The sequence below is a fragment of the Mercenaria mercenaria genome, unplaced genomic scaffold (assembly GCF_021730395.1).
Source record: "Mercenaria mercenaria strain notata unplaced genomic scaffold, MADL_Memer_1 contig_4883, whole genome shotgun sequence".
NCBI lineage: Eukaryota > Metazoa > Mollusca > Bivalvia > Venerida > Veneridae > Mercenaria > Mercenaria mercenaria.
In genome coordinates, this window is record NW_026463147.1 from 542 (window position 1) to 65461 (window position 64920).

At 35.8% G+C, this 64920-nt stretch overlaps 2 protein-coding genes across 2 annotated transcripts; both read right to left on the reverse strand.

The window, feature by feature from the left end:
- Positions 1–14110: 14110 nt before the first annotated feature.
- Positions 14111–23533, reverse strand: LOC128554260 (uncharacterized). Its single transcript, XM_053535514.1, has 7 exons — positions 23355–23533; positions 21134–21412; positions 19804–19914; positions 18855–19031; positions 16749–16847; positions 16388–16467; positions 14111–14572 (listed from the first exon to the last, which is right to left on the reverse strand). Exons 1-7 carry the CDS (start codon positions 23392–23394, stop codon positions 14516–14518), a joined length of 843 nt encoding a protein of 280 aa, XP_053391489.1. The 5' UTR covers positions 23395–23533; the 3' UTR covers positions 14111–14515.
- A 20270-nt stretch (positions 23534–43803) lies between these two features.
- On the reverse strand, positions 43804–47026 carry LOC128554261 (uncharacterized). The gene is made up of 2 exons (XM_053535515.1): positions 46059–47026; positions 43804–44899 (listed from the first exon to the last, which is right to left on the reverse strand). The coding sequence occupies exons 1-2, from the start codon at positions 47024–47026 to the stop codon at positions 43804–43806; spliced, it is 2064 nt and encodes a 687-aa protein (XP_053391490.1).
- Positions 47027–64920: the final 17894 nt, after the last annotated feature.

Genomic DNA, 64920 nt, shown 5'->3' on the forward strand with positions numbered 1-64920 from the left:
TTGTCCCAGTTTCCCCATTGTCCCAGTTACCCCATTTTACCCTACAGATATTACAATCTGTGAATCTCCCACTCGTAGAACATGAAGGGCTATTGTACTCATCACCGTTACATGAACGGAGAACTTCTCAATTCACTATATCTTTTTAACTAATTTTATGGAAATTTTCTGAATGCCTCTGAATCTGCCTAAACACACGTATATTGTTTCTTAGTATCCCTTATACCCACCCCTTAATTTCAATTTCCTCCCCACACATTATCTCCTCATGTCCTTTTCCAATATTTTTACTCTTCTTACTCTAATACATATATTATATCTTATGTGTTTCTAACTCTCTCTCTCCCCCCGCCCCCGCCCCCCCTCCACTCTCCCGATCTTCCACCGTCCTTTACACGAAAACTTAAAACACAAATGCATGTAAACTTTTACCAATAATTACATTGGAATTGAAATAAAAAATCACGAAATCAGTTCCAGGGGCAGACAATTTCTCTGTGACGATTCGACTGAAGACAATCGTTTACAGTTATTTGTATTCCACCCTGATTTATACAGGGGTATGGAGAAACTGACCGTAATAATAAATGCTGAAAACAAAGAATCAAACAAGTTAAAGCATAGCAAAAGTTCCCTCTAGGGCACATCTATATAAATATATAATGATCATCTTGTAAAATTTTGGTTGCAATGTCTGTTTTAAATACTGGTCATCAGTGTGTGCAACTCCGGGATCGGACACAAGGACAAGATCATTCTACCATATTGACATTCCGTATCCGCAAGTTTAAGCGCCCCCGGGGGCGTTACATTTTGCACCAAGGGTGCGTTTATTTCTGTACCAAAATGCAAAAAATCTAGAATTTTGGAAAAAGAAATATGTTGTTTTCTACTACCTAAAAATGTCAAGTCCACTATTTCCAAAGTATTAACGCTAACATATATGTAAGTTGTTAAATCCTACAACAAAGTATAACCGTTATCACTTTCAGTTGAGTAAATACGGCAAATAAGAAACACATTGACCCGGTCAGTCAATGTCCACATGTAGTGTACCATTCGATGCGTGAATTTGTTGCGCACAATTAGAGGGTCGCAATGGGGTTTGTTTTCACATATTGACCATGCATTCGAAGATAACGACGTATGTTAACTTTTGTGACAAATAAGATGTTTGGCATGTTTCAAAAAAGCCACATTTGCATCCTCGGGTTTAGTAATATGTCATCCTCGGAGCGCGTCCAGTCAGAGAGTCGCTTCAATTAGGAAAGAATAATTTTAACGTCAGATGTTATTTCTAAGGTCACGGGGTTTGATTGGCCAGCCTGTAATTACAACAGCTTTCTAGATCAGTTGCTCAGTCAAGTGTGACTAGCCAATTTAAAGTGTTCCTTCTCAAGAGAAGAACAATAATTCATAAAAGGAAGTTTGTACTCACCTAAACACGAAGTGCTCAAGGTGAGGTATTGTGACCGGTCATTGTCCGTCGTCCGTCAACATTTGCCTTGTGAACACTCTAGAGGCCACAGTTGTCATCGAATCTTTATGAAACTTGGTCAGAATGTTTGTCTTGATGATCTCTAGGCCAAGTTTGAAACTGGGCCATGTGGGGTCAAAAACTAGGTCAGTAGGTCAGATCATAGGAAAAGCTTGTGAACACTCTAGAGGCCACAGTTGTCATCGAATCCTTATGAAACTTGGTCAGAATGTTTGTCTTGATGATCTCTAGGCCAAGTTTGAAACGGGGCCATGTGGGATCAAAAACTAGGTCAGTAGGCCAGATCATAGGAAATGCTTGTGAACACTCTAGAGGCCACAGTTGTGACTCAATCTTTATGAAGCTTAATCAGAATGTTTGTCTTGATGATCTCTATGTCAAGTTTTAATCTGGGTCAGGTGGGGTCAAAAACTAAGTCACCTGGTCAAATCAAAGAAAAGGCTTGTGAACACTCTAGAGGCCACAGTTGTGACTCAATATTTTGAAACTTGGTTAGAATGTTTGTTTTGATGATCTCTAGGTCAAGTTCGAACCTGGGTCATGTGGGATCAAACACTAGGTTAGATCAAAGGAAAATCTTGTTAACACTCTACAGACCACAATTTAAGTTTGAAACTCATGAGAATTGGTCAGAATATTTATCTTGATAAACTCTAGGTCATGTTCAAATCTGGGTCATTTAGGATCAAAAACTAGGTCACCCGGTCAAGTCAAAGGAAACGCTTGTGAACACTCTAGAGGCCACAGTTGTGACTCATCGTTATGAAACTTGGTCAGAATGTTTGTCTTGGTGATCTTTTGGTCAAATTCGAAACTGGGTCATGTGGGGTCAAAAACTAAGTTAGTAGGTCAGATCAAAGGAAAATCTTGTGAACACTCTAGAGTCCACAGTTTAAGTTTGAAACTCATGAGAATTGGTCAGAATGTTTGTCTTGATGACCTCTAGGTCAAATTCGAATCTGGGCCATGTAGGATCAAAAACTAGGTCACCCGGTCAAATCAAAATTAAGCTTGTGAACACTCTAGAGGCCACAGTTGTGACTCAATCCTTATGAAACTTGGTCAGAATATTTGTCTTATTGATCTCTAGGTCAAATTGGAAACTGGATCATGTGGGATCAAAATCTAGGTCACTAGATCAGAACAAAGGAAAATCTTGTTAACACTCTAGAGTCCACAGTTTAAGTTTGAAACTCATGAGAATTGGTCAGAATGTTTGTCTTGATGACCTCTAGGTCAAGTTCGAATCTGGGTCATGTGGGATCAAAAACTAGGTCATCCGGTCAAATCAAAGGAAAAGCTTGATAACACTCCATAGGCCACGTTTATGACTCTACCTTCATGAACTTGGTCAAAATGATGATCTTGATGATCTTTAGCCTAAGTTCGAATCTGGATCATCTGGGGTGAAAAACTAGGTCACCTGTTAAAATAAAATAAAACAAATTTGTGCATGCAATAGGGGCTGCATTTTTCATTCGATGTGCATGAAACTCGGTCGGAATGTAAAGCTCGGAAGAATTTTTATCTGGGTCTTGTGGGGTCAAAAACTAGGTCACCAGGTCAAATCAAAGAATAAGCTTGTTTACACCCTAGGGGGCATATTTTTTATTATATCTTCATAAAACTTGGTCAGAATGTTTGTTTTCATAAAGTCTTTGATGATTTTAAATCTGGGTCACATAGGGTTAAAAACTAGGTCACTAGGTCAAATCAAAGGAAAAGCTTGTATACTAGAGGCCATGTTTTTGCTCCAATCTTCCTGAAACTTTGTCAGACTGTTTGTTTTCGTGAAATTTTGGACAAGTTCCAATTTACATCATGTGGGGTTAAAAAACTAGGTCACTAGGTCAAATCAAAGAAAATTTTTGTTAACACTCAAGAGGCCACGTTTTTTGGTCCAATCGTAATGAAAATTGGTCAGAATATTTGTCTCCATGAAATCACTAGGTAAAACATGTTCACACTGTTATGGTGTGTTACTCAGGTGAGCGACCTAGGGCCATCTTAGCCTTCTTGTTTGATATTGGACTTTTTAAAGATAACAAAATATTTAATCAGATAACTGGCGGAAAATAAATATACTCGACGGGGGAAGCATTGATATCGTCGTGTTCATATAAAACTAAAGCTTGAACTTTTATCTTTTGGTGTACCGATAGTAAGAGCAATTCAGTCACTTTATCAATTGATATGAAGAGTTTTGATTTAATTCGTATCGTTTATCTATCGCTAAGGTACACTTGATTGCTTTATCAAGCTGTGATGTTACCGCGCGTTCATTTTTGTAAGACATTGATCCTATTTTTCGAGTGTTCATCTTTCTTGCTGAATCATATAAGACGACATAAGCATACAGTAGCAAAGTATGGATTTTTTGACAAGTTGTACGAATCAAGTTACAAAGGACAGTGTATATTACTATTTAGTTATTCTAAAGTACGAACAATGCTCATTCGTCTTTGATTTTTCTAACAGAATCGAGAATCGAATCTGCTGAAATGAAGAGAATATGTTTGAAGATCTTTATGAAAATGTAAAGGTCACCTGGTCGTCCGATCGTATAAATAAACGTGGACAGCAAACTTTGTATCATTTAATTAATACTCGATCAACACATGGTTAAGACATTATTTTCTTTATCTTGTAAGAACTGAAAGAAAGTTTTTCCTTGCACAATATGTGGTCATACAGGCGTTTATGTTATTCGCATTACATTATAAATATATCTTGGTGTAAGATTGTTTTATGTGAAACTAAGATAGTTTATTAAAAAACTAGACACTGACGTATATTTCCACTTAAGAAATCCAGTACATATAATATATTAATGAAAGTCTATGGAAAACCTTACTGTATTCACAAACATAGCTCGTTCCGGATACAGCAGGTGCAGAACAATTGTCCAGTTAACACCATTTATCTGAGATCAACACAACTTTTCTATTTTGTTACTGAAACTGCACCAGTTACGACTGCATCATTTCCATTGTTCCAAGCAAGCCACTGGTGCTCTAAGAAAAAATTAAAAATATTAACTTCTTTAACAAGCTATTTTTTCTCTCTCTTTAATAATAGGACAAATTGTATCTTTCCAGCTGTTGCATGGTGAATGGGGATTTCAGGTGCTCCTAAGAGCTTTATTTCAAGCAAGGATGGACATTTTGGTAGAACCACCGAGGGGGCGTGAGAGGTGTTGCATATTTCATTACCTCTCATGAACAAATTCAATCAAACCGAGTCTGCAATTATTCTCCTTGGTTGCATTCTATGCTTCCAAAGGATCTTTTTACAGATTTTATTAAAAATAATGGGGACTATAACATATGGATAGTCCCATGTTATTTGGGCGATATCTTATTTGTTGGTCTATTAAATTAGTGGTATATGTCCGTAAGTCAAAGCAAATTTAGTGGTGTTTGTCCGTGGCGCATATACCACGTCATCGTACTACGTCACATTCTTTTCATCCTTGAGCTGCATTGAGGAAGGTGCGTAGAAATTCAGACAATTTAAAATTAAACTTTTTCCTTGTGATAATGCATATTCTTAAACTATACTTCAAAATAAAATTCATGAATACTTTGCCTTCTACAGTTCCGCTATTTCATGGATCGTTGGCACTTGAGATTAAAGATATTTTACGATTTAAAAAGCGAATGAGTCGGAACTGGGGAACATAGGCCTACATGGCGAATGGGCCCACGTGAATTTTTATCGCAATGATATTCATTGGGTAGTTTTTTTGTTATTAGTAGATCTACTATTTAAATTTTAAATTTAAAAGTAAATAAATAAATTATTAGTAAATCTACTATTTAAAATTTTAAATTAAAAAATCAATCAATACCTAATTTCTAACGGAATCGACAGTGCTTTTAGTCTCCGGCACTGTCACAGGTTTATGAAATGATGATGAGTTGTTGCTATTGTTGATGATGCTGATGGTGATGTGAAGGATGACGTTTGTGTAATCATATTATTTGACGTTGTTCTGCATGTGGATTATGTCAACGAGGATGATGATTATGATGATGATGAGGATGATGATGGTCGTTATCACATATATCAGAGTTGATGATGATGATAATGGTTAATTCCAATAAAAGTAATATGAATTGTTATTAATTGTGATGATGATTTGAAGGAAGATGTTGTTATAATCTATTGATATGTTATTATTGCTGCTGCTGAACTTGATGGTGATGATGATCATGATGATAATGTTGATCGATATTACATAGATCTATTAGAACAAATTTGTTTAAGAGTTGATGTTGATGATGATAAGGGTTAATGTGAAGGAGGACGTTTTTGTTATCATTATTTGACGTTGTTCTGCATGAGGATTATGTCAACGAGGATGATGATGATGAGGATGATGATGGTCGTTATCACATATTTCAGAGTTGATGATGATGATAATGGTTAATTCCAATAAAAGTAATACGAATTGTTATTAATTGTGATGATGATTTGAAGGAAGATGTTGTTATAATCGTATTGATATGTTATTGCTGCTGCTGAACTTGATGATGATGATGATGATGATGATGATGATGATAATGTTGATCGATATTACATAGATCTATTAGAACCAATTTGTTTAAGAGTTGATGTTGATGATGATACGGGTTAATTCTAGTCACAGAAATCTTAAACCTTTTAGTGAAAAGTAGCCAGTTCATCGGAAGTCAAGGTGGTAATGGGTTTCAGATTCTACTAATACGGTATACAAACGCCAATGGAAGGAAGAGGCACCCACTATGATCGTACGGCTGATGACTGGCATATGTTGTTTTGTTTTGTTTTAAAGATGATGTTGATGATAATGTTGTTTTTGAGGATGATGATGAGAGGCTTATTTGTTTAAATTATTTGACTTTTGCAATACTGTACTGCAAATTAAACTGTAATATGATCGGAATATTGACGACTGGCTTATGGACTTTTAAGAGATGATGTTGAACGATGATGATGATGATGATGATGATGATGATGATTTGTTTATGTTGATGGACTTACTTGTAACAGTTGCTCGTTTATTGCAATAAATCTACTTCAATTTATATTCATAAAAATCATGATATTTGTAGAAACTTAATAATTTGTTTTAATCTTTTTACGTCATTTTGGCGTTAGATAAAATGAAACGTCGTGAAAGACTGGAGAAGCGGGCCGGAGAGTTGGGTTTAACGGACAAAAGAAAGAGGCGGGACGAGCCTCCACTGGTGATTCCCCATCAGATAATGAGGTGGAGAATCAGAGGCAGGACGAGGCTCCTCCATTGGTGATTCCCCAACAAGATCCTCCATTGGTGATTCCCCAACAAGATAACGAAGTGCAGCAACTCGTGCAAAATGATGTGGGTGGTGACTGTGTGCAAAAAGGAACTGACGACTGTAGCCCAGGTCAGGTTTTACCTAGTATTCATTCTGAACTGGGGATAGCTGTTTCAGATTCCCTAAAGTCTAAAATAATTTCCGGAAAATATGTTGAGCTAGCACATTTGTTAGATTCAAATATCAAGCCGGAACATAACAAGGTGTCAATCAGTACAACAGGTGAACTTGTTTTAAAACCTAGTGGGCCGTCAACCCAAATAAACGACATTGAATCTTAGTCAGACGCCTTTTTGATTTACACTAGTATATACTTATGTGCCCATCCCGAAAAAATGCAGGAGTTACTTAAGTATATGAGTACAGTCCGGGATGGTGCTAGAAGGCATAAGGGTTTTGGATGGAATGATTATGACCAGCAATTTAGATATCGCATGTCGGTTAATCCTGCGATGTCTTGGGCCAAAATAGACTATGAGTTATGGCTGGTGTACATGGCTAATTGGCAGTCTTCAAGTAACATAGCGGTTAACAAGCAATATTTTGGCAGGTGTTATGACTTTAATTATCGGCAATGCAGTCGACCTATTTGTCCATATAAACACACTTGCATAACTTGTCACGCTGTTCATCCTTCTAGGTACTGTCCCAATAGAAAGCAGTTCCATGATGTTACAAGAAAACCAGTACGGGCCTTTGTTCCCCAAGGCCAGCGAGGTCACGTGTCACAGTTCAGCGGCCGCGGATCATTCCAATGCACAAATAGATTTAATGGCCCTTGGAAAAACTCCAGTTAAAGTTGAGGCTCTTGAAGAATTTATAAAGAGATCCTAACAAAGCTGATGCAAAACTTTTAGTAGATGGGTTTAAATTTGGGTTCAAGCTTCAGTATTCAGGTCCTAGAGATTTTTCTGATGCGAAGAATCTGAAGTCTGCATATTCAAATAAATTAGCTTTGCAAGAAAAAATAGATAAGGAAGTTAAGTTAGGTCGCATTTCTGGCCCACATCCTAATCCCCCTTTTTGTAATCTGAGAATTTCCCCGATAGGTGTAGTTCCTAAGGCTGATGGCAGCTGGAGGTTAATAACTCACCTGTCTTATCCGTCAGGTCGCAGTATTAATGACGGAATCAATTATGACCTCTGCTCAGTAAACTATACATCGTTTGACACAGTGGCTGATATGATTTTTAAACAGGGCAGGTCTGCACTTTTAGCTAAGCGTGATATAAAATCTGCATTTCGTTTATTGCCAGTGAATCCCACTGACTTTCACCTTCTTGGAATGAAAATTGACAACATGTATTATTTCGATAAATGTTTACCCATGGGTCTGAGTCTATCCTGCGCATTATGGGAAAAAGTGTCAACTTTCCTGCATTGGTTAGTAACTGAGGTTACGGGTTTGGAAACATTAGATCATTACTTGGATGATTTTATTTTTGTGGGAAAGTCTGGTTCTGACAATTGTCTTACATTGGTCAAAGCATTTGGGAACATATGTTTACAATTAGGTATCCCTATAGCAGAAGAAAAGTCTGTAGGGCCCGTTACGGTTTTGACTTTCCTTGGATTTGTGCTTGATTCGGACCAAATGACAATTCGGATTCCGTTTAGTAAGATACAAGAGCTTCTTGACTTAATCCGGAATTTCCTTTGCAGATCAAAAGTAACACTTAAGCAGTTGCAATCTTTGACAGGGAAATTGTGCTTTTTTAGCAAAGCTATACGCGGAATTAGGGCATTCTTGCGTCGCTTCTATGAGGCCATGTCTGGGCTAGATAAACCCCATCATCATCGTCGGGTCACGACGGACATGAAAGATGACTTACGTGTTTGGGTTTCATTTTTGAATAACTTCAATGGGGTCGTCCACATTCCTGCTAATGTTTGGCATGATAGCAGTGTGTTAAATCTGCACACTGACAGTGCAGGTGCTGCAGATTGTGGTGATGCTTGCTACCTTGATGGGTGTTGGGCGTTTTTTCCATGGCCTTTGTCGTGGTCAAAGTCACAAATACTTAAAGATATGACTTTTCTAGAAATGGTACCTGTAGTTTTAGCAATAGCATTGTGGGGTTCTAGAATCGCGAATAAAAAGGTATTAATGTGGATTGACAATGAAGCATTAGTGAAAGTTTTAAATAAGCAGTCTTGCAGATCAAAAGCGGTCATGCATCTGGTGCGTTATTTTGTGTTAAAATCAATGTCATTTAATATTGTGTTCAAAGCTAAACACATTGCATCGAAAGCTAATGGCATTTGTGATTCTCTTTCTCGGAAACAGTGGTCAAGATTCAGAGAGTTGGCGCCAAAAGCAAACAACGACCCGGAAGTTATTCCCCAAGATTTTCTTTCGCTGATATCCACGGTGAAGCTTCAAGACTTCTAAATGCTTCCATATCGGGGAATACTTCTTCAACGTACCGTCTGGGTTTGAACCGCTTTAGACAGTTCCGTTTAGAGTACGGGTTAAACAGTGACTGGCCACCCCAGCTTGAGCACATTATGCAGTTTATAGCAAGTTTATCCTTACATGGTATATCGGCTTCTACAGCTAGAGTTTATGTTGCATCGATAGGATTTCAATGTAAAATATTGGGATATGAGGACGTTACTAAGCAATTCATAATATCTAAAATGTTAGAGGGAATCAAAAGGTCAAAAACGAGATCAGATTGTAGACTGCCAATTACGCCCAGTCTGCTATCCAACATTTTGTTAAAACTTCCAGCCGTATGTACGAACGTATATGAAACAATTCTTCTTTCAGCGGCATATTCGCTGGCATTTTTTGTTTTTTTGAGAGTTGGTGAATTAACAGCATCGAAGCGTCAAAATTTAAGTAGCACGTTATGCGTTAATGATATCATTTGATACAGGAAAGTAAAAAATTTGATAGTCTCTCTCAGATTTTCGAAAACTGATCAGGAAGGGAAGGGTGAAAGATTGCAAATTTCTGCTCAAGGCGGTCACATATGCCCAGTTAAAAATGTTAAAGAATTCTTGTCTATGAGGCCGAAAATACAGGGTCCATTTTTTGTACATTCTGATGGTAGCCCGCTTACAAGGTACCAATTTTCGGCGGTTCTTTCAAAAGCACTAGCAGTTCAAGGTCTAACTCATGTGTTTTAAGTCCCATTCCTTTAGAATAGGAGCGGCTACTACCGCGGCATATCTAGGGATGACCGACAAAGAAATAAAATTAGCGGGAAGATGGTCGTCTGATGCATATAAAGGTTATGTACGTAGTCCAACCAGGTTGATTCCTAAACTAATCCGGTAGTTACGTTGCATTGTACATGTCTAAATCCGCTGTCACGATAATTTTCAGTAACTTAGACTGCGAATCGTTTTATTCAGTAATATGTAATTTATATTCAACCTTCAGGTCCCGGGAAAGTTATCTGGTGTTTGGGCTCGTCATTACTTAAAAAAGCATTCATAACAGCAAGAAGCACCAGGGCCGGTCTAAACCTCGGTCTGGATGAAGTTGAAATCTGGTGGCAAGGTTATGGCGGTCTGTGTTTGACCCAGCTGCTTTAAAAGTTACGAACCTTGTGCCGCGTAAGAGACGAACCTGATTTCTTATTAGTTCATTGCGGGGGAAATGACTTGGGGAAAACAAAACTGAAGGAACTCAGATCAGAAATTGATAAGATTGTGGATTTCAAAAACACGCACCTTTCTTCTACAGTATTGATCTGGTCAAACATTCTCCAAAGAATCAATTGGCGGTATTCAGACAATCGTATGGCAATGGACAGGTCCCGAAAAAGACTTAACAGTTACGGGGCTAAGAGGGTGGTTGATTCGGGTGGTGTTTCTCTCCAGCACCCACGTATAAATGTTCAGAGTCCCACACTGTTCCAGGGTGATGGAGTTCATTTATCTGAAGAGGGGAATATGTTATTTCTGCATAGTTTGGCTAGTCAGTTGGATGCAATTGTTAATGTCTGATGTGCTATTGGTAGTAAACTAAGGGCGAATGGTCTGGGCGTGGCATCATTGGTTTGTCTTGTTCTCTGGTGCCAAATACGTTTCTGTTTATTTGGCGGTGGCCTTCGTTCCTGGAGCCCACTAGGTCTCCAGGTCCGATGGCCATGTGGCGGCCAGCGAACTTCGGACGCATAACTTTACCTCTTGCATGTGATATAAGCCTGTTTCCCATGGCCAAATATAACAACTAACATGATTCAAATCCTCTATGGTCCGAACGATTGGAACTAATTGTTGCTGTTGTTGTTTAAACAATGCCAATGTGGGGCGTTATTGTGACTTTAATGAACTCATAGCTGCCGGGATACCCTAAATGGTCGTTTGTAATGACTGAGTATCTCGAATTGTTGTTGAAAATTTAAAATTGTGAAAAGTGAAATATTGTGCTCGTTGAGTGAAACTTGGGACGTTGACAGTGCGGAAAAATTGATAAATATTGACATTTTTTTTAAAAACTATGGAGCCGCGCCCAGAAATTGCCATTCTTAAAGTTCAGTAATAAAATTGTGTACATTTGTATTTGTGTTTACTATTTTTTGCTTTTGAAAAAATAAAACGCTGTCCATCTTATATACTTGTTACTTAAGTCTTTTGAGAGTACCAAATAAGATACATTTAGTAAGTTACAGCGAGTTAAAAGTGTGATTTTGTTGAAAAACCGTGGAAACGAACATTTATCGCGGTATATTTAATTCAGTTTTCAATATCGGACTATTTTATCAACGTCAACCTTAAAATTAATGTTCGCTCTGAATTTTGTCTAATTTTTAACCGACAAAATGCAATATTCAACGAGTTATAGACATTCAAACATGACATTGGTCAAAACAAAAGTGTGGCGGTATTGTACAGTTAAAAGTTATTTGTGTGGTGAGGAAGAGCAGTTTTGTGTCTTTTGTGATTTCAGTTTAATAAATATTCTAAATAGTGATATCAAGCTTGTTATTCATTGAAGTCTGACATAAATGTCTCAATGAGTGATAATTTAGACAACCGTGTGCCTTTATACATTTGTGTAGTTGTAATAGCCGCAGTAAACTGCGACAAGGCGCTTGTGTTTTTCTAAGGATAATATATATTGCTGGTTCATTGTTGGTGCTATTTAGTATTTAACATGTATATTTTTAAATAAAAGCTTTAAAAAAGTGAACAGTTATTTGTGCTTGCCACCTACGAGTATACATTTACTGAAAAATTCGGTCTTTTTGGTTAATAGTTATTACTATTTTCCCGAGTTCTGAAGGCAACCATTCCATAAATGGTTTATTGCATGCCATTAGAAGTATATGTTTTTGCATATTTTTGTTTCCAAGTTTTGTCAAGGAAACATGTGGGACGCTCGCTTTTTTCATTCCACACTGTCCGTCGGATAGGGAAAACCCCGTCTTACACAGACAGGGATGTAAGATCCTTATAGTCTATCCCTGGCGCGTGCTTGGACAAATGTATACTTTCCCCGCTAGGTAGGCAAGACACATTTGTCGTGTCAGCGCCCACTAAACGTTGATATTTCTCGTATAATATGTCGTGTTTTCGTGTTTACGATAACATGAAGACACGAAACCTCGACAAATAAGGTGTTTGTCGAGTTAGCTTTCGACATATGTGTTTGTCGAGTTTTTGTATTGTCGTGATTTCGCCTCGCCAATATGACATGGCAGAAATCATGCATAGACAAGAGTGGAGCAATGATCATAAGTATATTTGACTTGTTTTGTATCGACTCGGTTTGACCGAAATTAATTGTTAAAACTTAAAGTTGCTGACGGGCAAATGGAGCCCAACTTTTGTCTAATTTACTTGTTCAGATTTATCAAAGATCTTCGTCGACTTTTATCACCGACTTATCATAGTTTAAATACAATGTAGGAGATGATCAAGCTAAAAAATGATCGAACGTGAATAACGATGACGCAAATGATAGCACCCAAGGTCAAATAACAGTGGATTATATTTGAAACCTACTGTGTCAAACAGAGAGATATCATTTCAAAATTTTCACCGTTGAAGATTATGAATTATAAATCATCGGAAATTCAGTACAATTATACATGAATAAAGTATATAAATTCCTACGTAAACATGAAGGTACACACTCCAACATTTTAAGATGTAAAAGAAATCTAAAACTCTCATAGAAACATGTAACTTTTTAAAAATATTTACACTATGACGACATGTTTTTGCGTGTGACGTTGCCCCATGCGTTTGACGTTGCGCGGGTAAACTGATAAAAAAGACATGAAATAAAAAGAAAATGTATTTGCTTTACATGTAAGGTCAAAATACCTTTCACTCGTGAAAACCATTCGTAGCGGAAAATTCTACATATGATATTCATTCGGCGAAAGACATTTCGATATTACGCTTAAACAAACAAATATCTTCTACATAAACCACTTTATTAGGCCCACGATCAAATAACATATAATGTTGCAGAATCAACCATTTTTATGCTCCCCGAAACAGGGAGAGCATATAGTCGCCACATTGTCCGTCCGTCCGCTCGCCTGCCTGTCCGTCCGTCCGTCCGTCACACTTCTTGTTCGGAGCAAAACTCAAAAAGTAACGAAGATACTACGTTGTAACTTCACACAACGATAGAGCTCATTGAATGGAAGTGCAGAGATTAGAAACCATAACTCTTAAAAGCTTGTCAAAAACTATGAAAGGGATTGATTTGATACTTTACTTATTGGTAGAGGTCAATGAGAGGAAGTGCAGAGTTAAAAACCCAATAACTCTAGCTGGCCCCATTTTTGAATTATCTCCCCTTATGTGAAAAACGTTTGTCTGGAGCATAATTTTAAAACGTATAAGATGGAATGACTTGATACCTCACACAAATAGAAAGTGCAGTAACCAGGACCTATAACTCTAGCCTACCCTATTTTTGAATTACCTTCCTTTATGTAAAAAGCTTGTCCGAAGCGTAAGTCCAAAACAATAAAAGGGATTGACTTGATACTTTACTTATAGACAGAGGTCAGTTAGAGGAATTGCAGTATCAAAGAACCGTAACTCTAGCTGATCCCATTTTTGAATGATCTCCCCTTATGTGAAAAAACTTGTCCAGAGCATAACTTGAAAATTATATGAGGGGTTAACTTAATAGTTTACATATTGATAGAGAGTAAGTGCAGTGTCAAAGAACAATAACTCTAGCTTACCCTGTTTTTGAATTACCTCCCTTTATATATGAAATCTTTTATAGTGTATTACTCAAAAAATAAATGATTGACTCAATACTTCACACATTTAAAGAGGTTAGTGAGATATATATTTATAGTTTATTTAAGTCTCATCCAACATACATGTTACAATTTTCACAATGCTTTCACTTTGGTAACTGGTAACTCGAAATTTAGAGTAACTAACTCTATATTTTGAGATAAATAACTCTAAATTATTTTGAGCCATGCATCTCGAAATTACAAGTTAGTAACTCGACATTTCAAGTATACATACACATGATACTAATGCTCTGCTGTAACTAACCATACATGCAGTACATAACCCTAATATGTTATCATTTACCTAGTAAATATAGCGCTATGGAATAGTCCCCTGTCTTTCTTGCATTTTCAAATTTAATGTAAACACAAAAACATATCAGTTATATTTTAGACACCAATAAAAGTATAACATGTATTCAATGTCATTCTTTGCAGGTTATTCAACAGTCAAGGTTGGCAGCTGTTGAAATGATCAGGAGGAAAATTAGCAAGAGCATCTGAAAAAGAACAACGTCATATTAGGATCTCTTTAACTGAAATATCGAATGGGTGATAAGTGTGAAGTCAAAACATAAATGTTAAAAGCATTTGATAAAAATCTGTTTATTTACTTATTACAAATTACACAGCTTTGTGTGCAGCAAAAGCTTTCATTCTATTCAATTTCTTTCTGCGATGTGTTAATAACTGATACGATTAAACTTTGAAATCATTTATATTATTTCATGATATCGTAGACTTTGTTGAAAAAGCTGAAACCGTTCTAGTAGTTTGTAATGTTTTGGTTCAGATTCCTTCCGTTAGTTAAGTAAACTCCAGGCACGTTTTGAAAACCAAAAGAGGTAAAGCTGTTACTTTAACTTAGCCTGATTAGCCTAATATTATTTTAAACTGCAAGGGCCACACAGCTATATTATCAGTACGGTAGTCCAACATAAGTACAAATGCTACGTTCTTTTGAAAAGGAAGGTGTATATTTCTAAGGTCAGTACACTGATGCAACATGCGCTTTTAGTTATGTTTTAATTTTTGACCGTCTCTGTGAGACTTTGGTATATACTTACACACATTATTAGAATTCGTAAAGTAAAAAGAAAATTTGTGTCGCAAAAATGAAACCCAAATATTTAAGTGTACATGGATGTTGCGTAAATAATCAGAGGTAATGTATATCAGCACTACTACGGCGAAATGCCCCTGTTATATTTCATATGTTATAGCGGGTTTGAAGTACGAAGGCGCCTCCTCGGGAATCAAACTTTCCGATAACGTAAGCATTGTTTCAAACATAGTGATGGATTCGATAACGTTGACCAGAAGTTAAGGAAGTACTATACCTTGTCACCAGGGTAGATTCAAATTAATTGAACGAAAGCATTTATTGTATTTTGTTTTTAATGTATTAGCTGCTACAATCTCAAGTTCGTTTATCTCTGTCTCTTCAAGTACAATTTTTATCCAGGTCTGAAGCACATGATCCTCCAAAGGTATATTACCTTAGACTTTATGGCTAGTTAACTTTTATAAGGAATTTGAATTGCTACTTTTCATAATAACTTTGTTATTATTAATAGTTGCTGATTTACTTTTCTATTACCTTTGTAACAAGCAACTGTTACCATTAGACGTAACAGAAAGTGGGGACCGGGAGCAATCATTGATTGCTATACTTTTTAACTCATATTTTTTCAGCTAAATTTGTGTAAAACCAAACAAGGAAAACAGGGTGAAGCTTTGGCCCAACGCTCTAGACCAAAGCGCTGCAGTCGAAGTATGCAAGTTAATTAAGTTATCCTGGCTTTGAACTTGACCCGAATTACCCTATATATAATCCCAACCTTGGTTTGTCTATAAGCTACCTATAGGCCGTGTTTAATTTCAATATATCAATGCAAACTAAAGTTATTGAACGGAAACCTTATATTTCTTTTTTTAGCAACAGTGACCTTAACTTTGACCCTAGTGACCTCATATGCAATCCACAACTCCATTTTTACGAAAGCAACCTATATGATACATTTCATCGCAATCGGTCTCTCCTAACTCAAGTTATTGAGTTGACACCGCCCGCCCAACCACAGTCTCCATTCTGAGGTTTTGAAAACCTGGTTAAAAGTGGTGATATATGGAATTATTATATAACATTAATCGTTTGGAAAACACAATCGAGAACTTTATATAGCTGCTGAATATAAGAAGTTTTACTAAAAAAGAACTATACTGACAACTGACTATCTTAATAAAACAATATTCTGGCGAAATTGTTCAAATGAAAAGCACAGAAAAGCATACATAAATGCAAAAAGAATTACCTGTACGCTATCGTATATTCTAGATGTTTTGACCGCACTGTTGTTTTGCGGTTTATTTGACGTGACTAATGTAGTTCGTCCTTCAAATGCAAAAATACATTATCCGTTATAGAAAAATGAAAAATAAGGGTTTCCAGTTTTTCATAATTATTTCGAACAATTTACAAAGTATTGATATATATATCATTCGGATGGTCTCAAATGGACAAAGAACTTAAATTACAAACACGTTATTTAAGATAACAATTAAGATAAAATATCACCTATCCACATTTAATAAATTACGTCCAAAAATATGATTACCTCCTGAAATACTAGAAGTAGATCATTCTCGATATTTTAGGAAATCTATTAAAATTACCATACGTTCCTGACGTAGTCATATCATGATACGTTCCTGACGTGGTTTCATCAAACTGTAGAGTGGATGACTGTGCTTCTGGCCAAGCATTACCACACTCTAAGTAAAAAAAAAACATAAAGTATTATTTTCTTATTTATATTTCAGCTAATAACAAGACCTCATAATTATATCGTCTGAATTCCGTAAGTTTATCAACATGATTAAACATAATTTATATCAAACGTAACACGTTCCTACTAAACTTATGTACCTTCTTTTAGTCTATACGGTGCACCATGCCAAATATCAAATGCTAAAAGCTAATACCAGATGCTTTAGATATCAAATGCTGTATATCACACATACTTACTGCTAAACATAGATAGGTCACCAGCTCAGTTTAAAAAAATGGCAATAAACATTTATCATTTGGCAATAAACATTAAATATTTGACAATTAGCATTTGGAATTTAGCATTACGTGTATGACATAAAGCATTTGGTATTTAGCATTTGTTATTAAGTATTTGGCATATAGCATTATTTAAATAATTGGAATTTAGAATTTGACAATTAGCGTGTAGCCGAAACTATTTACAACAAGAAATATCTTTAAAAATGATGGTCGGCGAATTGTAATAAGGAAAGAAGTTTATGAATTTTTCATCTAACATTTTTCAAATTGCAAAACTAAACACCGCACTTTAACAATTTAAATGGTTCTCTTTTAAGAAGAAAGGCATATCTATTTTTAGCTATAGTGGTCCCTAATAGGGCCCAAGTTCCTATATAAATAAATTTGGAAGAGGACCATATAATGATGCTCCAGACCAAGAATGACAAAGATCCACCAAGCTGTTCATGAGACGCTGTATAAAGGCATTTCTAGTTTTAGCTCTAGTAGCCCCTAAATGGGTCAAATGTCCCAGCTGAACAAGTTGGCTGCGGGCCTAATAAAGATGCTACAAATCAAGTTTGATTAGAATACATGAGAAAAAATCAATTAAAGGATTTTTTATTTATTATTTTTATTTATTTCTAAAATAGGCCAACTGATCCCGCTTTAACAAATGCATATTCGCTATTCATGAATCTTTCGACAATGACGTCACACCTATAAAAAAGTGAAGGTCAAGCAAAACATACAATTGTAATTATTTCAATATTTCTGTTTCTTAAGCAAAGTTTGACCGTGGTCATATCACATAGATAAACTGTATGCAGCGTACTTCATTACAGTGTAATGAGATTCAGTCATTATATAGCATATACATAATAAAACAGATTTCAACTGAGTTCAATATTTGCATACCATACTAAAGAAAAATATTCATATATAATAAATCATTTAAATAATTTATAACAAATATATCAAAGCAAACAAGTACTCATTTTAATATGCAATCTGAATAAGTCACAAAAGCAAGAAACCTTTTCATATACAGACGACAATTGTAACAAGGAAAATCTTTTAAAAAGCACTTCTCTACATAAAAGACTCTTATCACATCCTTATTCATGTGATACGCAAACCGTATTCAGCCCTTTCTTCATATGTTGGTATTTGAACAGGTTTTTATCATATTTATTAAACTTACTTATCATTTTGAGATATATCAATATTCTTGCTAAATATACTGAGCCAAAGTTAGCTTTAAAACTGTGAACAGCGTCGTTTAGGATAAACGCTTTGTCTACATTTCACTCAGCGTAGCACAATCAACAGAGTGAAAGTAATTGACATTCTCGTCCAATCAGGCAAAGTGTTGCATAAATCTTCCATTTTGATAAATTATCTATAATGCGTTATCAAGTAGTTTGATTTGCAACTGAAGTCACGTGGCATAGGTAACGAATTCGTTCTTAGACGGCGTTCGCCGAAAAAGAATGAAAATATACAAAATGTAATGAATGTCAAAGACTGTTTAAGGATGCATTCATTCACAAATGGACTATTCAGCTCTTATAAGCAATAAAAATTACACACTCAGTACTAACAATTAGCATGTATCATTTGGCAGGCGATACTTCAAATTAGGCACTTTACACTCCGCAATTCGTATGGAGCACCAGTATTCGATATAAAATATGCCTGTTTAGAATCATAAATACACTTTAGCTTACTGTATTCGCAAAAGTACGCAGTTGCTAATACTGGTTTTTCTGTGCAGTTATAAGCCTTCCAAAACCATGTACCATTTGCCGCTTTCTCGATACCCACACAACTTACGTGATCCGTTGAACGGATTCCGCTTGTGTCAATGGTCGTGTTGATTGTATATGTAACGGCGGAATATGATCCTGAAAATAATTATTTAATAAAATTTGATGATATTTTGGATACATTGTTTTCAAAGTATATGTTCTGCAAGTTATGTTTGTTTAAATAATGTAGGACAACAAACACGAATTGTACAGTTTAAGTGGTAGTACTTGTAATTTTCTCGTTGGAGATGACATTTTTTAAGTTGCTGGTATTTCCTGAACCATCCACGATTCAGTGTCTTATTTTTGCATTTTCGAATTTAAAACATCTTAAAAGTATGCAGGGCTTTAGATTTTACATGTGTAAGGTACTCATATGCTTCAGAATTCCAAGGCGTTTGAAAAAGATAAGGCATACCTATAAACGTTTAACTTGGAGAAATGCTAATAAGTACTGAGTATGTACTATGGAAAGAATAAAAATCTCATCGATTGAAGAATATGTTAAGCACACAATCAGGCAACACTGATAATTACGTATAGACAAATAATTATGAAAATCACATTTTACGACTATGAAAAAAAAAAAGAGAATTATAACCAAGTAAAAAGACCTCTATTACCTATCCATGTATCAATAAAAGGAGTATAATCTGTATTCTTCATAATGAATTAGTGTTTTTCGGTTTGTGCTCAAATAATTGTATTTTCGTTAAAGAGAATAGTATTGTTTAAAAGCTGACACATTCCGAAATTTGGTAAAAACAGCAAAACACAGATTAAGATAAATATCACAATAAAATCTCAGCACTCATCAAAGTAAGGGCATCTTATATTTTAAATGAACAGGTAATAATTTTCTGAATACCTGGATAATGACACTGATTTCCACTGTCACAACAACCGAGGGTAGAACACTGTGATGAAACGGCACCGAGTGCACATATTGTAGAATTCACCGGTTTACATGTTTGCATTTCTGTCGATGAAACAATAACACCTTTATCAGTTGTTTCAAGTATTAAATATCTCTTTTCATCATTTGATAAAGTCATCATTGTGTTCATAAATAAAGTTTCTATTTTATTCAAAGCGTTTGACAGCTCATTCTACTTTTACTGGTTGACGGAGACATTACTTACTGAAACACACTAAATAGCTGTTCTTCTTTATTTGATATAAAACTTACATATTTCCAATAGCTGCATCACATATCAGAACCCATTTTGAATGTCTCTAACTTACGTTTTCTTGAAGAATATTGTCAATGCTGAATAAGTCAAAAGAAAAGTGGGGGCCATGTTTGATATAAGAAAATTATTTTCAGTGAAACACACAAACTGATAAATCAGCTAAAAATGAGACCCTAAATTGATGTATAATCTAAGTATCCATGACAAAGTCTGTCATGTTATCATTTCATTATGAAAATTCTACCTACATGAAGCATAAATCTGTCATGTGATTTCAGCAAAACATTGCAAAGAAAATAAGGAAAATAGCTCTACAGAGCAAAAATAAAACTGAGGACTATTTGAATCCGCCATTATGCGATACCATTTTATTTTTTTCGTGCCGTTTTCCTGTTTAGTTTCTGTATACCTGACAGTATTATATACAATTATATTTAATTATATGCAGCAAAAACATCGTTACTAAAATACAAAATAAAAACACCTGCAGTGCCATTCACAAGAGTATTTTTACAAGTTGAAAATGCCAGACATTCACTGGAAACTATTTAAGGCACATCTGAGTAAATTCACCCACTTATTTAGACCTATTTTGCATTCTCGATATGTACTCGTCAAGAAAACATAGTACAAATGTAATTTTATCCCCAACAGCTTTTGCGGCTTCCGAGGCCGAGTTGCAAGTCCCTTGCAAGAAGATTCGAGCGATGCCAAGGGCCAAGTTCATTCGTGTATCTCCTTATGTTACTTTGTAGAATGTTACTGCATGTGAAATAAAGCTGGGATACTTTGGGTCTCCATCTCATTAACTTGAAAGTAAAAAAAATACAAAAGGAAAACTTTCATTCATAATTTCATTCTATTATTCCCAATTATGTTTACTGTGTCATTCGAAACCACCTGCGAAAAGGTATATAAAGTAAACGTGTCTGACTTGTGGTCAGATAATATGATTAGTAACTTGAAATACATGTATAAATTTTCTCTATGCATAAAAGCTCTTACCATTTTGCCAAAATAACTGTTTTTTCATGTTGTACAGTAATCCTATTCTAATTGCTGAGAATTTACCATGTTTTGCAGCGGTTGATTTAAGTTTTTGAAGGCTGATGCCTTGTCCTAACCATGGAAGTCGGCCATTTTCGCCGGAACATACGTCCGAAGACTCAATCCATGTCATATTGGAACCATCAATTGCATCATTCGATAGACAGGTTTGGCCTTTCTTCACAGGAATACACTTGAGTTTTTGCATCAAGTTGCTACAGTCTTGTGAAGCACAAACTTGCAGAATAAAAATGGAACATTTTATGAAGAATTTATAACAGAAAAAGAATGATGTAAGTACAAATGTATGATCATAGCTTTTGTTGACAAAACAGAGCCAGTTACGGAGTTTATACATTTGATCCCACTGGTAAGCCGATTTTTAAATAATTCATACTCCTAGGTGAAAGTTCTGTCTCAAACAAATAATAATCGGAAAATTTAATGTTCTACTTTACTTTATTTCTACTCTTACCTTCTTATTAATAGTAAAATAAGCATTCGACAAGGACCATTTGGCCGCTGTAAAGGTCCTTGTTTAAGTGGTGATCTTCAGCATCACTGGGTTTTGAATTTCGATGAATTGCCGATTCCAGGAAGGTATAGTTATTTTCCTCATAATACTTTTTCGTGCCCAGTAGTGATAATTTTTTATATCTTTGATTATGCATTTTCTTTTAAACTTACCTTTACTGTATACTAGGTATACTACAGCTGCATTAACTTGTTTATATTCATATAAGTTGCACACCACGACCACTTTCAAAGAGGATAATAATATTATCACAACGAGAAAAAGTAAACGAATTACGTGAAATATTGCCATAAAAGTGAGGGCGAGTTGTAGATATATGTCCATATCATCAATGTGTGATTTTATTTTCTTTAAAGATATAATAATAACTGATTTGGCAACCCTTGTTCTAAGTAATTTTGCATCTGAAAATGGTATTTTGCAGGTATATTGTTCATTTGTATACAACGATAATGTTTGGGTAATATAGGTTTCATAGATACAATCTGGCGTCATGAGACGTTGTGGCGTTCAAATCTATAAGCAAAGCACACGTACAGACAGTATCTTAGAGACAGGTGTATTATTTTCCTATTTCTAACTAAAATTGATTCACAGAGCCAGTATGGATTTTCAGTCCCGATCATTTTAATTTTTATCACGTACTTGCATCTCAAGATGTGAAACCGTGTCCAAGGAGCTAATATTTAATAAACAAAATTGATAAATGTAAGTCCACACAACCCTTAAGTTATGAATCGCAAAAAAAATTATAATTAAATCTGGAAGGTAGGCAGATTGTAAAATCTACGACTTTTGTATCAAAATAGTTAAGTCGTGAAGTCGAATGTTCGTTTGATTTAAGGTGATCAAAACATTTTGACTGGCCTCGGTATCTTATCAGATGTCAGTATATCATTACGAAAAGATGAAAATACTTTTATATTCCATCTCTTTTGTTAAAATAACAAAATTTTAGCATTTACTTGTTCTCATTGTAAAGTTGTTTTTCTTCCAAAATAGCAGCTTCAGGAATATAATAGGCGGCCTACGTGGCCGTGTGGGTAAGGTCGCTGACTTAAGATAATTTGCCCCTCACCGCTGTGGGTTCGAGCCTCGCTCGGGGCGTTGATTTCTATATGTGAGGAAGCCATCCAGCTGCGTGTGAAAGGCCGATGGTTCTACCCAGGTGCTCGCCCGTGGTGAATGAATGCGCTGAAGAGCACCTGAGGTCTTCCTCCAGCATCAAAAGCTGGACAGTCGCCTGTGACTAATAATTGTGTTGCTATGACGGTAAACCCAACAAAAATGAAACAAGCCGAAATATAACATGTGTATATCAAATTAACGCAGATGTATATCTGCTCTACCGTATTTACTGAATTTCAATTGACTCATAATCATAAATATTGCTTTTGAAAATCACTTTTAAGAATACCTATTTTAATTAATGGTTTTTGAAGAACTGTAATGTTTCTTGCAATTACTAGTGAATGACATTCAAGATAGTTACACATAACGATGTCTAAATAACTCGAAAATGACATACTGTAGCTTGATGTACGTAAGAGTTCCATAGAAATTGATAATTTGATAAATTTACAAAAAAAAAAAAAAAAAAAAAAAAAAAAAAACAAATATAAAAGGTTAACGGATGGTCATTACCTGTCACAGACAAAAGCATCATAATTATTTTACTTCTCATATTTCCAAACAGTTGTCGTGTTACAATTACTCGTATATTATGTCACTTTAAATGTTATCCTAGAGTAAGATGTTTGAACTAAATTCTACGCCTTCTAAAAGGATATTTAGATGTTATCATAATTTATAGTACGCAGAACAGACGAGCTACAACAGAAGCCTACAATACTATTTCAGGTCAGTAGTTCTGATAACGTAGATTAGGATATAAATCAATAAAAAGAAACGAAAATGTTACATTTCATGCTCATCTTGAACAAATAAATGATAAACAAGAGATTGTCAGCGAAGTATAGTTAGAAATGTAAATTATGTCTTAATTTGATAAGTTGTTCGTGTTGCAGGGCAAATGATCGCACGTTAATGTGTGTATGAAGTTTTGATTCTATTATACAGTATACGATAAAACATATTAAATTAATCAGACATGTTGATTTTTCGTTTCATTAATTAATACCCGTTTTAATTAATGCATAACTGCTCCAAGGGAAAAGTCAGTTAAGTCTGTCCCATAACCGACGACAACCCTCCAATCGTCCTTTCGTACCTGTATCCAATATATTGTATATGTCCCGTTATATAACACTAATATCTTTCTTATCTGTGACTACGGTGTTCCGTTAGGGCCAGCGCCTGCTCCTTGTGAACGCAAAGCGCGAAGGTAAGACAGTACGATGGCGAAGCGCGACAGGACGATGGTGATAACACAACAGGACGATGGCCAAGCGCGACAGTACGATGGTGACAGTCCGTCGTACCGTCGCGCTTCGCCATCGTCATGTCTGTCACCATCGTAGTGTCGTGCTTCGCCATCGCAATGTAGCGCTTCACCATCGTACTGTCGCGCATCGCCATCGCACCTTTGCGCTTCACCTCCGTAGTGTCACCATCGTACTGTCGCGCTTCATCATCGTACTGTCGCGCTTCGCCATCGCTCCTTCGCGCTTCACCATCGTATTGTCGCCTTTCTGTCCAGCATGCGCAAAAGAATTTACTTATTTTATTGGCGATGGTAGAACCTATTATGAACAGCAGGCAGTATGCCCAGTAACAGAGAGATAGCTACATCATGCACATGCGCATACAAAATGTGAATTCAGTTTTTACAAGTATACATAATATTCAGCGTTTGCCATAGACTTTCAGGTAATCTTTACCTGATACATAACTTGTACGCTTACACATGACATTTATGTGAATAATTTTTACTTTTCTGATTTTTGTCGCATGAGATGCTCTTATAACCTACATGTATGAGTATCTGCACAAGTACAAAATTACGGTGTTCCGTTAGGGCCAGCGCTTGCTCCCTGTGAACGCGAAGCGCGAAGGTACGATGGTACGATGGAGAAGCGCGACAGTGACAACACGACAGTGCGATGGCGAAGCGCGACAGTACGATGGCCAAGCGCGACTGTACAATGGTGACAGTCCGTCGTACTGTCGCACTTCGCCATCGTACTGTCGCGATTCACCATCGTAGTGTCGCGCTTCGCCATCGCACTGTCGCGTATTACCATCGTAGTGTCACCATCGTACTGTCGCGCTTCGCCATCGCACTGTCGCGCTTCACCATTGTAGTGTCACCATCGTATTGTCGCGCTTCACCATCGTACTGTCGCGCTTCGCCATCGCACTGTCGCGCTTCACCATCGTAGTGTCACCATCGTACTGTCGCTCTTCGCCATCGTACTGTCGCGTTTCACTATCTTTTCTCTGTTGTCTTAAACTCTGTATTGTATAGTATTGTCAACTCTGTCCAATGATCAAAAAATTGGACGGGTATTATTGAAATGAATATCCCCAGACCTGATGTTATTCAAATGAAAATTACCCGGCAGAGTGTCACTCAAATGAATATCATCTGGTATGATGATATTAAAAAAATATCAGACCTTAAGATTGTTTGAAATGTATTATTCCAAAATAAGTTCCGTTGATCTATGGCTATTTTACTTTGTTTACTTGAGGGATAATAAAAACGAATATCATCCAACCGAGTGTTATTTATGAACAAAATGCCATTGTATTCAAAATTAACCTCCAGGGTCGGATCCAGAAATTTTTGACTTGGGGGCGGGGGCACCAGTGTTGAACGAATTAAAACGTTACCGCTTTATACCCATGTTAGGGGATTAAGGGGTCTTCCCCTGGAATATTTTTTTGAAACACAGGTATGAAATGGTATCCTCAGGTGCATTTATTAGTGGGTGTGTGTCTCTCCTCATATTAGGGGAGGGGTGGGGTCAGGGGGCTATTTCTCTGGACATTTTTGAAATACAAGCATGAAATGGTGTCCTCTAGTGCATTTTTAGGTCTAAATTTTGAGGTATTGTAGGGGTATGTTACTCCCCTCTTGATTTGGTGGACAAGGGGGTCTCCCCCCTGGAAAATTTTGAAATGCAGGTATGAAATGGTGGCCTCTGGTGTGTTTCTGGGTATAAATTTTGAGAGAAAAAATATTCCTCTGCCAAAATAGTAGGGTGTATCTCTGATGAGTATTGGTGGAGGGGGCGGAGGGGGGGGGGGGGGGGGGCGCACGGGCCCCCTCGGCCCGGCCCTGTCCTCTCTGTGGAAAAATAAATGTTAATGTATTTACATGTAATTAATTGTTTTGTGAGAAAATGTTGTTTAATCAGTTCATATATTTCAAGCCATGAAACGTTAAAAGTATATATTGTCAGCTAAAAAAAATAAAAATACACTGTTTTATCACATGTTTGACGTCGCGGGAGTGTAATAAAGCCATTACATAAAAATGATAATACACTATAGTCTGTCCCGCCTAATTTTGGACCTCAACTTTGGGCCGATATAACGTACTGAAACGCGATCCAAAGGAACAAAATATGTTTTTCTAAACTAAAAAAAAGTCACCCTCTGGAATTTCAAGGATTTTTGTTACAATCGTCTGGTTTTCCCGTGTGGCTGAAATTTATTTTCTCTATGGGAAATCCCTGTTGTTTATTTCTGGTCGCCATTGCCGATAGGTCTCCAAATTAGAGGATTACGGCAAATCTCTCGTGTTTTGATTCGAAAAAACACATGTGGTCATCGGGGTTGTTTCACAATTATTTTTTATGCAACATTTTCAAAATAAAAGTGTTGAAACCAATTTGTATTTTATTTTTATTGTGAAGGCGGTCAGTGGTGTAATGAATGAAAATATTTTATAATACATAGTTGATTTCCGAACGTTTAATGAATGTTTTCACGCGCATTTTGAAAATTCCGGTTGTTCAAAGCTGTAGTATTGCAAGGCGGTCAATTTTTCGTTGAAATTGATAGACTTGTTTAATGATGGACGTAAGAAAAGTCGTCAGTAGCGTAAAAACCTTTTTCGAGAAGGAAAAGAAGACCGGGAAGCCATGGTATTTAGGCAATATAACTTGAAGTTGCCATAGGACTCCCGAAAACAACTGTCATGAGACTTGTTAATGTTAGCAGCAAGCAGAAGGTATAAAATTAAAATTAAATACAAATTCGCTTACTTTGCATGGAACCTGCCTTTATCCACTTCCCCTAAAATCCTTGTAGATCAATTCATCATAATTTTGTTTACATATCCACTCTGTTTAAATGTTCACGTCCGAAAATACTACAACTTGAATTGAGAACAACCAAGCTTATTCGAAAATCCGTGATCTTTTCCCTTGTCTCGAAGAAATTCAGGCATCAAGTGAGTTATGCTTTTGAAACAATATCATAAAATAAAATACAGTATTGTTCAAATGCATAATTCAAAAAAGACCTGCATCGTAGTTCGTCTTACTCTACTCGTTTTAATTCATTTTAATTCCACTGGTCTGACTGGAAGACCTTTCCACTTCAACACTTGAAATTTTCAAAATAATGTCCAGCACAGAACTTTTTACGTGGCATGTAGCCAGTCAGATCTGCAGTTTGAAACTGACGTCATATAGTATAGTACCGAGAACTGCATAGAGGGCACATGTATTGATGACGTATTCATTAATTTAAGGTTAAAGTATAGTCTACACATGAAAGAGACTTTTTAAAAATTTCTTTGCGGAATTCAGACCAGAAGTTTCATGAATTAGCTCTACTCAGGCGTATTTGTAAATGAGAATTTGGGTAAAAAAGTGATATAACTGAAAGTAGAGTGGGGTTGTGTACGCCCACGGGTGGATCCAGCGTGGGGGGGGGGGGGGCAGTTCGGGGTCCACCCCTCCCTAGATAATCCTGAAAAAAGGAAAGAAGAGAATAAGTAAAGAAAATGTTTTTTCGAAAAGGCAACATTAGGACCGCATTTAAAGTGTATGTTGCTGCTGCTACATATGACCCCAACGTAATTCATATTTATGTTAATTATCTCAGAGAAACAAAGACTTACCTTTACGAAAACTTAACTGTATTATTTTCCCACAAATTCAACAAGTGCGCTCATAAAAATGTGAAAATAAGGGGTACTGTATATTGTAAATAAAATTGCAGTGGAAAAATGTTCTTAAATGCCCCAGAATGCAGGAATTGAATCGCAAAATTTTCTGTGGGAGCCATGCCCCCGGCACATCTTTCCTGGTCGACAACTTTTCTATTTCAGCATGTTCAACAAAAACTTATTGACAACCCTGTACTTGTAAATGGCTAACTTCTACACAAAAAAAAATCAAATTATTTACTGTATAAAGGCACATGTTTGTCATACTAAGGGTTCGGTCGCCCCCTCCCATCCCCCGCCCCACTACACATCCGCAGAGTCTAGTCCGGATCCATGCTGTTTGCTAACAGTATCTATAATTTCAGTAAATTTTGAAAGCGAAGACCAGTCTGCGCAGATGCGCAGATGCGCAGGCTGGTCTGGATCCATTCTGGTCGCAAACGCATTATGTTGGTTTTCTCATGGCGCGGCTCATATGGGTCTTCGCCTGAAATGAAACAATAATACGACGAACGAGAACGGAAACATTCAGACCAAAAAAAAAATATCTTATTTTAACAAGACTTTAGTTTATTCTTCACCTTAATGGTAAAATTCTCCGAATATTCCTATTCCATTACCATTTGAAATGCAGATGTTTCCATTTATTATGTTAAAAACTGAATATTTTACTCGTGGTGTTTCGCATCAAATTTTAGCGTACTTTTGAAGAAATAATTGTCACTTAATGTCTTATGTATTATATTAACAAGGTGCTTTTTGTTATTCTGCAATGCTGTAATGTTTGAGTGTAAACACGACGCTATGTATTTTATTGATCCAAACTAAAAAGAATCTAGAGAACGAAAATTTTCTGTTAGCGATATGCTTAATTTGAACAAAACTTAGTACTTAAAACAAACCCAAAATATCTTTTTTATACATCAGAAATTATTTTATGCATGTCTGAGCTGTATGCTGTAAAAATTTATGGACCCAAGGTTACACACCTGTATAGTGTATTATTATTCAACTTTACAATATTACACACTGTATTAGATCAATTGCAAACATCATATGAAACAGACAGAGCTAATACAAAACATAACTGAGCCAATATGAGAAAAACAGGGCCAATACGAAAAAACAGGGCCAATACGGAATTCAAGCATTTTGATTGGTTCAAAAGAGAGGGCCAATACGGAGAAGCCACTTCCGTTTGATTTTTAAATGACGCCATTTTGTTTTACATCAGAGTTATAGATTACATTTTTTTTTCACATTTTGATAAAAAAAGTCATCCAACATGTTCATTTAATAACCAAGTATGACTGAGCGGGATGTACGTCTTCGGAGATTACAACGGTACTTTCGCTTATTCGGTATTGTGTAAAATGCAAGTGTTTCCTGTCAGAAATTCTAGCAGTTGTCAAGGAAAATAATAAGAAAATATGGAAACTCAGATTAATTAAAAGGATGAGACTTATCTTTAACAGACATTTTGATAGTGTGGACTATTTGTGCAATGATAAATAGCGATTCAAGTGCTGGAAAGTGGATGAATAAATTGGCGAACAAGAGTGTCAGTTGTGAAGTTCTGCAAACAATTTCGGATAAGAATTAAACGAGGCATGGGACTATATAATATGTGCTTGATTGGTTGTATTATCTTGATCAACACATATGTGTATAATTTTGTGTCTCGTTGCTTGCAGCCTAAAAGGAAACGACTTTTAAAGCAGTTTTTATCACAGTTCAAATGATATGGTACTCGCTAAAGAAAATAAATAGGAATTCCAAAAAATAAGGTATGTTCTAGTTACTCTTGATTTTGTCGCATTAAAAGTATCTTTCAAAATTATTCTCAAGTACCTACATACAACTCATTCTGTTTTACTGGCGAAAATGATCATGATTTCTAAAATACGTCTAAACTGTAAACAGAATGTGGGACTTTATGTACCAGTCCACTTATGTACCAGCCCTTTATGTACCACTTTATGAGACTTTATGTACCACATATAAAATAAAATAAAATTTAAAAAAATCCAGCATTAATTGATCTCTATGAATTGTTCCTTATTCCAATTTTGTGAAATGCATTGTTAAACTGTTTAATCACTTTAAATATTTAATTTAAGTCAATTTAAAATGTTGGCCCATATTGTTGATTTAATCAACAATTTCACAGTAAATTACAACCAAATTATCACCTATTATCACCTATGCACAATAGGTATATAGATAGAAAGTATAGCTACTATATAATATATGTGGTACATTAAGTCTCAAAGTGGTACATAAAGTACCTGGTACATAAACGAACTGGTACATAAAGGGTCACACCCCTGTAAACAACTTGTCAAAGAATGACAGGATTTTTCACCTGAACGTGCATAGCTGTCATAAGGTAACTCACAGAGTTCTTACACTGTTACCGCCAACAGTTGAAAGTTGAATAATAATATTATCATTAATCAAGCGATTTCATATTGGCCTAGTTATTTGTCCTCGGGCAGTCGTATTGGCCCTCGGCCTACGGCCTCGGGCCAATACGACTACTCTTGGACAAATAACAAGGCCAATATGAAATTGCTTGATTAATAACATTATAATAAAGCTTTGACGTCGACGTCGTTTATAGTATAGGAGACGTTAGTCATATTGACTTGTTTATATAGGAAAAGAAAGTAGAATTTTTAATGTTTCTACAAGAAAAGCTGACATATGATAAAAATAATATTATATTTGTGACTTTCCACATAGAATTTATTAAACTCGTTGAATAAAATTGATAAAATCGCATTTTATCATTTTATTCAACTCATTTAATAAATTCAATATGGAAAGACACTCATGTAATATCCTCTGTGTATACATTTTGCTTATAAAGCTTTTGGCTATATTTTATGCAAAAGTGTTAATTAGGTCTAGAATACAGTTGTTTGTTTCCGCTTACCCGACCGACCCTGTCCTTTTACCACTGACCCTAAAGTTTTAATTGAAGAAACGTATTGGATAAAAATGTAGATTTATGTTAAACAAGATCATTAGTAAGTATATCCAAAGCACGTCCCTCCGTCTGACCGTACAATTCTGTATATTAAAGTCGGCCCTTAAGTAAACAGAGGAAAGTTGGTGAAGCGCGACAGTACGATGGCGAAGCGCGACAGCACGATGGTGACACTACGATGGTGAAGCACGACAGTGCGATGGCGAAGCGCGACAGTACGATGGTGAAGCGTGACAGTACGATGGCGAAGCTTGACAGTGCGATGGTGACACTACGATGGTGAAGTGCGACAGTGCGATGGCGAAGCGCGACAGTACGATGGTGACACTACGATGGTGAAGCGCGACAGTGCGATGGCAAAGCGCGACACTACGATGGTGAATCGCGACAGTACGATGGCGAAGTGCGACAGTACGACGGACTGTCACCATCGTAGTGTCGCGCTTCGCCATCGTAGTGTCGCGCTTCGCCATCGCACTGTCGTGTTGTCACCATCGTACTGTCGCGCTTCGCCATGGTACTGTCACGCTTCGTCATCGTACCTTCGCGCTTTGCGTTCACAGGGAGCATGCGCTGGCCCTAACGGAACACCGTACAAAATCTCAATCTCTCAATTACAAAATATACAGCCAGACCTGTGTTAAACAACCCGCAAAGGAATGAACCCATGAAGTTGCCAAAGGCAGGTGGCTGCCTAAGTCTTGATGCAAGGCCAACTTAAGTTCGGTTACGATCAAGGTAGAACATACAGATATTTTATGAGGTTCGCTATATCTATGTCGTTTCACGACGTCAGTACAAATATTCTAAACTATTCTTATTGGCCTTCACAAGCAACAAACACACAGGTAGATGGGAAATGGCCGCGACTTTATTTCATTGATATTATGGCATATAGCATGTTTAAATTTATAGAAATGAATATGAACACAAGAAAATCAACTAGCTAAATGGCATAGCAACTTACAGGCAACGCAAAGAGGCAGAAGCCCATTTTATAAGCTGACAATGAAGAAACTGGCAAATTGCAGAGATTTCTCCATTCACAGCTGATGAGAAAGTGAGGCGAATTGTTCATAGTTTACTTCAATTTATAAATTGCTATATGCCATACCCAAATGCACATACGGTCGTATATGTATTGAGGGCCACTAAATATTTTATGAAATAAAATTCGTCAAATCAGTACACAGAATGCTGTTTATTTGTTGATTTTTTTTTCAAGTTCTTTGTCAAAATTATATGTTAATTACATTAGCTTAAGAGTATATAAAAGGAATAACTCACCTTCACTAATTCAAGACTTAAACAAGACGTTTTTTTACCATTTATAATGAAGTTCCATCTGTATTCTGTTTTACCATAACGGGCACCTTTATATTTGTAAAAGGACTTGACGAAATAAGAACATTTATAAATTGTTACATCTTAATAAACTAGATGAATGGTTACAGATAATATATGAATCTTTAAAGTTTGCCAGCGGTTATACATATATGACCTAATATATATCAAAGCATATGCCAATACCTGGCCTGCTAATATGTATTGAGGTTTACTGTTACTGGTAGAAATAGTATGAAACTAGACATCATAGTCTCCTCAAGCTCAAATCCGAATGCCTGCAATTTCATAACTGCATACTGGTAACAGCCGTTATCGTTTAACGAACAGCCTTGCCCATGTTAGAAGCAACTTATGATAAAGACAAGAGTGAGTGCTGCAGTAGAACAGTCGATTTGATTTTCCTTTTTTGTAAGCCAGCCGGATTGTATCTTACATGCTGCATTTAACCCTGAACGTGGTTCGAACACACAACAGAGAGGGACAAATGATCCGTACCTTATGACATAAATTTTTCGACCGCAACAGCCTACTTAAAATGCATTATATCTAACATTTTCATAAACATACTATTATCATTCCTTATTAAAATTAAGTTTCTGAAACATTTAACAATGAAAACAGCTTCAAAACCAAGTCAAACGTAAGTTTACCTTTTACCTTTAATTCATTTTACCTGATGTATCCCCCTAATGTTTGAGTATCGCTAGCAAACTGAAATACTTAATGATTACAATACATTAAAACGAATTAGTAATATGGAGCATTATCACAATTATTCAGATCAGTAATTGTCAACTTCATCATCATCATCATCGCCATTGTTGTCATATCGTCATCAGAATATTATCACCATCGTCATCATTACCATCATCGACGTCACCATCGTCATTAACCTACCATAATGTACCAACATGATATCATATCATTATCATTTCGTAATACAAATGTACCACAATCATCATTGTCATCATCATCATGCCATCATCATCATCATATCAGATTCATTATACCATTTCATTATATAATATCATATCATCATATTCTCATAACGTACCATCATCGTAATCATTATCATCATAGCATTGTTATATCATCATCATCATCATCATCATCATCATCATCATGTTATATCATTATCATCATCATCATTATGATTACTATCATCTTTATGATCGTAACGTCAAATCATACTATCAATATTGTCATCAAATCACCATCATACCATCATCATCATATCATTATGATCGTATAGACGCAAACAACGTATCGCCATATTATCATAACAGCATCAACATCATCATCATCAACACCATCGTCATACCATTATAATATCACAATCATCATCATACCACCACCCTCATCATCACCATTACAGCCAGCAATTTTGATTATCTTAAACCACAGTAAATTAAGCTTTTGTTACATGACAATTGTCCAACTATTAACAAACATACATGTGCTAAGAGCTGAAGATTTTGAATGAATGGTTATGTAAAGTTGAACATTGTTCTAAAATAAGCTTTGTTATGCATGACAACAACACAAATAAAACTTATCTGCATTTTCGTGTCCCAACAACCATTCCTTCTCCATAATACCACCCAACCAACGTAACAGCTTAAATTCAGACTAGTATAGGATAGACAACGAGTGCCGTTGTCTACGGGATATATACAACGAGCAAAGCGAGTTGTATATATCCCGTAGACAACGGCACGAGTTGTCTATCCGACTTAGACCACGTGACATAAAAACTGCAATTATTGAAAACTCTCCCACGCTTTCTATAGAAATTAGGATGAACGTGTTTTTATAAGAGTAATATCATCTTTGTACCGTTAGCGCTTAATTGTCAGTAGGGCACATGAAATAATGCAGGTTACTTGTATAAATTCAGTTTTACTCAAATACCGGATTTACTAAGATTTAACGTTCATTAACACTTTGAGTCATTTGCAATCACAAAATTAATGCTAAACCGTTAAATATGGATTTCTCAAAAATACTCAAAACTGGACTGCATGCTGAACAATTAGTTTTTGTGAGAAGTTTGCATGTTGGCGAAACACGATGACAGATACGTTGATTCGTTGATTCAAGAAGATAGCCAGGTTATTTATTTATTTATTTAGTTAGTTAGTTAGTTAGTTATTGTTTTTATTTGTTTACTTTGTCTATCAGGATATAGTTAGAGCGTAGATGCTCGTAGGACTACGAATACCTTTTACTATATCGTGCCGTTCTTGTAAGAATGATGTAGTTGTTTTACTTTCTAACTGGGCCAAGTTGTTCGAAACTTTAACGGGTTGTAATTTAGTTTAGGTTAGTTTAGTTTATACTTATTTGTTTTAGCTCGATTGTGATGAAAGCTTTAACTGTTTAAGCTTATTGTAAACACTCTCGAGTCCGTTTCCTATGAAAACTAGTACTGGGGTTATATGAGAAGTCATGGTCGTGTCCCCAATGATGCTCGAACCCACGACTACTGCATTAAGCTGATAAACTAACCGCCTGTTAAATTTCTATTCAAGATACTAGTCTTGGTGGGTGGGAAATACTAGTATGATGTTTTAAGTTTACTGTAAAGATGATTTAGTGTTTAAAATCCTTAACAAGTACATTTGATTTTCTAAGTTTTCTAAACTGTCGAAATCTACTGATAAAGTTAATCGACCGTTAACTCAATCGCCTGTTAAAGTTTCGAACAACTGGATCCAGTTGTTTGCAAATGTAAGGATCGTACTGACATGTCTTTTTTTTATAAAAAGTGAACATAAAAAGTTACAACTGTTGGAAATGTTTCAGTGAATGTATAAATTACATTTTTACCCAGTTGGTTCTACACTACAAATATGTAGTTTATTGTAATTCAATTTTATTGATATCTAATAAGATGGGGTCATTTTTACGATATTAACATTTAGACGTTGTCAACTGAATTTACCTCAAAGTCATTCTTATTTTTTATCCCAGTGATAACTGGTGAGAATATTGCAAGGTCATTTAACTCCGGAGTTAGCCTGTATTGTTAGATGGTAAATTGACACGAAATTCACGCGTTTTTTTGCGCAAGTTTCCCCCGATATATATACAACGCTACTGTTGTATATGAAATATAGACGGGTACAAGTCTGCTTTGCGATTGGCTATTTACGGATTATCGTGGTCTAACGAGGTATAGTGGACGCAACTTGACCCCTATGATTGACCTTTGTATTATAATACATAATGAGGCACAGCCTATTATTGAAAAGGTGTGTACTTAAAACGCTTCACCTCATTGCATTCATAAATTTAAATACACGACTACCCTATGCACACCAAATTTCTACAATGAAATAATCTATATGAATAATCAGCCTAAGGTCAACCATCGCGGTCAAGTTGCGTCTACTATAACTATTATACAGCAATTTTTCTATCGATGACAGCTAGCAAACTGGTTCAAGGGCGTGGCAAATACATACACGGACTTCTCGTATTTTTTGCCGCCAAGCGTGTAGATTATAAATTAACGAAACAAACCGTAAAACCGAATGCAACTGATAATAAAAGCAGACAAGTAATCTCTTACAACATGAAAATTAGTGCACATTTATCACCACAAAATAACATAATTTATTTCTACAAGAGAACATAAATGCATTTACTAAGGACGTGCTTTGGATTTACTTACTAATAATCTTGCTTAAGGCAACTTGACATGGACAACCAAGATGGCGTCACGAAATTAGGGTTGGGACAGAGTTGAGGTGTGGAGCACCTGGAGGACATATTCAAAGATCTGAGGATATAAATTATTTTCAGTTTGGATACATAACTTTTCCGCAAAATGCGCACAAAAATTGACTAGTTTTCATGGTGAGTTTCAGAACATTTGATTTTATAATTTTATAAATTAAATGCATTTTTACAATTGTTTATGTGTGTATTAAATGATTAAAATGCATCTTTAGACCTCTATAGCAGCATATTGTTTATACGAGTAAATAATGTGACTAACCCTAATTTCGTGACGCCATCTTGGTTGTTCATGTCAAGTTACCTTAACATAAATCTACATTTTTTTAGCTCACCTGAACCGAAGGTTCAGGGTGAGCAATTAGCATGGGGTGGATGGTCTGGCGTCAAGCGTCCGCCGTCCGTCGTACGTCGTTCACATTTTTAGTTCACCTGAGCCAAAGGCTCAGGGTGGGCTATTGTGATCGCGCACCGCCCGGCGTCCGTCCGTCCGTCCGTCCGTCCTTCCACACTTTCCTTTAAACAACATCTCCTCCTAAACCACTAGGCCAATTTTGAAAAAACTTCACAGGGATGTTCCTTGGATGGTCTTCTTTAAGTTTTATTCAAAGAATTGAATTCCATACAGAACTCTGGTTGCCATAGCAACCGAAAAGAAAAACTTTAAAAATCTTCTTGTCCAAAACCACATGTCGTAGGGCTTTAATATTTGGCATGTAGCATCATCTAGTGGTCCTCTACCAAGATTGTTCAAATTATTCTCCTAGGGTCAAATATGACCCCGCCCTGGGGGTCACATGGTTTACATAGACTTATATAGGAAAGTTTTGAAAATCTTCTTGTCCAAAACCACAGGTCCTAGGGCTATGATATTTGACGTGTAGCATCATCTAGTGGTCCTCTACCAAGATTGTTCAAATTATTCCCCTAGGGTCAAATATGGCCCTGCCCTGGGGGTCAAATGGTTTACATAGACTTATTTAGGGAAAACTTTGAAAATCTTCTTGTCAAAAATCACAGGTCCTAGGGCTTTGATATTTGGTGTGTGACATTATCTAGTGGTACCCCACCAAATTATGCCCCGGGGTGAAAAGAGGACCCGCCCCGGGGGTCCAAAGTTTTACATAGACTTGTATAGGAAAAAGCTTTAAAGATTTTCTTGTCTTAAGCTTTTGATATTTGGTTTGTAGCATTGCCTTATGGTCCTCTACCAAGATTGTTCAAATTATTACCCTGGGGTGAAAAGTGGCCCCACCCCGGGGGTCCCAAGTTTTACATAGACTTATATAGGGTTTTTAAAAAAAAAATCTTCTTGTCTGAAAGTTCAAGCCCTAGGCCTTTCATACTTGGTATGTAACATTGCCTAGTGGTTCTCTTACAAGATTGTTCAAATTATGCCCCTGGCCCCTGGGGAGATAAGAGGCCCTGTCCCAGGGGTCACTTGTTATATGAGTTATATAGGAAAAAATACTTTAACAATTTTCTGATCATATCGCCGGGTTACAGCAAAAACCTAGTATCTACACATTTTTGTTAATATGACTTTTTTACATAAATACATGTATTTTGGTCATTTGCACATCGTCACAAATTATTAGACCTATAGGAAAAGTTGTTTTTGAGATATTGATTTGTGACCAAATCAAGTATTGATTTTCTAGCGATTTTCCAAGATCATAACCTCGTATTTTGATATGCTGCCTACACACTCACATATATATAGTAAAACAAACCAGCAGTAAGCACGTATTTCAAAATATTATCACTTTGCAAGAACAATTTCTTGTAAACTTAACTCATTTACTAGAGCAAAAACCACGTTTTCAGAAATACTGGATTTTTGCTGGAACAAAATCGGTTGCCATTGTGCATGCAGTTTGAGCAAAAACAAAGTATAAAAAGATGCAATGCAACTATCCGTAATATTTTACCAAGCAGTTGGTGCAGAAACCAAGTATTTAAAACTGCAGTTTTTTTGCACTGGCAGATTTACATTTAAATTGCTTAAATGTCAGCCCAACCCTTGTATAAACAGATATGACAGTTTTGCTCCAAATATAGAATCTACATAAAATTTTAGCATCAAGTCAGGATACAAAAACAATTATATAGGATTTCAGTCTGCATTATTAAGTTCTCATTAGGTAAACGTTGCATTTTTAATATGACTGGTTTTGTGCAAACTAGCAAAGGAAAGATTATTATATTTTAAACATTTTTTTACTATACATGATTGTATTCAATATTAATTATAGCAACTGAAAAAAGAGTTGTAAGGTAATAATTATTGAAAATCTAAATACATTTAATATGAATATCTTATTTTATTAGTTTGTTTATATAAAACAAATTGTATTTGTGTTCGTTGTAAGGGGGGTATACTGGTTTCAGGTTTTCTGTCCGTCTGTCCGTTCATCTGTCTTTCTGTAGACACAACCTTATGCGCACCATCTCTCCTCATCCCTATGACACAGTTTAATGAAACTTCATACAAGTGATCAGTAACAAAGTAGTTGTGCATGGTACATGTTAGGTTCTTTCAGATAAACAATTTGCAGAGTTACGGGACTTTGTTTTTTGTCACTTTACTATATACATGGAGTCTGCATATGCAATTTCGTGCTTGCTAAATATCCTGAACCCATGCACACAAGTTAATGAACCTTCACACAAGTGATCAGTAGTAGTCCTAGTTGCGCATGTTAGGTTCTTTCAGAAAACTTTCCAGAGTTATGGGACTTTGCTTTTTTTGTTAATATACTATATACATACAGTCTGCATATGCTATTTTGTGCGTGCCTAATCTCCAGAACTCTTGCACAAAATTTAATGAAACTTCACACAAGTGATCAGTAGATCTACCAACCCTAGTTGTGCATGGTGCATGTTACTTTCTTTTGTGCGTCAAATTGTAATTTACAGTGTCAGTGCATGCCAGGGGTACATTCATCACCTTCAGTGATAGCTCTAGTTTTATCAAGTAAAACATTTAAACAGAACACTCATCATTTAATAAATGTAACATTATTAGTACCTTATAATTTTCATTGGTCTGATTCTTCAAATGAAGGATAACACATAGAAAACAAATACACGCAAAGTCAAAGGTGCCCTGAGTTTGTACCACAGAAGGCTGAAATTCAGCTTTAGAAAATCAGCATTATAGTGGTGAAAATGAATCAATAACAGTGAATGAGATCATAGAATTTAGAAATGATCCTTGTGAAAAGTTTATTTACCTGAACATACAAGCAATAAGCAACGTAACACAGTGATGGATAATAACGCTGACGATGGTCCAGAAATGAAATAACAATAGGGATTACAATTCATAATAATAACACAGTGTAATGTAACGTTGTGATGGACAGTAACGTTAACAACAATCATAAAAGTGTGTGTGACAAAGCAAAGAAATGATTCATAAAATGGTCAAAATAATGCGTGCTACAATGAAGTAACACCGGGAAATACAAGCATTAATGATAATGCAGTGCATCATACCATACTCATGGACAGCATCGTTTTAATATAGTCAAATGTACAGACGTATATTTTATGAGGAGTTTGATCTCTCGTCGCATGTTTCTAAAAATGATCATTGCATTTTGTGTGCAAAATACAATGTAGTCGAAAAAGATGTTGTGTTTACAGAGAAAATGAAATAATAGTTCCAGAAACACCAACAATGTAAACTAACAGCTCGGGAAGAAAAGGAAAAAGACAAAAGCCTAGCTAAGCATGACAGGAAATAAAATCTGTAAAAAGATCCTTTGAAAGCAAAGCAGGCTAATCTCAACACACATGCACCTTTGATCTACAATCGGTGCTGTACACACCTTGAAGTTTAGTCAGTGTAATATACTGTATGAGGAAGTTTTGTTGCTTTAATCTATCAGTTTACAGTTTCGAAAACGGCAACGGTTCATGATATGTCCGAAGTTATAATGGAAAGAGGGGTTCCTGTGAGATTTCTACGAGTATATACATTTACCTACAATCTCTACCACAATCAGTTGAAACTGTGGCATAATAATTTGATGCATGTACTGCCCTGAACAGAAATCAAGTTATTTCATCAAGTGCGGTAAACCCAATCAAGAATACTAAACAAATAGATCACAAATTTCTTGAATCTGGCAACACACATATGGAGTGCGACAGCATACACGCTGCAATCGAGTTAACAAAAAATAGATTAACGTTCAAAATAAGTGGGACACTGTGATAACTATGGCCAGACGTGGCAAGCCGTACACTATTGTGCCAGTAAAATATGGATACTTTCTTAATTTGCCCGCCCGCTTAGCTCAGTAGGTACAGCATTGGTCTACGGAACTCGGGGTCTTGAGTTCGATCCCCGGGCGGGGCATATGTTCTCTGTGACGATTTGATAAAAGACATGTGTCTGAAATCATTCGTCCTCCACCTCTGATTCATGAGGGAAAGTTGGCGCTACTTGCGGATTACATGTTTGTACTGGTACAGAATCCAGGAACACTGGTTAGGTTAACTGCCCACAGTTATATGACTGAAATACTGTTGAAAAACGGTGTTAAACCCAACACAGACAAACAAAACTTTCTCAACATCAAGATCACATGTTCGGACAATGGACTGAAAGTAAAGTGGACGAAAATGAAGTGGGTCAGGTTTATTAAAGACAATTTCAGGCTTGTTACTTCAAATATTGTGTGACTGATAAGGATTTTTAGAGGATACAGCTCACAAAAGATGGTCAACTACCAGCCAAAGACCAACTACCGAAGCTGTATATCAATCGCCAAAAAAAGAAAAACCTCTTTACAATTTGTTTACAAAAAAACGAAAAAAAAAAAGATTTATTCCCAGTGAGTTTCATGATTATTACAAATCTCTTCCGACAAGTAAATTGACTAATGAAATGCTTGCAGTACCAGACTTTGAGGGAAGCGATCGAGACACAGATCCTAGCTGTAGTGTTTATCTGTTTATGTGCTATTTATATCCAGACCCTTGATATTAAGGGGTAAGTATTTAGACCCAAGACTGGGATGGTTTATACACTTTACTATCAAACAGGCACATACACTCTCACTGACCATATTACATAATAGTATAATAATATATAGAGGCAATGCAATAAGAGATGCTGTTCTCTGATTCGCTGAGAGGCGGAGCTAAACATGAATACATTAAATACTACATCCCTGCCTTCTTTTAGATTTGTCCTGAAATTTTATGTCACATGTAAACATAAACTGATTAAGTAATTGAAACAATAAGACTGGTATATTTAACACATTAAACACGTGTTTTAGTTTGAAATTGGATGACTGCATTAATTAAATTCTTATTTACGAACATTGTTTGATATGCTCACTTTTCCCCTTCAACAAAATTATAATGTCATACAAATTAGCAACTTGAGATAAAATCCACTTTTGATAATATTAGAATGTCAGTTTCAATTCATTTCACAGGTTGTCCGTTAGATTAGAGTTATGATCCCACGCTGTAAAATCAAGTAATGTTTATCTTGCGTCGTTGATGTCCTGAGAATCACTGATAAAACCTTACAAATACATAATGCGAAAACATTAAACTATCAGCAACATGAATAATATGGCATGTACAAATTCTTTGCATGATTCAACAGAATAATGTCGCTGTTTTAAAATGCTTGAGAAAAAAAGAATGAACGGAAACAAAATGCCATAGTTTGTTCCCGCATAATGCTTACACTAAATAATTGTGATGATTTTCAAACGCGTATTATTATGACGCGTATCACTTTATGAAATGTCACACTATATTTCCATTGAATTAATATATCCAGCATTCCAGTGAATTTTCATAAGAAACATAGCCTATAATTATGAAACTAAATGATTTTATGATTCAAAAGAAAAAAACCTTATATATGTAATAACATGAAGTTTCACACCAATCATTTAAACACACTTGTTCAACATAATCCATGCTCAATGAAAATAAACACATGTTCTTGTACATTCATTCATATCGTTTTCATTCTTAAACTCTGTCATATGTCAAAAGATACTTTTGTACGTCGTGGACGTTGCGATCGTCGTAAACCAGTATACGTCGGTGACGACTCCTCCTTATTAACATCCTTGATTTGTCCATGAAACTCTTTAAATTTTGATATGTCTCGTGTAATTAACATTCCATTCAAGTTAATTGTTATTGCCGAACCTTTCCTTTTAACAACTTCCCCGGGGATCGGATGATACGGTGTTTCATTTTTCGTGTAGTTTTCACGTCGCAGAAGTACTTTGTCTCCAATTTTCACATCACGGTGCTGAGCATGTCGTGTTTTGTCAGCATACTTTTTGTTTTTCATTTTAACAGACTTATCTCGTTGTCTGATATTTTTGTCTTTGACTTTCGCAGTGAATTTTGGTAATTTTGTGTTTAGTTTACGTCCAAACATTATCTCAGCTGGAGACAGCTGTGTTGTACTGTGAAGTGCGTTTCTATAGTTCAGCAAGAAACTTGTTATTTCATCTTTTACACTATTTCCAGAAATTGCGGCAGATTTGATTGCTTTTGAGAACGGTTTCATGAAAGCTTCTACTATAGGATTACCCACCGGGTGCAGCGGAGTTATTTTCCTATGCTTGAATCCTGCATGCTCTGCATACTCTTTGAATGCATGGCTTTGGAACGGAGGACCGTTGTCACTTCGAAGCACTTGGCAATACCCGAACATCGCGAAAACTGACTCTAATTTGTTAATGACTGTGTTCGCCGTAAGACTTGTCAGTTTCTCAACAATAGGATATCTCGAATAATCGCAAATGATTACCATGTAATAAATTCCTGCTGAAAATGGTCCACAAAAATCAACAGAAACTTCCGAAAACACAGGATTTGGTAATTCCGAGATTTTGATAGGATCTTGCACTGTTTGTTTTGTTGTTGTTTGGCATGATACGCATTCCCTGATTTCTTGATCAACTAGTCTGTCCATGTATGGAAACCAGCAAGTTTCACGTAATAAAGCCTTTGTTTTCACACGACCGATATGTCCTTGATGTGCTAATTCACACACTTGTCGCTGAAATTTTGTTGGCACGCACAGTCTTGTACCACGTAGCAGTACTTGTCCGTTTTCTGTGTCAAGCACAGCCAGTTCTTTAGATACCATTTCGTAGCACTTAAACGAATCATCAACTGCACACTTTCGTAATTTCTAATCATTTGATTTCATTGCTTTTATCGTACACTGTAAAACACAGTCGTTCTGCGTTGCACGTGCAATATCCGCTAATGTCACAGTATTAGGAAGCGCATTGTTTACTATGAAATTCACATAATCCTCGGCGATGCTATAGACTGATTCTCGTTTGATTGGGTGTCTGGATAAATAGTCGCTTATCTGTGACGGACCCGGTACCCAGACAACTTCGAAATTGTAAGTCATAAGTTTTAATCTCCATCGTTCGAGACGTGCAGATTGAATGTCGTTGGTACTGTTTAGAATTTCAAGAATTGGGCGGTGATCTGTTTTCAAGATAAACTTTTTCTCAAACAGGTAAAGATGGAAATAAGTGATACTGTGCACGGCTGCTATTAAATGTTTCGATTTCTACTTGCGAAAAGCGTTGCTCTACTTCAGTTAAAGATCTACTAATGTATGCCACTACTTTGCCCTCTTGTGTTAATATCCCTGACACGCCTACTGGGGATCCATCAACCCAGAGTTCTGTTTTTTTGGGGTCAAAGTATGCGAGTACTTTATCACTTTGCAACACAGACTTCAGATGAATGAATGCTCATTCGTGTGAGTCATTCCATTGAAATTTCACGCCATGCTGCGTTAATTTACGCAGAGGTTCTGTTAGCGTAGAGTAATTGTCTATGAATCGGGACAGGTAATTTGTAACTCCGAGAAAACTTTTGACCTCAGATGCACTTTTAGGTCATTCTGTTTTCTTTAAAGCTTCCACTTTTTTCGGATCTGGCGAGATTCCCTGGTCTGAAAATACGTATCCATAGACCGCAATTTTTGATTGTCCGAATTCGCACCTGTTTTTATTTAAAGTTATATTTTTCTCTGTCAAACGTTGAAATAATGCTTCTAGATTTCTGTCATGTTCCTCTCGCGTTTTACTACGGAAGATTATGTCATCACTGATATTCATGACACCTTTTAATCCACTAAGAGCTTGGCGTATTTCGTTTTGAAATATTTCCGGAGCTGCGTTAACACCGAAATTCAGACATTTATAACGACGTAGACCAACATGAGTCGCGAATGTTGTCATATTGCGTGATTCTTGTGACAACGGTATCTGGTGAAAACCTTTTAACAGATCTACGCGACTGAAAACGGTTGAGCCGTTGAGAGCCATCAGAATGTCGTCAATCGTTGGTGTCACGTGACGTTCACGTTTGATAGCCTTGATTGCGTGTCTCATATCGACACATATTCGGATAATTTTTTCAGGAGCGTGAGGCTTGCTAGTGATTACCAGGTTTGATACCCAAGGAGTCGGACCGTCGACCTTTTCTATAACGTCAAGGTCTTCAAGGCGTTGGAGCTCTTTCTCGACCTTTTCTCTGACGTGAAACGGTACACGCCTTGGCGGCTGTGTTGACGGAACAACTGATTCGTCGACGTGGAATTTAACTTCAACATCTTTAAGTTTTCCTAGTCCATTGAACAACTGATTATATTTTTCACACAGTTCCTTATAGTCACTGTTTCTCATACTGTTTATCACAGGTACGATTCCCAACTCTACAGCTGTTTCATAACTGATAATGTTTTCTGAATTTCCTTTGATACTTTGAAAATCAGCAAGCACAAATTTACTGTTAGATTCCACTGTTAATTTATATTTGCCTTCAACATGAATGGGCTGCTTTTGTCCGAAAGGGTAGTCTTTTATTTCCGATTTTTCAAGTTTTGGCGTTGGTGACATTTTATCAATCACTAACTGGCTAATAATGTTAATTGAACTTCCCGTATCGATCAAAACTTTCGTGTCAATGCCACAGGCACCAGTATCGGACCTGGGACAAAAATATGTTTGTTTTCATCCTAAATGAGTTAAAAATGAAAAATATGTAGGGAAATATGAGCCCCCTTCAAAATATACATATGTCTACTGAAGGCCAGAATCTCGAGAATCGAGCCTGCGAGCAATGGGTTCACTTCCCGGGCCGTTGTGAAATAAATTCTCTAGACAATTAAACAAACTACCTGTCACCATTTCACGTGTACATTTAGCAACAAAATGAGACCGACCCCAAGTCTGTAGCCCTACCCATTCATGAAATATCTATCAGAAAACGAGTGCCTTTCTGCTGAAAGTTCCAGGTAGACAGAAATGTGGCACAACGAAACGGTACGAAATCACGGACTAAAATATGTTTGTCAGCCAAGCAATGGTCAAATTCAATGAAAAATACTAAATAGTATAAATAAATACATAAACTAGGGCCACTCACAATCGTCAGTAGCATCTCAAACACGCGATATTGGCGTTTCAATTTTTTCCACGGTCTTTCAATTGAATGCTACGCCATTGAACAGAATTCGTAAGGTATTTTTAAACGCAATTTCTGATTGGCCAATAGCGACACACCTTCGACAGAACCGCATCGTTTCGCACAAAGTTACTCTGATATTATCGTATCGGTTTCAATGGCGGATAATACAATTGAAAGACCGACGGAAAAATAAAAAAGTAAATATCGCGTGTAGCAGATGATACTGACGGTGGTGAGTGGCCATAATTTGCATATTTAGTAATACTTGTTATTAATGTCAAATGAATTTGACCCTTGCTAGGCTGACAAACATCTTTTAGTCCGTGATTTCGTACCGCTCCGTTGTGCCACATTTCTATCTACCTGGAACTTTCAACAGATAGGCACTCGTTTTCTGATAGATATTTCATGAACGGGAAGGGCTAGAGACTTGGGGTCGGTCTCATTTTGTAGCTAAATGTACACGTGAAATATTGATAGGTAGTTTGTTTAATTGTCTAGAGAATTTATTTCACAAAGGTCCGGGAAGTGAACCCATTGCTCGCAGGCTCGATTCTTGAGATTCTGGCCTTCAGTAGACATATGTATATTTTGAAGGGGGCTCATATTTCCCTACATATTTTTCATTTTTAACTCATTTAGGATGAAAACAAACATATTTTTGTCCCAGGTCCGATACTGGTGCTTGTGGTCAATGCCACTGATTTTAACATTTATTCGCGGCACATTCTTTGATTTAACAGATCTGATTTCTTCACGCATTCCGTATGTAACTTCCGAGTCAGAGCTTTCAAAATTGTCAGAATTTTCGCTATCATTCTCTTCTATTTCATGTAATTGTCGTGATCTTCTGCTGTTTTGTTGAATTCGTTTGTAACAGACTGATAACAGGTGATTCTTTTTATGACAGTAATTACATGTACGGCCATAGGCGGGGCACTGTCCTTGGTGCGGGTATTTTCCACCACAGTTTCTACAAGTGTTCGGATTTTGAAACTGACGTCGTTGTTTAGGTCGCGGGTGACGTTGTTGTTGACGTGCAGGCACACGCATTGGTTGTTGTTGTTGTTTTTGTTGACTTTGTTTCGTCTTAATCCTTTGAATACCATCTTGATGCGTACTTTTTTCCATTTCTGATGCATGTTTTCTAGCTATTTCCATAGATCTTCCGAGAATTAAAATATCTTGCAATGATCTTTCTTCTTCCAGGCATTTTGTTCTGAGGGTTTTAGAGGTGCATCCTTGAATGATCTGACTTTTTATTTCGTCGTCCTTATTTGAAAATTCACAAAGTTCTGATTTTTGACGGAGACGCGTACAAAACTGATCAATTGATTCATCCGATGTTTGTTTGATATTTCTAAATTCAAAACGTTCGAATTCTCTGTTCTTTTTGGGTTCAAAATATGCTTTAAGTTTCGTTTTTGTGTCTGTGTAATTGTCCTCACTGGCACTCAAAGTTAATGTTTCATAAATGTCATATACGTCATCGCCGGCATAATGGAGTAACAAAGCTTTTTTTCTTTTATTTGTATCAATTTTCATTCCGACAAATATATTTTCGAGTTTTGCAACGTATTTGTTCCATCTGGCACCAACGGAGTGTTCATGTACGTCAAATTTTGGAAACGTTGGTATTCCAGCCATTTTCCGTTTTATTGAATATGCTAATCCGACTTTTGTACACATTTCCGTAGCTATATTTTACTGAAATTATCCTCGTCGCCATGATGTAGTGTTTATCTATGTGTTATTCATATCCAGACCCTTGATATTAAGGGATAAGTATTTAGACCCATGACTGGGATGGTTTATACACTTTACTATCAAACAGGCACATACACTCTCACTGACCATATTACAGAATAGTATAATAATATATAGAGGCAATGCAATAAGAGATGCTGTTCTCTGATTCGCTGAGAGGCGGAGCTAAACATGAATACATTAAATACTACACTAGCATGAACTATTGTTGAAGGAAGCGGAACAAGAAGATACCCTCTGACTATTTTTGAATGCCAGGAATAAAGATTGGAAACATACCAGATAACTCCCATAATATTAATTACTCTATGCTTTCATAATTATTTTTTATTAAAATAATGTACTTCAGATACTATTATTTTTACTTCTTTTCACACAGTTTAATAGACAATCGATATATGTATAAGCTATATATTGTCATAATTTTTATCTTAAAATCTGCTATAATTGTTATGGGAAAAAATCTTATTTGAATATACTATGTTTCTACATGTTTTTTTACCGTGTACTTTTATGGGTATGGTCAGTGCATAAGCCACTCAGTTTATTCGCAACAATTTAGTGATAATATAATCAGCCTGTGAGAGCAAAAATCCTGTATGTACATCTGCAGTGTTTATGCATGGTGTGTTAAGACTGGAATAAACATAAATGTGCCAGCAGAAAGCCTGTTTTTGCCACTGCAATGTTTTTGCATCATTGATTTCTTTTGCATTTTTGAGCTTAAGTGGAGAAAGGCTGATTGATGGTGTATGTCTTAAAAAAGTACTCATGAAATGTAATAATTGTAATACCATTCTGTGAAAAATGGCGTTCGGGTAGAACAGTCATCAGTTTCAATTCGTTAAGTGAAAATGTTAAGCGACAGTTAAAATTGCGCTGGAGGTCCCAGAATACAACAGGACGGGATAACTAGCATGGACCCGAATGTCAGTGAACACAGAACCTTCAACGCGGTATAAGATACTTCTCATCTTGACAGAGGCCGAGGGGTTAGAACGAATAACAATCCCTGAAGGATGAAAATATAACAACATTGATTGAACGAAACCGTGTTGTGTGATTTGAAGCGGCGTATCAAAATTTGATGCCATGCAGCCAAACGTGAATCCGTTTAACGAAACACGAGTACGTGCATTGTAAAAGGTTAAAAAGACTATCAGTTCATAATTTTGACCTGTTATAAATATAGATTCTGGATCAGTTTTACATAAAGATATCTTAAAATATGTCCTAAAACCGACCTTGTGGTAAAATACTAACATTTAATTTTAAACGGTTCCTGCGATTTATCTGAATATTAAAAGGGACCTTATTTTCGTGAAACATCTTTCTTCTCAGTTTAAACTTTGTCAGAAGTATGCTTCGTGAAAAGACTCAGTAATAGAAATAATAATGACAAAATTAATATGTTAGTGTTCAGGACTATTTTAAAGATTACTTATGTATTGTTTTATGGCATTCAGTAAGAACATCTACATTTATTGTGTTTCTTTTCCACTTGATCCCTTTTCTAGTAGACATATGATATAATTTTTTTTTTCAATTTGATACATTTTGTTATGTTAATCAGTAAGTTACAGACCTGTATATTCAAAGGTTCGGCAAAAGCTAATTTGTCTAGGGAACTCGCGAGGCTATATTAAATATGTGCTTGATCTGCTGTTAGATAAAGAAGTATTTTCATGGGTTTTTGTCTATTATGAAATAAATAAAATGTCAGAACATTTTAAAACATGGCGAAAATCTTTCGGATTTGATAATTTGGTGAAAGCAATGGATACTCCAAAATGATACTGTTGTGTGTAAGTTAGTTGGTTTACAGGTCTGTAACCAGTATATAAATGAAAGATAAACTTTAAAGAATGTTCTGTTTTGCCAATAAAATGTACAGCTTGCTAGAATTTATTTTATTTGGGCCTGCAGCTTTTTAGAGTGGTTAGTTAAGTGCCTTGGTAAGGATGGCAACGCATGGACTGAATACGAAAAACACCGACTTCTGGACCTGCGGACCTAGGTGTGGCACGCAATAGGTTATCTTGATTAATATAAATAATGTTAAAAAACACGGTGTAAACCCAAAACAACAACAACAACAAAAAAAAAAACAAAAAAAAAAAAAAAAACACGATATCTTGTTACAAAGCAGACCAACGCTAATCGGACTTTGTCCTATAGGTATTGGGCTAGGAATTTCGTGGGACAGGTCATCAAGCTAAGTTGAACATTTCTCTAATATCTAAATCTATAAATTTGACGGCATATGGAATGGAAAAATGGACGGAAAGTGGCGGATGAAGTGGCGTAGTTCATTTCTACGCACCATTCTGTCCTACAAAATAGATGGGAAAATGATTCAATTTCCAAATGTAATCACGAAGAAATCCAGAATTAAACGTTATACAAATACTAAATACTATGTAGCCATATATTACTTTTGTGGACTGATCCATATTATTGTAACAATATTTGGTGTTCAATTTAGAGCTCGTTTGTGAAAATAACTGACAATTTACTGTTTACAATCAAAGGGAGAAAACTGGCTTTTACCTTCTAACACTTTGTTAAGAGTTTTTCTTTTCTTTTTAGTTAATTTAATATTTCACAAAAAGTCGCTCCTGCAATTATAAGATCCGATTATATTTACAGCACTTATCTTCTGTCCTTAAAACCTAAATATTATTAATCTGTTGTATATTCTTAGTGTATTGATATTAAAACAGAAAATAGACCGGTGCTAATTGAATATGTTACTTAAACAGAATTGATCCTCATTAACAACGAGAAATGCTGTAAAAGTCAATAAGATTTAAAATAACGGAACTTTTTAAACTAATGCGTGACGAATGCAGTAGTGGTAGAGAACTTGTCGTTACCCGTCCTGGCTACCGTTCAAAGTACAATCGGATACCTAGAGTTGCTCTAGAAGTGAGAGGAAGTCATGGAACATGACCGGGCAGTGTTTGAACCTAGAATATTTAACTCTTTTGGAAATATCTGTATTCTAGCGACCTCGTTCGATTTCGTAAGACCGGAACATATACCCATACTTTATACAAGGACATATGCAAATATGTCTTTGAAATCTGGAGTAGCTCTAGACGTGGGGTATGATAGAAAAATCTTCAGTATATGCATATATACTATGTTACGTTTAGACCATTGCTCAATTCCGATTATGCTGGTTACCTTCAAGCATTATATGAATGTAGTTAGATGAATTCACTTTACATTGTAGCTATCTAAGAGTAAGTATAATGACGTCAAAGCACTGGAGTTTAGAAATGAAACACCTTTACAAACGTATTCGCACTTTTAACCTTTGACTACGGAATCCTGTTCGTGGTTAGTGTAATGTTGTCCGTCGTGCTAACAGGGCAACACGCGACAATACGAAGTGACATCGCGACAATTCGATACGACACACGAAAGTGCGAAACGACGCTCGACAATGCCACACGACGGACGAAAATATGAGTGGTTAATGTCGCGATACCATACTGTATTGTCTCATGTCAATAGCACGATGTATCGCAATGTCACTTCGCGTTGCAGTGCATCGTATCCTACTGTCTAGGTGTCACCTCGCATTGTCGCGATGTCACATCTCGTGTGTCGTGCTCTGTCTTTTTGTTGACCGCGACACACGATAATGCGACACGACACACGAGTCGACATTGTGACAAGACGCCTGACAATGCGTATTGCATTGTCGTCCGTCTACCGGTTTTGAAAACGTAAGGAAGATGGTTAGCAAAGCAAATGCCGTAGATGCACTTCTCACGCAACCAGATGGAGCATCAATTTCCCAATAAATTTCAGAATGAGTGAAATATTTCGAATACATTTATTGCCAAACTATCTTTTAAATAAAAAGGCGTCCATTACAGTCGTGGGAACTTCATAATGTTATTGTTTCCTTAACTGGTGCTTAAGAATCGTTATGTCGATAATCAGTATGGTTTACGTGTTCAACTTTAAGTACAGATTTAATGATAAAATGACGATGACAGTAAATTAATCTCAAGTCTTAAGAACCCTTTAAAGTTTTCAGTCGTAATACTGTATTGTCGGATGTAAAACATCTACTAAAGTGTGGTATTTTTCTGTTAGAATGTTCCTTTTTTACATGTACGTACATATACATACATGATTCTCTGATGTCTTTTTTTAACACGGCTAAATAAAATCGTTTAAGATACAAAAATTGAACAAAAATATAACAGAACAATTTTACGCGACAGCGCTACCAATTTTATTGCAATCTATTGCTTTATACATGTAGTGATCGGATATATTTGATTACAATACGGCTCAGCATCATCTTAAACAACTAGTACCTTAATCCTATTCTTAAAGTCAATTCAAAAGCAGAAACACTCTACTCAAAGCGTAAACAGAAAAATATCGCTAGTTTTCTCCCTTCTATTGTAAATATCGTACACGCTATATACATGTGAAACATGCACACAACGTTACACTAAATAGCATATATGATTGTAATAACAAAATGTTTAGGGACAGTGTGCTCACCTTTAATTCCAAGATTAAAGTTAGAAACCAAAGGTTTATATAGTATATTTCATTTGTGTCACACATCACGGGAAATTTGATTGAATGTTGCTTAGCACAAATTATTCCATATCTTGACCTGTCGCGAGCAAGACCAAAACCCTTTACTGCAAAGACAGTGGCATATGGTCAAAGATCTACATGGTCTTTTTGGTGTCTTGTCCTTATTCGCATAAAGGTATTTGTCAAAAGTACAGCCATATTTAGGCTATGGGTTGCACACAAAATCTAGGTCCACATCTCTAAGCCCAGTGTAGGTCATACAAATCTATGGATTAAACGTATCTTGTATTGAATGTTCTCTCCACCAAGTTGAAGTGTTACAACAAGGATCCAAACCAAAATGTATGTGGGCAAGGGACGTCGATATTTTTGTTTCAATTTCTTGTTTGAAGCTCAACAAAATGTACCCGTCACATACACTCAAGTAAACTGCTTCATAATAGATAAACCTTATAGCTATTTTTTTAGTTTTAAGTCTGTATTTTATTTTGCAACATACTAATATCTCGTCGTATAAACTTTCTTACAACTGGTGATTTTGAATTTTCATCACATGAGCTATACATTCGTAACAACCTTACAGATATGATTTTAAACTACCCAAGAAACTTTCATACTTTCCTTTCCCGAATCTTTAAAATTACGACCTATCAAGTATAATGCCACCGTGTCCAAAACTGGTGCTTCGGAATCGTTATGACGTCGATGTCATTCCAAGAAGGAATATGGTCACTTACCTTAATTTCAGATAAACCCTGGTTGATTAAGTGTAAATGTAAACGGATTGCAGTTTTAAGAAACCCATTACGTCCTATACTATCAGGTGTAAGAAATAAAAAAGTGGTGTATATTTGTGAGAATTTTCCTTCTTTTGCATATATGTACATGTATAATTCTCTGAAGTCGTTTTTAAACAGTGCTAAATCCCATAAACGTGTCGGGATGAATATTATTCCAGTCACATTCTTGTTACATTTCCTGAACAAATGAGAATTCGTAAACAGGAAAACAGAAAAACGATCCGTGACACGACTACTTATTCAGATCTTTCGACCTGATTAGCAAACAAGAAATATCTTTAAAAATGATGGTCGGCGAATTGTAATAAGGAAAGAAGTTTATGAATTTTTCATCTAACATTCATTTCAAATTGCAAAACTAAACACCGCACTTTAACAGTTTAAATGGTTCTCTTTTAATTTTTCGCAAAGGTTTCGTAGGGCTGCAATTTTGTTTCGTTTTTCCTTAGACGAATAATTACAGCAGTAGTTTGATGAAGATTCATGAAGCGGTTCATGAGAAGAGGTCATAAAACGTGTTTATATTTTTAGCTAAATTGGTCCCTATCCCCATTTGTAACAAAATAGCAGGAGACCTTACGATATTGTTACACATCGAGTTTGATAAAAATCCATTACATTTTAGTGGTTAATGCGAAGAAAAGCATATCTACTTTTAGCTATAGTGGTCCCTAATAGGGCCCAAGTTCCTATATAAATAAATTTGGAAGAGGACCTTATAATGATGCTCCAGACCAAGTATGACAAAGATCCACCAAGCTGTTCATGAGACGCTGTATAAAGGCATTTCTAGTTTTAGCTCTAGCAGCCCCGAAAAGGGGTTAAATGTCCCAGCTGAACAAAGTTGGCTGCGGGCCTAATAAAGATGCTACAAATCAAGTTTGATTAGAATACATGAGAAAAAATCAATTAAAGGATTTTTTATTTATTATTCTTATTTATTTCTAAAATAGACCAACTGATCCCGCTTTAACAAATGCATATTCGCTATTCATGAATCTTTGCACAATGACGTCACACCTATAAAAATGTGAAGGTCAAGCTAAACATACAATTGTAATTATTTCAATATTTCTGTTTCATAAGCAAAGTTTGACCGTAATCATATCACATAGATAAACTGTATGCAGTGTACCTTCATTTTAGTGTAATGAGATTCAGTCATTATATAACATATATATAATAAAACAGATTTCAACTGAGTTCAATATTTGCATACCATACTAAAGAAAAATATTCATATATAATACATCAGTTAAATAATTTATAACAAATACTGCCAATTTCAGAAAAGCTCGCTGAATGGGCGTTTACATCAAACGCATGTAGTAAATGACGTAGCTGTCACTCTAGTTATCCGTGAGAGGATCACGCGTGTAGTTTGCTCCGCCCAAAAGTGTATTTCTATCGATCGCAGTGGTTTAAAATGTACAAAAAACGATGTAAAGAGTTAGGTACAAAAGTAAAAGATTGCGGGAATTTATTTCAAGATAATCCTGCATAAAGCGTACATACTTGTGCATGACACGTCCGCAGCATATACACATAAAATTATTTAGATTAAAGATTTGAACTGTCTGAGGATTGACACTCATGTACTCTAAACGAAATACATATCGTATTGTGTATTATACTTTAACAATATTTCTTTACAATTATACCTGTAGCAGTGTCACTATATCGTTAAAAAACAAAGTTTTGTGTAAAAAGTTTTCAGTCCGTTAAAAACTAGATCTATGTGTCTTTCAATCTAATCATGTGTCAACATTTTCAATGTTCATTCCAAATGTATTACATAACGACAAGCACAGTTCAAGTATCGAAATTGTAGAATGACAACTCTCCTTATATAGTCCAACATCAACAATTCATCATTTGTTTTCCTAGTTCTTGTAAACGATCACTTCAATCATTTGTAAATTTAATGACTATTAATAAACTTTGATAATGTAGCAGTTGACATCTTTACAATCGACACCGTTTACTTTCAAATACAGGTTGCAATATAGCCCCAAGGTAATTTTATGACTGATATCTTTCAACACCCCTGGGCTTATCAAGGATACATACAATACTCCAACTCCACTCATTGAGTACACTCAAATAAATTGACTAACGGTCACGTCTTTACTCAAAAGATTCCATTTGTATTCATAAAGGTGAGTGACAGTCGAGCCAACTCTCAAGAGTGAGTGACTGTTGAGGGAGGTCCTGTGGACCCTTGAGTGTTTCTCAAGGTCTCATAATGTTAGTTTAGATGATAAATTTTCAATATCTAATTAATTTGAACGTAAGATAACGGTGTCATGTTAAAGCGGAAGTTCATATTTGTGCAAGGTATTTTGGAAAAATATAATATGTTCTTTTTTAATACATGTTGTTGAGAACGATGAAAACACAAAAAGGCCCAGCAAATCAAAAGACTGTTTGAATATACAATTACGAAACCTAGCCTAACGGGCTCATCAGTCACTCCCAGAAACACACCACGTAGTAATAAATATTTACATTTCACAAGCTTAGATATCCGATAATTTATATTGAAATATATACAATCCGTCAAATTAAATGTCATGAAGAACCTATCATTATTAAATCTCATTGTTTAAATGACAACGGAAACATTTATTTATACAAAAAAATATGAGCCGCGACATGAGAAAACCAACATAGTGCGTCTGTAGTCTGGTCAGGATCTATGCTGTTCGCTTTCAACGCCAATTGCAATTAGAGTAACTATTAGCGAACAGTAAGAATCATGAGCAGAGTGCACCGATGCGCAGGTTGATCTGGATTCATGCTGGTCGCAAACGCACTATTTTGGTTTTTTTCATGGTGCGGCTCAATTATGTTTTAACAAATACGTATTTCCTTTCCTACATGGTAAAACGCTACATATGATGAGATGTAATCCGATTGTCGGTAAAATACAATGTGATGAGGTCACTACTAGTATAATTATGCGTCTATCTAGGTCTGGTGTCTAAATGCTACATGTATTTCGATTTTTCAAAGTTCGACGCCCAGAATTGTCGAAGTTGGACAAGATATGATAGGAAAACTATTGTTATGATTTTAAACTTTCAAAAGCACATGTGACTCTGATTAACTGCATATTGTCAAATGGTACGGTCGTTAAATTCTAGTATTTGTGGCAGGCAATTTAACGGTGAATAAAGTCTATGCAAGATCGCCTTTTACAATTCAAATTCTACTATCTCAGTTTTAAATGAAATTAAAGATAAAATACTTTTACCGATATTTTCTCTCAAACGAGTCCACTTTTGAGACACATAAGTTCTGTATATATACGCGTGATGTGTAAAATATTAAAACAAAGGATTGTCATCGATTGAAATTTTGTTGGAAAAGTCTTCCATATCAAAAATTATACATTTTTCATAGAAATCCGTCAAATTATTACTGCATACAGAAACCATGTAGTATGTGATGTCATGAACATTTTAGTCAAACGGAAAAAATAGATGTAAAAATAAGCTGTTAGTCTAACTCATCGCCCTAAGTCAATGCTGACTTCTACTTTATTGCAATAATGTGCCCGTGTGATTTCTAAACTAGGAATTGTAGTATCCATCCATCATGTGACTATCCCCGTAGTCAAGTGGTTAGTCGCTAACTTGAAATCACTGTAATCTCTGATTTGGTCAATTGGGTGGGTGGGGAGGGCACGGGTTCGAGCCTTGCTACCGATCACATCTTTTTATCTGAGAAATTTGGACGTTTCTTGCAGAGGTTCTTCCCATGTACCACGGCTATATTTCAGTTAATTCGAGCCAATATTTGGTAGAATCTCAAACCGTGAGGCTCACAGAACTGTTTATTGCCTTTATAGCTTGAGTACCGTATTTAAACAGGGAGTTTATGTTTAAATTAAATATTTTACTTTTTTGACATGAAAAGTGATGCCAATCGGGCTATGATTTACTACTGTAAACTTAGATCTCTGACCAAGTGGTAAAAACATGTGTGTAATTTTACATGTATAAACTTTATGCGCTGACTTAATTTGCATTTTGTAGTGAGGCTATAATGGATTAATGATTTTTATCATCGCTCACAGAAAAATTAAGTACTTTTAGATAATGCGACACTAATCGGGACAGTTTTACGTAATTGCAATCAGTCACAGATTGTAAAAAAATGTTTGATTTGAAACTGATTTTGAGATACGACTTAAACTGTAATATCATCAAGTTTTAAAACCATAAATACATTGTATGACTGGCAATTTATGTGTTGTTAAGACAAATTAATGGGAAAAACCCACATAACTTGACTCGCGACTTGGGCGGAGTTAATGTAAATGACGGTTACAAAATTAGCCACTCACGATAAGAAAACCGATATCAGTCAGTGACTACAAGTGTATGATGCAAACACTGAAACGACGAGCTATTCTGAAATTGGCAGTATATCAAAGCAAACAAGTACTCATTTTAATATGTAATCTGAATGAGTCACAAAAGCAAGAAACCTTTTCATATACAGACGACAACTGTAACAAGGAAAATCTTTTAAAAAGCACTTCTCTACATAAAAGACTCTTATCACACCCTTATTCATGTGATACGCAGACCGTATTCAGCTCTTTCTTTAATTTGATATATGTTGGTATTTGAACAGGTTTTCATCATAATTATTAAACTTACTTATCATTTTGAGATATATCAATATTCTTGCTAAATATACTGAGCCAAAGTTAGCTTTAAAACTGTGAACAGCGTCGTTTAGGATAAACGCTTTGTCTACATTTCACTCAGCGTAGCGCAATCAACAGAGTGAAAGAAATTGACACACTCGTCCAATCAGGCAGAGTGTTGCATAAATCTTCCATTTTGATAAATTATCTATAATGCGTTATCAAGTAGTTTGATTTGCAAACTGAAGTCACGTGGCATAGGTAACGAAAACGAATTTAGACGGCGTCGCCGAAAAACACAAAACTTCGCTTTCCGTTTCTTGAATACTATGGAAACACAGTGATGTCGTCTCATTTAAAAGACAGGAATAATGTTTGAAAAGAGGAACAGCCAGTGGGAGAAGAATGTTAATTACTCGTATAAGATAAAAAATGAACGAAGGTGCAAGACAGCATAGGGATCAAATGAACAAAGCTACCAACGTCTCATTTTCCTTTTTATTCCAATTTCTTGCATTCAGTTCGGTAATTGTTTTCATATCTGAAATTATTAAAATATACATGTACTTTAGTTTTCAATTACTTATTTTTAAATTTGATTACGCCAAAACCTGTTTTTTACTTACTAATACAAAAAAATGTCATTTTAGCAGTTAGTTTTTGTACTGGAGAACATGTACTTTGCTCCAGTCACCGACCCAGACCACATCATTTTTGTCTATAGCCACGGCAGTTGATTTATGCATAGCATACGTTGACGGTATAGGTACTCCTTTGCAATCTAGAATATACAACGTGTCGTCTTTGCATGCTGACATATATATCAAACCGTGGACATCACAGGCCACCCCGTCAGCTGTACTGGCTGCTCGATAACGATACTTTAATTCACCATGTTCACCAAAGATATAATAGAGAGCATAGATCCCAGTTTTCAAACCATATTACATAGGTAATTCTTTGAAACAGACGCATCTCTGAAGCAGGCCACAGGCACGTCGTTTCCACAGGCTATAACGTGTTTCCCGTCTCTTGATATAGTTATTCCCCGCAGATACAGGTCAGCCCTTGCAAATATCGAAAGTTTGTTATTCTTATTCAGCTTTCGGATAACTTTACCATTCAACTCAGTTAGAAATAAAACGTCTGAGATTTCGTCTACCATATCGTCGACCGACATCAAAATCCAACGTCTCGCTTTGAAGAAGATTTCCATCGTAATCAAATTGTTGGATCCTGTTTTTGAAGCCATTACAAACCCACACTGTTTCATCAGACATCGGAGCCAAAGCTGTTGTACTCTTATACTGTTGATCACTGTTGGACGCAGCTTGTACCTTTGTAAATTTACAAAAGGAGAGAGAATGAATTGCATGATTTTAAATCAATAAAATATATGGAAAGAGTCTTTGGACACATAAAAGTAGACTCGATTTGATTGAGACTATTCATGAGAAGTAAAGAAATGTTTAACACCTCTCACACCCCTAGCATAGAATTCTATTACAGCAAAATCATTGAACCTTATTAGTTAAATTTATATTTGTTATGGGTTGTGTCTAAGAAATCGAATAACTTACATTCATATTATCATAACGAAGGGAAATTATTTTATTCGCATGAAGATTACAAAGTCCGGCACTACTTTGGCACTTTCATTTATGCCAACTTATTCTAAACCTTTGTGCTGTTACTGGTATAAAAGAAAAGACTATTATTATAGAAATAAGAATAATGTCAATTATTTAATTTTTCTTAATACCTCTAGTTCAACAGAAGGAGTCCATCGACGACTGTTTGTAGTTTGCCAAACATCTGTTTAGAATTTGAGCTCTTTAGGTTCGTTGGTTGGAACACAAACTTCTTCCGCCACAATCTATCCGATGGTGGCGCAATATCTGCATCTACATATAGAAACATAGCTGAAGTTGGAAGCTAGGAAAAACTAGAAAGGTTGTAATGATTTTATCACGAGTTTCCTTTCTAATATATTCATATAAAAATATTTACATAATGATTTATCAAACTTTTCCAACACTTACTGAAGCATGTTAACGTAAGATTGATGTATCACTTTGATATTATTGACATTCTTCGAAAAAAAAGGAAACCCTTTACGAATTGTAAAAAGGAATACCTGTATAACCAAAGGAAATACATACATGCTATAGCAAACAAATAACTACTATAAAAACAAAGAATTTAGAATCTGTCTAACCTTTAATAGACTGTGTCATCTGCGGAGCCTTTTCTACAAGATCTATACTATTTTCCGACTCCAACAACGATGTACCTTTCTCAACCAGCGTTTGAAGTGTTTTCACCTTTTCTTTAACTACATCTCTACACTCTTCTAGTTTTCCTCGACTTTGAGTATTCTGAACCCTGATTGTTTTAATCACTGATTTTGCCCATTCATCTATCATTCTTTTGGCCTCATTAGCGTGATTTTCAATCTGTGATACCGCATCTCTTGATTCTTGATCAATCTCTAGCCGCTTTGAATTTATTTCGGCGCATTCACAATGAAGTGTGCGTATTTATTTCCATTTGACAGTTTTAATGCTTGAGATAGATGATGCTTTCTCTCTTCGTATACTTCTTCTAACGCTAACGTTTCATGACCTTCATGACCGGGAATTTAACAGTCTGTACAGATACATTTATCACATGGTTTGCAATGAAATCTTAATTCTTCGTCTTCATGTTCGCTGCAGCGTAAACCAAATCCCGTAGGGAGTAGAGACGGTAGTGAGATGGAATCTAAGGAGTCGTCATCTAGACTACTAGGCATTATCAGTGGTACTGCATTATCTCCGCTTAGATCAGTTACATATGTGTTGCTAAAGCTTCCATCTATTCTCATCCTCTTCACAAATTCTCTGTTACATTTCTCACAGAAGAATTCTTTGCAAGACCCGCATCGATATTGTGCCAGTCTGGCTTCCTTACAGTTATTACAAACATTCAATTCTGATTTGTTCGAAAATCTTTTACTGTCCGGTCTTAGTTTGGCTAATGGGAGCAAACTTCCACTTTGACATAATGGACAGTCACAACCTGTTCCTCGTTTGAAGGTCAATATATGATTTTCAAGACACGGAGCACAATAATGATCGAAACACGGCGTGTTTCCCGGAAATCGGAAACCGTCAGCACACACTTTACATTTCAGTGCGTTTGGTCGTTTCAATGAACTGGATGGTCTTGCAATAGTTGAAACGCTTGGTGGACGTCGAAATGGAGGGTCGACATTTGGTGGTCTTGGCCTTAAAGTGCTTGTGCTTGGCGGCCGTCTTGGTCTTTTAGTAGAACTTGGAGGTCTTCCGTATATGGCTGCACTTGGTGGCCTTGAAATAAGTATAGAACTTGGTGGACGTGAAAATAGCACATAACCTGGTCTGTTGTGTTGAACAGAATGTGGTCTTGTCGCCTTTAGATTTTCATCTTCAGATAATTCCAAAAGTGTGTTAAGAAACGTGTCGTTCATTTTAGACAGAACATGCAATCCTGTTTCTAAATTAGATATATCTTTTTGTTTATTACCGGTGCGTTTGTGTGTTGCCATTTAAAATGTTGATGAATCATTTAAGGTCGATACACACCTTAGGAGCGGAATGCAGAAGTTTGACGGAAAATAATGAAATTTAGCACAGTTTTAGATCAGTCTCTATATTTTCAGGATATATATATCATTTTTCGTTTTGACGCTTATGCGTTCACGTTAAAAGCGCCACCTGGTGGCACCCAATTTTTCACGTCAATTGCTCGTTTTTCTGTTATAATTTCACTAAAAGTTTGGCAATTTCATTTTTTCCCCCGATTTCGCATTGAGTTGACCGTTCCAGTGTACGTGACAAAATCTAAATGTATTTAGTGCATTACAAGACCGCCGTTTTTATTAAAACAAATGGGCACACGCCGAAATTGTTATAATTTTTTTACGTGCAAATTTATGCATTTTGTCCTATATCTTTTTTTCTGTGCGGTCAAAGTTTTTCATTTTTCGAAACTGTCTGCTGCAGAATCCACACTTTAATATTATCAAATAAAAAAGGCATGTGTTCTCGTTGGATGTTTCGCTAAAAAACTTTAAAAAGTCGTAGTTGAATGCCGAAAAGCGCGACGTTTTATACTGCAGAAACCATGACGTTACCGTGTTTAATATATTCCGTCAATACAGTGTAACAAAATACTGCACCTTTCCTACATTACTGTAATATTCTAATAATAATACTCTAACTGACCGAAAAAATATTTCTGAAATTGTTAAACTATATTTTACATTCTCTCCAGTAAGACATTATTACTATACGTGCAAAATACCAATGCAAACACAATTTGAATTATAACGCTCTGTATATCACACGTACAAATCGAATATTTTCTAATAATTTAAAAGTGTTTTCATAAATATTTCTGTCATTTCTTAAGATTCCAAAATTCCAGATCGAATCACAACTTGCTGGAATTCAAAGTCGACCTTGTGTTTAACATTATTTACTTGAAATAGTTTTAAGTTTGATTTTAAGGATTAAATGTTTGAAATGTACATGTCTAAATGGTTATGTATAATGTATATATATAGTTGTGAATATCGATGTTATTATTTATATGCAGATTCTATAATAGTTAACCATTATTTTAACATGTTTAACGAGTGAATTTCTATACTGTTTTATAAATGGATTTAAATGAAATAAACGAATAAATCTCAGAAACTGCAGACATTGTAGATGTTTTAAATAAATAAATTTTAATAAACTTTGTTACAAACGCCGAAAACTTCCAGTTTTTAAACTGTCATGCTATCCGCTTATAAGTATGCACAATGATTATGTCTCATGTCCAAATAGGTGATTGCATAATAATAAATTGAAAGTAAATGTTTATCGCATTTGTCATAATAAATTAATACATGTAGTCATAATGATACAGGGGTTTCACTTTTTAACAGGAAAAAAATCGGCCTAAAGCAACGGAGTAAATAGAAATATATACTGATTTCTTTTTTTCACGTTTATGAATGCCGAAACACAAAGTCCTATATCGACGTATCAGAAATAACACCAGTTCGCCAGAAAGTCTGTATTTCTGGGAAAAAAGGCTGTTGTACATATGAAAAATATATAAAAAATAAGTCGAACAAAACGGTTTTATATAAAACAGCAGTTACCCCGTTTATATTACTTCACTTGCTAAATCTTGTAATGTTTGTAATGTCGTGTCTTTTTAACGGCGGCCAATTCTGTAACGACGTGATATAATGTCCTCAGAAACGTCGCGCTTTTCGGCATTCAACTACGACTTTTTAAAGTTTTTTAGCGAAAAATCCAACGAGAACACATGCCTTTTTTATTTGATAATATTAAAGTGTGGATTCTGCAGCAGACTGTTTCAAAAACTGAAAAACTTTGAACGCACAGAAAAAAAGATATAGGACAAAATGCATAAATTTGCACGTAAAAAAAATATAACAATTTCGGCGTGTGCCCATTTGTGTTAATAAAAACGGCGGTCTTGTAATGCACTAAATACATTTAGATTTTGTCACGTACATTGGAACAGTCAACTCAATGCGAAATCGGTGGAAAAAAATGAAATTGCCAAACTTTTAGTGAAATTATAACAGAAAAACGAGCAATTGACGTGAAAAATTGGGTGCCACCAGGTGGCGCTTTTAACGTGAACGCATAAGCGTCAAAACGAAAAATGATATATATATCCTGAAAATATAGAGATTGATCTAAAACTGTGCCAAATTTCATTATTTTCCGTCAAACTTCTGCATTCCGCTCCTAAGGTGTGTATCGACCTTAAATGTGTGAAAGACCCCGGAAGGCATATAGTATTTACCAGTCTGCCTCATCACTCAATTTTTGTATTCAACTCCACTTACAGTGTCCATCAAAATTAAATAAAACTGTGTATGTCAACATGAAGTGGGCATGTCCATATTGTTTCATTATTTTTGAGTTATGACCCATTTTGGACTTAGCTCTATTATATACATAAGTAACATGTGTACTCAACTCCTCTATGGGCGGCGGTAACCGCCAAAATTAGTAAATATACAGTCCATTCATAAACAAGTCAGTCAGTGCAGTGCATTTCGACGCCGTCTAGTCTAAAACTCCATCCCGTCATATATATTTGCATTCAACGCATTGTATTTTGAAACCATTTAAGGTAGTTCTGCACGTTTGATATACCGGAAGTGATGGCGTAACGTCATTTATCCGGAAAAAGTAGAATAAAGCCTGGATTCGGCGTACGGAAATGAAAACCAGTTTATGAATTAAAGGTAACACGTGAATAAATTTATCAAACTGTAACAGTCTCTATCTTTCTAAAGTTAGAATATGATATTTAAACATCTGGCACGTTAAATAATTCAAAATATTGTCTTTAAATTAGCTTCTAATAGGCGGTTCACTTTAATCATAGCCAAATATCTCAAAAATAAGCACATGGACCTATACATTTTATTTCACTGTATTATAGGCCATATGTTTATCTACTACTATGAGAAGTTTCATTAAAATCTACATTGTAGAAAATTTTCTATTCGCGAAAATGTTATGAAAATTGCTATTTTCCCATAGACTCCTATTATGAAAAATTGCGTGAGGTCCAAATTTTTCAAATCAGTCTAGCAAAAAATCAAGCACACGACCGTATCCTTTTTATTTGCTGAATTTTCTAGGTATATTCTGAAGTTTTGAAAAATCAAAGTTTAATCAAATTCTACATTGTAGAAAAAATTTCGATCCAAATGTGCAGAACTACCTTAATACATAACTTCATTCCATCCATTTAAACATGGAACGATGCATTGAAAAACTTGTTGCGATGCACCGTAATATGAAATCATCCAATAAAACATGATACCATGCAGCTCAATGTGAAGCCGTTTAACACAACACGAGTACGTGCAGTGTAAAATGAAATGATTTTTACAACTTTACGCCGTCTAATGCATATTGAAACTGCTTTATGTAATTAAGATCGGTGTATAAAAACTTGATGCCATGCAGTCCAGTGTGAAGACGTTTAACGCAACATGAGTTCGTGCAGTGTAAAATGAAACGATTCATTAAAGCTTGGCGCCGTCTTATGCATACTGAAACCGTGTTGTGTGATTTGGAACGGCGTATCAAAATTTGATGCCATGCAGCCAAATGTGTAGCCGGTTATAACGAAACACGAGTACGTGCATTGTAAAAGGTTAAAAAGACTATCAGTTCATAATTTTGACCTGTTATAAATATAGATTCTGGATCAGTTTTACATAAAGATATCTTAAAATTTGTCCTAAAACCGACCTTGTGGTAAAATACTAACATTTAATTTTAAACGGTTCCTGCGATTTATCTGAATATTAAAAGGGACCTTATTTTCGTGAAACATCTTTCTTCTCAGTTTAAGCTTTGTCAGAAGTATGCTTCGTGAAAAGACTCAGTAACAGAAATAATAATGACAAAATTAATATGTTAGTGTTCTGGACTATTTTATAGATTATTTATGTATTGTTTTATGCCATTCAGTTAGAACATCTACATTTATTGTGTTTCTTTTCCACTTGATCCCTTTTCTAGTAGACATATGATATAAATATTATTTTTTCAATCTGATACATTTTGTTCTGTTAATCAGTAAGTTACAGACCTGTATATTCAAAGGTTCGACAAAAGCCAATTTGTCTAGGGCAATCGCGAGGCTATAACGTGTGCTTGATC

What these genes read in the sequence shown, in the direction of transcription:
- LOC128554261 (XM_053535515.1), bottom strand. Translation starts at nt 47,026, where the DNA reads ATGGCTGGAATACCAACGTTTCCAAAATTTGACGTACATGAACACTCC. An exon ending in GGCATTGACCACAAGCACCA is followed by an intron (nt 44,900 to 46,058) that starts GTATCGGACCTG and finishes TTTTTGTCCCAG; the next exon opens with GTCCGATACTGGTGCCTGTG.
- LOC128554260 (XM_053535514.1), bottom strand. Translation starts at nt 23,394, where the DNA reads ATGAGAAGTAAAATAATTATGATGCTTTTGTCTGTGACAG. An exon ending in GATGCTTTTGTCTGTGACAG is followed by an intron (nt 21,413 to 23,354) that starts GTAATGACCATC and finishes TTATTCTGCAAG; the next exon opens with TTTGTGCTTCACAAGACTGT. An exon ending in AAATCAGTGTCATTATCCAG is followed by an intron (nt 19,032 to 19,803) that starts GTATTCAGAAAA and finishes AATTATTTTCAG; the next exon opens with GATCATATTCCGCCGTTACA.